The sequence below is a fragment of the Triturus cristatus genome, chromosome 1_2 (genome assembly GCF_964204655.1).
Source record: "Triturus cristatus chromosome 1_2, aTriCri1.1, whole genome shotgun sequence".
Classification (NCBI taxonomy): Eukaryota; Metazoa; Chordata; class Amphibia; order Caudata; family Salamandridae; genus Triturus; species Triturus cristatus.
Window position 1 is genome coordinate 990,671,263 of NC_140580.1, and position 72,089 is coordinate 990,743,351.

A 72,089-nucleotide genomic window follows, 5' to 3' on the forward strand; every position below is an offset into this window, starting at 1 on the left:
CACCACACCTCTCCCACTATATTAAACCAAATACTTATTTAAATCTGCCCAGCATCCCAGAGTATGAAGTTTTTGCAATTGTGATGATGATGCACTTGAGATGATGCCCGTTACTTTCCACTGGGTGAAGACTTTAGTGAAAAAACACTAGCAATGCCTGTTTTGGGAAACAGTGAGGAACTCGTTGGGTAACAAATAGCAAGAATGCTACACATTGTGTCGTAATAGTTTGTCTTACGCAGAGTGTTCTGTACAGGATACTGCTGGTGGGAAACTAATCCTGAATTTAAAACCTTTTGCAATCATAGCAGGCTGTGTTCTAACAATAATCGCGCGACAACAAGTGTTTCGTTTTATGCATATAATATGATTTATCATTTTGACTGGAATGATGTTGTTTCATCTCAGTACATTTCTATGAAACATCTTCTTTGAAAATCATTTCAATTAAGGATTTTGCTCTAATTTCCATTGAAATGCCCAAGACTGACTTCTCCCCCATCCAGTCCACCATGGTATCCAATTTCGGAATTATCTTTGAAAGTTCTCCCACTCTTAAAGGTCACATCAGTAAACTCGTATCTACTTTGTCTCACTGCCTCTTGTTCTGCTCTTGTCTAGCCGTCAGAAATCTGGGATCTTGGCATTGATATCCTCCCGTATGGTCGACTACAAATCTCTGCTTTTGGGTCACATCTCTGATTTCACATCTTCAAATAATACAGAACTTAGCAGGATGTCCCACCTTGGGCGTCGCACACACGGATCTTGTCGCTCTGCATCTGAACAGACTTCACTGGCTGCCGGTTGTCAAAAGAACCCTTTCAAGAGTCTCTATCTGCTACCCTACCATCCTCAGCACTACTCCTGGGCTTCATGAAACACACTGGAGGAGATACACAGACCTGCCCACTCACACGATGCCACCGTGTGACACACAGTATCGGCTGCCTTCACACAGTCGCCTGGGGAACTGCTAATATCACATGGTGGCTCCAAAGATGAGCTGGAAGCCTCTTCTCAAAGTGGATTTCCAGCTCGTGTTTCGAGGTCTTGCACATCCGATGTCATTACAGGATTTGAAACTCTCCAGGACATCAGTAGCAGGCTTAGAAGCTATTGTTTTTGTTTATTTTTTCAAAGTGGAGGGGTAGGTCACGGCGGGTGGATGTGCATCAGGCTGTGGTCGGCACTAAGCCTCACCACCTCCAAGGCACTGCCCCTCCTGGCACACAATGACATTTTTTAGAAGTTGACAGGTCTGGATTTGTTTCACCTCACCAGTGTCTGCATCAGGACATCTCTCAGACCTGCCACCTGTGACACACAGAGTAAGAGGGGGTCAGCTCTCCACTGGAAGACCGTGTCAAAAGAGCCAATCTCACTAGAAATGTCAATTGCGCTGTAGTAATCAGAGTAATTTTTGTTATTTCGCATTACTCTATTGATGCAAAATTACCAGAAATTAGTGATTTCCTTATTCACGTAAATATGAGCAATTTGGCACTAAATTCTACTGCAGCAGCGCAGGATCAACCAACGTAGCGAGCGTGAACAGTAGTCAACTGATGCTGATCGTGGTCTGTTACATTTTGTGCTTAGAAAAATGCTCTCAATGGTGATTGCGCTCCTTGTGTAATTCTGTGTAATCTTATATAGTTTTGCTATCATTTCGCTCAATTACTCTACAGCAAATTACGCGACTTGCGCCAACCCCTAAATCTCACATGACACACTTTAGCACCATGTCTGCCTTCTGAAGAAATATTCACTGTGTGTGCTTCAGCGACCAGACTTTCTCCTAACTCACCCCCACAATTTGGAATACTTCTTCTTTCCCTCAGCAGTGACCCTATCCTTTACATTGCTAAGACTTGGCTTCAATTTCCTGTGCAGTTTTTTCAGTTCTTGGTCTGTTCAGCAGTCAGTGACAGGATATCTCTGAGGGGTTGTTGGTTGTGCTTTTTAAATTTGTATTCAATTCAAAGAAATCCAAGGAAAACTATTTTATTAAAAACTTTTTAATTGAATACGGTATTGATGGAGCAGGGTTTTCGCAAAATAAAACCTGCTCGAATTGAACCCTCAGTAACCTATACTAACAGTGTGCTGTGAAAACGAATGCGGAAAAGAGCCTAACATGAGGGAAAAGGCTACTGCGCAAGCGCGTACTAAAAGCACTGAAGGAGGCCGCAAATGCTTCTCGACACATGAAAATAAAAGACTAATGCTGCTTTTGTGCACTTTAATAACTTTTGCTAGGAAAATAATATTAACTCTTGTTGTGCATGAAGAAATGCAGCATTGAGAGGGTGCATAATGTAAAGCATTATAAGTGATTAATAATGCCTGTGTTTGTTTTCCGTAGAAGCATGGTTTTCTGCTCTCTGCAGGAACCCTATGGAGTAATGAAATGAAAAATAAATTCTGAAAATAATATTGAATGAAATGGGGAAAGTTGAAGACGAGTGTCCTTCATGGGTCCTGTGTGCCTGCCAAGAGTCAGCTGGAAAAAACTGTTTCTTCATCGAGTAAAAGAACATTTCCTCTGAATGTGGCACGGATGGACAAATGAGACACAGAATTTGCAACATGACCGGGCATGAAGGAAATGAATACTATGATAGTAGCATGAAATTTGTATTTCTTGGGGTGGAAGTAGATCAATTGAATAAATAAACAATTTATTTATTTATTTATTTATTTAGCTTGTATAGCGCACAGATACCCCAACGGGGTGTCCCGGCGCTTGTGTGAGAACGTGTACAATGCTAGCTGTAAAGTGAAAAATTAGCAGAATAGAAAAGTTTTCAGGGTTCTCCGAAAGGGAGGTTCGTCTCGAATGCTCCTAATGTACAAGGGTAGGTTGTTCCAGTGGGAGGCAGTGCAAACTTGGAACGTTTTCCCCCCAGATCGAGCCCAGATCGAGATAAGACATTGAGTGAGATGGACATGACAAGTGTGGTGTGACAGTACACCCCCTTTCTTAACCAATCATGTGTAGAGAAGCCTTCTGTTTTGACACGGATGTGGGTAAGACATCTGAGTTTTAGGGTATAATTGAGGTTCTTGGTGGGAGGGGTTAGGTTAGATGGTGATTTGCTTTTCTACCTGCGTGAGGATAGGCCTTGTTTGCTGTCTCCTATTCTTGAGCTGGCTGTTCCTGTCTGCTGATTCCTGACTTGGTCTTTGCCTCTTCAACTCTTCTTGAGGGGCCTTACTGCTCTCATGGCCATGGAGTAGTTTTCCTTTCCAATTGGGTTAGTATAGACTGAAACTGAATTTGCATAATCATTTGCAAATGCATTTGTCTCTGAACCTCTTGTCTCTTCACCTTTCCACTCCTATATGCACCATCTGATGAGATGGGTTTTTATCATTATTTCACTGATATTGTTACTTTGTGATGATCAATGATTTTGTACTGTATGTTGGTATTCAAAGAGCATTTATTCACATTATTTTAGATAAACATTATAAATATACAAATGCAACGCTAGGTGCCTGCCACCATGTCCATGACAATGCAGGGGGGTACCATAGGTACCCCCCCTGTGCACCCCACACCCCCAATACCATAGGTGCTCGCAACGGGCCCCCAGAAGAGAATTCCGCATGCCTTTCCGTGGCGATGTTGAAAGGCATGTTTCTGCACCCATGCTAATATGGATGGCGGTATCTAGCAGACACCGCCACCATATTAAACCCTTTTCCGCCCGGTCGACTTGTGGACCGGGCGGAAAAGCGGCGGACAGTCTTCCCGTCTGCCGCGGTACCCCCGTCATTCTAATGTGGCAGGGGGTAAATGGGTGGCGGGCGGGGAAGGATGTAGTGCGGATCGTCTCCGCCATGCGGGCGGAGGCGATCCGCCCTACATCCTAATGGGCCTCCTGGTTTTTGAGAGTGGTGCAGTGAAAAGGAAGAGGCTGTACGAAGAGGCATATGGTTCAGCATCTTGCAGTGTATTTTAGGGTGCATGTGTGTGCCAGAGCCGGGCTCCTATGATGCAGAGATGTCTGAAGCAGAAATCCGATTGGCCGCACTCTGCTAGTCCTACCAGCGTGTTACCCCAAAGAATTGTGGTCCATGAAGTAGCGTCGGCGGGTACGCCTATGCCAAAAGTTTAAAATGAAAATAAGTGTCGCGTTAGCCATCCCTGGACACGTGTTTCGAGGTAGTTGCCTCTCGTCAGCAGGGAGTAGGTATGTGTGTAGGGTTGCTGCGTAGGCTGCCAAAAAATATTCTCAGGTAAAGTACCACTCAAGGCGCGCAGGTGCGTAGCCATGGGCTCGTCAGCCCCACCGGCTCAAGGGAGCCTGAATGTAAACAAAAATCCGATTGGCCGCACTCTGCTAGTCCTACCAGCGTGTTACCCCAAAGAATTGTGGTCCATGAAGTAGCGTCGGCGGGTACGCCTATGCCAAAAGTTTAAAATGAAAATAAGTGTCGCGTTAGCCATCCCTGGACACGTGTTTCGAGGTAGTTGCCTCTCGTCAGCAGGGAGTAGGTATGTGTGTAGGGTTGCTGCGTAGGCTGCCAAAAAATATTCTCAGGTAAAGTACCACTCAAGGCGCGCAGGTGCGTAGCCATGGGCTCGTCAGCCCCACCGGCTCAAGGGAGCCTGAATGTAAACAAAAATCCGATTGGCCGCACTCTGCTAGTCCTACCAGCGTGTTACCCCAAAGAATTGTGGTCCATGAAGTAGCGTCGGCGGGTACGCCTATGCCAAAAGTTTAAAATGAAAATAAGTGTCGCGTTAGCCATCCCTGGACACGTGTTTCGAGGTAGTTGCCTCTCGTCAGCAGGGAGTAGGTATGTGTGTAGGGTTGCTGCGTAGGCTGCCAAAAAATATTCTCAGGTAAAGTACCACTCAAGGCGCGCAGGTGCGTAGCCATGGGCTCGTCAGCCCCACCGGCTCAAGGGAGCCTGAATGTAAACAAAAATCCGATTGGCCGCACTCTGCTAGTCCTACCAGCGTTTTACCCCAAAGAATTGTGGTCCATGAAGTAGCGTCGGCGGGTACGCCTATGCCAAAAGTTTAAAATGAAAATAAGTGTCGCGTTAGCCATCCCTGGACACGTGTTTCGAGGTAGTTGCCTCTCGTCAGCAGGGAGTAGGTATGTGTGTAGGGTTGCTGCGTAGGCTGCCAAAAAATATTCTCAGGTAAAGTACCACTCAAGGCGCGCAGGTGCGTAGCCATGGGCTCGTCAGCCCCACCGGCTCAAGGGAGCCTGAATGTAAACAAAAATCCGATTGGCCGCACTCTGCTAGTCCTACCAGCGTGTTACCCCAAAGAATTGTGGTCCATGAAGTAGCGTCGGCGGGTACGCCTATGCCAAAAGTTTAAAATGAAAATAAGTGTCGCGTTAGCCATCCCTGGACACGTGTTTCGAGGTAGTTGCCTCTCGTCAGCAGGGAGTAGGTATGTGTGTAGGGTTGCTGCGTAGGCTGCCAAAAAATATTCTCAGGTAAAGTACCACTCAAGGCGCGCAGGTGCGTAGCCATGGGCTCGTCAGCCCCACCGGCTCAAGGGAGCCTGAATGTAAACAAAAATCCGATTGGCCGCACTCTGCTAGTCCTACCAGCGTGTTACCCCAAAGAATTGTGGTCCATGAAGTAGCGTCGGCGGGTACGCCTATGCCAAAAGTTTAAAATGAAAATAAGTGTCGCGTTAGCCATCCCTGGACACGTGTTTCGAGGTAGTTGCCTCTCGTCAGCAGGGAGTAGGTATGTGTGTAGGGTTGCTGCGTAGGCTGCCAAAAAATATTCTCAGGTAAAGTACCACTCAAGGCGCGCAGGTGCGTAGCCATGGGCTCGTCAGCCCCACCGGCTCAAGGGAGCCTGAATGTAAACAAAAATCCGATTGGCCGCACTCTGCTAGTCCTACCAGCGTTTTACCCCAAAGAATTGTGGTCCATGAAGTAGCGTCGGCGGGTACGCCTATGCCAAAAGTTTAAAATGAAAATAAGTGTCGCGTTAGCCATCCCTGGACACGTGTTTCGAGGTAGTTGCCTCTCGTCAGCAGGGAGTAGGTATGTGTGTAGGGTTGCTGTGTAGGCTGCCAAAAAATTTTCTCAGGTAAAGTACCACTCAAGGCGCGCACGTGCGTAGCCATGGGCTCGTCAGCCCCACCGGCTCAAGGGAGCCTGAATGTAAACAAAAATCCGATTGGCCGCACTCTGCTAGTCCTACCAGCGTGTTACCCCAAAGAATTGTGGTCCATGAAGTAGCGTCGGCGGGTACGCCTATGCTAAAAGTTTAAAATGAAAATAAGTGTTGCGTTAGCCATCCCTGGACACGTGTTTCGAGGTAGTTGCCTCTCGTCAGTAGGGAGTAGGTATGTGTGTAGGGTTGCTGCGTAGGCTGCCAAAAAATATTCTCAGATAAAGTACCACTCAAGGCGCGCAGGTGCGTAGCCATGGGCTCGTCAGCCCCACCGGCTCAAGGGAGCCTGAATGTAAACAAAAATCCGATTGGCCGCACTCTGCTAGTCCTACCAGCGTATTACCCCAAAGAATTGTGGTCCATGAAGTAGCGTCGGCGGGTACGCCTATGCCAAAAAAGCAGTTTGTTGGGAGGTCCAGCGAAGGTGGACTGCGTGAATGTCGCCTTGATGAGCTACAGGAGGTGTTTTGTGATGTACCTGTACAATTTACTACAGATATAGGAACTTCTGGTGCATAGAAGCAGGGCTTGAAGTGGGCCGGGTCTCACCCGGTCTGAGCACCGGCAGTTTTTTAAAGGGGACCTCGAAACAGGTCTTTGTCGGGCTCTGTTTTGTACCCTGGCACTGGCGGTCCTTATTTTTTCCGGACTGCAGTGACAGCAGGCACATCGATGTGGAAATCCTTTGAAGAGAGTCATTTTCTCTCTGGATTTCTTTCCCTTCTCTTTTTGAAACTCAGGAGTAGCAACATGGTCATGGGGTCGTGAGGGCTTTAAGTGGAAGTTTTTTCAATAATATTGAAGCCATAGTTGCTGCTTGTTTATCTTATGCAACTAACAACCATTGACAAAGCAAATAGTCCTGACTTGATGTCGGTATGATGTTACTTGTTGTATCATATATCTGGATGCAATGACAGAAACAGCAAAATACAAGCCATGCGGCACACTATGCTAAACACAGATGTTTAGCTTACGTGTTATTATGCCACACCCTTAATTACATTGCCCACGCCCCTTTGAGAGACCCCCCGGTTTGTTCACCCCACTTAAAGCCCTGTGCGCGTTCCTCAAGGATTGATAGAGATTATGTGGTTCCCTGAAAATTAGTGAACCTCTCAATATGTCATTTCATGGTTTCTCATCTGATTGTTTTGTAGTTTGGGGCAGGATTTTTCCAGGGAGCCTGGATTCAGATACACTGGTGAATTTTCCTTTAGAATCACTAAGGGCCCACATGACTGCGGATGTGGAAGATCATAAGATTGTGAGCGAGAGACTGATTACAGGAGTTATAGTCTAGGTGCCTCTGGTAGTGCGCCCCCAAGTAGAGGTTGTGAGCGAGAGACTGATTACACTTCTAGGCACCTCTGCAACGTCGTTTGTCACTAGGTGCTGGTTATCAAGGTTCTGAGAAGTGTCTGTTAACAAATTGAAAGAGCCCCAAGGCTGCATCAGTCTATGTAGTGGTGAGAGGACCAAGCATTCACCTTGCTGAAGGAAATAAAGGGACAGGCTCCTTTCATATGTAACGGGAGTTTGCTTCAGGCATTGACCTCTCAGAGACAAGAGCTTCATGCAGAGTTTGGCAGAGCTTCCATCAAAGTAGCAGTTCCCCTGACTCATTCAGAGTTGAGGGGGTCATTGGGTGACTGCAGAAGCTCAGCTGGCTCTGCCATTGGAAACCATTGATTCAGGGGCCCATCTGCCACAGGGCCATCAGATCACAGATTCTTGTACCTCCTTGTACCGGCTTTCTGCTTGTTTACTCCTTCACATAAGCGTCAGTCAGCTGGGCCTTCTTCCTGGTTAATGAGCGAGGTGCGCATGCGCAGTAAATTCAGCATGCTCATTGGACATGCTAAAAAATGATCTGCCACTCAGAAAGAGCTTCAGCCGGGGATGAGTGCGCCTGCTAAGTCTCAATTAACTTAGCATGCACAAAGTGAATTCTGCAGTGGCCTGTCCGGAGATTAAAGATGCCAAAGCGGAGGGAGAGGGTTTTAGTGCCAGACGTTTAAAGATTTACCTTCGACAAGGCCCAGAAAGTTGGGTTAACTATATCACAAGTCAGCTATTTGACAGGAGAGAAGGAAAAGGATGGGTCGATAAGAGCTGTGGTGTCTCTGAGTCATTTCAGGCACATTTTAACACAGCACCTTGGTTGCTGCTGAAAGAGGGCAGATCGAAAGATAAATAACCCCACGCAGAGGACAGCTGAGCTCCTCACAAGCCGGAAAGATGAATGATGAAACCGTACAAAAAGCAGAAGAGCTAGAAAACAAGGCCCCTTAAGCATGAGATGGCAGTGAGGGGCAGCAGCAGCCGGGGGGACACTTCCTGGGGAGTAGCAGAGACTTCTGCCTCACTGACACCTGCAGATCAGAGAGTCCCCCGGCATCTGACCACAGCAACCGCAGCCACCAGGGGATCGAAACTGTCCCTCTGGCTGAAACCCACAGACCTTACAGACCGTGCAAGGACTCTTGATGAGAGAGACCGCCACGCTGTCACCTGCTGATAGAGACTGCTCCACTCTCACCTGCTGAGAGAGACTGCTCCAGTCTCACCCTCAGGGAGAGACCCACTGTCACCTGCTGAGAGAGACTGCTCCACTGTCACCTGCTGAGAGAGACTGCTCCACTGTCACCCTCAGGAAGAGACCCACTGTCACCTGCTGAGAGAGACTGCTCCACTGTCATCCTCACGGAGAGACTGCTCCACTCTCACCTGTAGAGGAAGACTGCTCCACTCTCACCCTCAGGGAGAGACTGCTCCACTCTCACCCTCAGGGAGAGACTGCTCCACTCTCACCTGCTGATCGAGGCGGCTTCACTCTCAACCTCAGAGAGAGACTGTTCCACTGTCACCTGCTAAGAGTGACTGCTTCACTCTCACCCTCAGAGAGAGACTGCTCCACTGTCACCTGCTGAGAGAGACGGCTCCACTGCCACCTGCTGAGAGAGACTGCTCCACTGTCACCCTCAGGGAGAGACTGCTCCACTGTCACCTGCTGGTCGAGACGGCTTCACTCTCACCCTCAGAGAGAGACTGCTCCACTGTCACCTGCTAAGAGAGACTGCTCCACTGTCACCTGAAGAGGAAGACTGCTCAACTGTCTCCCAGAGGAGGAGATCGCTCCACTGTCACTTGCTGAGAGAGACTGCTCCACTGTCACCTGCTGAGAGAGACTGCTCCACTGTTACCTGCAGATCAGAGAGTGCCCTGGTATCTGACCACAGCAACCGCAGCCGCCAGGAGATTGAAACTGTCCCTCTGGCTGAAACCCACAGATCTTACAGACCGTGCAAAGACTCTTGATGAGAGGGACCGCTCCCCTGTCACCTGCTGAGAGAGACTGCTCCACTGTCACCTGCTGAGAGAGACTGCTCCACTGTCACTTGCTGAGAGAGACTGCTCCACACTCACCCTCAGGGAGAGACTGCTCCACTGTCACCCTCAGGGAGAGACTGCTTAACTGTCACCTGCTGGGGCAGACTGCTCCACTGTCACCTACAGAGGAAGACTGCTGACTGTCTCCCAGAGGAGGAAACCGCTCCACTGTCATCTGCAGAAGGAGACCACTCCACTGTTACCTGCAGAGGGAGACTGCTCCACTGTCACCCGCAGAGGGAGACTGCTCCACTGTCACCCGCAGAGAGAGCCTGCTCCACGGTCACCCACTGAGGAAGACTGCCCCACTGTAACCCACAGAGGGAGACTGCTCCACTAAAAGAGGTACACACAGGAACGCATACAAGTCATTGGTTTCGGTGAGTTGGGTATCAGTGTTCATGTCGTAGTGTTTATCTTTAAATGATCGCCTTTGCTCCATTCTGTAGAGACTCTCCCTACTATATTCCGACAGGCACACTACACTCACTCACTCACTCACTCATACAACCACTCAGTCGCTCACCCATTAATTCCCCTTAAATTATTCCATGTTCCCACCCAGAGGCGCAACTAGAGCCAAATCTCGGGGGGGGGGGGGGTCTGGGCAAAGAAATCATTTCGGAGGGGGGGCAGAATCTTTAAGCAATAGGCAGAGTGGAGCTGCAGGGGCTCTTAGAAGAGGTGAAACAACAGCAAGGCCTCATTAACATGCAAATGGTCTTTTAAAGACCTGTGAAGTGCTCGGGTGCGGCTGTGTGTGTGCCAGGAAGCTGTCTCATCCCGGGCTGCCACACATGACAGGGGGGGGGCTGAAGCCCTTTGAGTCCAATGGGTGTTGCGCGCCTGTTCCCACCTACACTGCACCCTGTTATATTCTTCCCCTACACTCACACACTACACTGCACGCCCTCACAATCCCCTGATAATGCACTAAACAGAAATCCTAGCGTGACATGGGAAGGCATCCGGTCCCTACATTTTTTCCATACATTGTAGAGAGGCCCAGATGTGACCTGATACTAAGTGAGTTCAAGGACATGGCCCTCAGCATTCTGGGGAGCAGGCCTTGAACCCTGAGACCTCCGCCCTCCCAGAAATCAATGCATCTTGGGAAATGAATGCCGCTGTTCATACTATCCCCAGCACTCCTGACATCCACCTCCGACTTACCAGACTATTAAACGATTTGATCATGGACCCTTCAGCTGGCTGCAGTCTGAGTCAGGGCCGGACTGGGAACCCGAAGCAGCCCTGGCAAATTTTCCTAGACTAGCCCCCTTATGGGCATAACGAGCGAGCGAAGTGGTCAAGCCTGACCACTAAATTAGGTTGTGGGTGTATCTCCCCTTATGAAAAATGGGGAAAAATAGCAAACATGGCGCATTCTACAACACGTTTTTCATTGTATCTTCAATTGTATTTGTTTTCAAAGTATAGTAAATGATTTCCTTAACGGGCACCAGGATACGGCAATCTTTAATGGGGCTCTACAATGATTCCCTCACTCTCACCCTCCAACAGTGCCTCTCCTCTCTCCATAGCTCCTCTCTCACATGTATGTCATTTGTTTTAAAGCACCTCTCATACCAGTGTAAGGTGTCAGAGCATTTTACATCACACACACTCATACAGAGACAATCATGCATGTGTAAATCAGTGTATAGAAAATGATACATAAGACAAAGGGAACTACAAGGTGTAGGATTCACACGCCATTCACACTGGTAGGCATTTTTTAGGAGTGCTTGGTCTGGGGAAGCACAAAATTCAGGATTTAGAACCTAGCACAGTGGTTAGGAATTACTTTATTATTAAGAAATTATTTCTACCTAAACAAACCCTTTTCAGTCAAATTAGGTTAATGAAAGCCCGGGAAAAAAACATAACTTTCTAACCTAGATTACGATTGTAACTTATGAACCACATAGTAACAAAGGGACCTCTTTGACAAAAGCAGTGACACACTGAGCTATGCACATAAAATACTGTTCTGCCATCTGCATACTACACGCTCTTTGCAGCAGTCATATTCACCCTATGCGCTACCTTAGATGAGTCAAAACTGCCACTAGAAAAAATGTCGATCTCTCTCCAGCAGGTTCACTAATTACCAACGTTGTTTTGGCACTTTTATTGTTGCCTGAAAACTATTGTATATATAAGGAACTCTGCAGTGCTTTTAAAACTTCTGCCCTGCTCCAAAACCAACCCTCAGCTGATGAATACAAGCCCCAGCTAGGCCCGCAAGAGACAAGGGTTCGCTCTTCTGTAACGAAATCTATAAGGAAGTTGGCACGGAAACTGCAAAGTACAAAAACAACGTTTATTAACCCTTAAGGGTGGTCCTACAATCCACACAACACTCTTCAGTATTGCAAGGAGTAGCACACAGAACTTGCGTACATTGTCCCCTTTTATACACAACAGAGGGGCTCATGAGTGGGTGGATACCACATGAAGTCGAAGAACATTACCATTTAGGGTCATTCTCGATACCAAATCAATACATGGGCGGAGCTAACATACTCCTTGGGCCCGCGAAAACACATGGTCAAGCAAAGCTAATTATAACAGATGTGGTCAAGTCTGGGCATGCGCCAGATGGACAAGAGAGAGCTATTTATAACTGTTGCTAGGCAGATTACAAGAGCAACTAACACAGAGGTCGGACTCTCCTCGTGGTGAGCACGTGGCAGCATGTCAATACAAAATGGAGTCCGGACTTCGGCCAACATAATGAGGAAAACACGATAAAAGGGAAACACTAATGTTTTCAGTGAATGCTTAATCACATTCTGCCTTAATTTACAACAGACGACCCTTTCAGCATTTACTGAAGACATCCGGTTTCCAAGAATAATCATCGTATATGTCAATTATCATCATTCCTTTAACCTCTTTAGCTAGACCCTTCTGGCGGGCAACATCGGCAATAGCTTTCTTATCTGGAATGCAAAATGAAATGCATACGGAACAGCACAATGGTCCACATTGAATACACATACAGAGAAAGAACAGAATTGCTATAATAATGCAGAGACCAGTTAAGACCTTCCATCCCCAGGCAGTAACCAACGCCCAAAACCATCCAGAAAAGGACCAAGTGCCGTTTTCCGTGTGGATTTCAGCTGCTATTTTATGCAGCTTATTAATGGCGTTATAAACGGATGGCGTATGATCAGGGATGAACACACAGCAGCTACTTCCAATAATTTTACAGGCTCCTCCTCGATCAGCTAGCATCACATCCAATACCATACGATTCTGTAATGCAACAATCCTGGTAATCTGTAATTCTTCCGTAAGATTCCCAAGAGCAGCAGCAGTCTGATTAGTCACAGCTTCTACCACTCTTGTTAATCTTCGGATCTTCCTACTATTCAGAGCGGCTCCAACAAAGAAAAACAGTCCTAAATTAAAATCAATATACTGTTGCAAGCTGGTATCTGTTTGATCCACCTCATTAATAGATAGAGTACGTTTATATCTATTTACAGTCACATTATTCAGCAATTTCAAATCCTTATGATATGACGCAGGTGCTAAGAATACAGGAGGTAATAGGAATGATACATAGCATACCCCAGACCACCCAGCCGGCAAACGGTAATAACCTTTATTTCCACATACAAAATAGGTATTATGGGATGCTAGGAAGGTGCTGTTATTTAACCCATCAATGTTTAACACAGTTATACAATCACTGACACCGACAGGGATAAAACCCACACTCTGGACGCACAGGTCCGCTTGGGCTTGTGCTACTTGGATTACAAATTTATCCTTCCCCACAGTGTCTCTGGTGTTCGTGAAGATATAGGGGATGGATTCATTGTCCGGTCGGTACTCTTCCCATTCCCAAATTGTCCCATTCGCTTGTGGATATCCATTCTTGTCCTGATGGCATTCTTTATTAAGTCTGAAAAGCAATCGTCCCACTGTCGGTTTTCGAGTGGCAAACAACAGAGTGTACCATGCTCTACAAGAGCCATTGTGAGAGAAAGGAAGGGGTATGAATGGCGTACCTCCTTTCTTCTGATGGGCTGGCATCATCCCACATATCCAACAGTTCGTAGCATTTGTAGCAACGTGGGTGTGATGCAGCATCTGAATGAAAGTGTTATTCAAATAGGATTGTCGATGCTTCAACTCTTGGTATGGCAATGTGTAAAAGTAGTGCTCCGCAGGCACTGGAGTCGTCAACACAAGTGTCTCTCGGGCAGGAGTTGCCTCCTCCACAAACCATGTGGTTATACCAATGATAGCTACTGTTAGCATGAACCCCAGTGCACAAAGAATTTTCTTCTTCTCCATGTCAAAGGAAACAATACCCTGGTATCTTCCTGAAACTAAAAAGTCTGTCAGAACTCTTCCCCTTGGGCAGCGGTTGATTTCTTCACCAGCGGGCCAAGACGGGTGTCGCTACACTAATGCAGGGCTGATCCCCCCCCCTTGCCTCATTGGCTCTCCGTTTCACTAACCCAAGGGCCGTTCTGACAGTATGTCCCGGTACTGGAAACCTCACTTCCTTGATCGCAGATGATATCGCCTTCCTCCAGAAGTCGTGTGGTCCGAAAAGAGCTCCTCAGTGTCGTTTGGCTCTGCAGCACGGCCTGTCTCTGCTGCTAGGATGTCTCGTTGATCGGTCAGCACGGCAGACTCCACCAATCCGGGCGGTACCTTTCGACAGTGCAAGGAATGGATCCAATTCTTCCTGTTCGAGACTCGCACAGCCGTCCTCGTTGCAAGAAGGACTTGCTCAGGTCCGACCCATCTCGGCTCCAAACTGTTCGATCTGTCGAAAACCTTTATCATCACATGATCTCCAGGCCGGAGACCATGTCCTTCGCCAGTAGACCGATCAGGGAGCGCCTCTCGGACCTGTTGATGAATAGAAACCAAGTTATCCGTTAACTGTGCCAGATAATCACTCATCATCACACAAGGTACATCATACACAGCCTTAGGCCTTGGTGGACCCCAAATGTTCATTGGGCGTCCAAATACAATCTCATAGGGTGTAAGGCCGGTTCGGGAGTGTGGCACCGACCTAATTGACAATAACGCCAGTGGCAAAGCGTCTGGCCAAGTCAAAGACGTTGAAGCTTGAATTTTGGCGATCTTAAGCTTCAGTGTACCATTATATTTCTCGACTAGTCCTGCAGACTGAGGGTGGAACACGGCGTGGAACTTCTGGGTGATGCCTAGGCCCTTCAAGACATACTTTATAACATCTGCTACAAAGTGAGGGCCATTATCACTCCACAGAAGTCTACAGACACCGTATCGGGGGAAAAACTCTTTCAGCAATAGCTTCGCTGTAGTCATTGCAGTATTGTCTTTCGCAGGGTACGCCTCGACCCATTTACTAAAGGCGCAAACCACTACTAGAACATACTTCAAATTGTTACAGCGCTCAAGCTGGATGTAATCCATCTGCAGAACCTCAAAGGGTGCAGTGGGTGTCGCAAATCCTCCTGCTGGAGTTCGCGTGCCTTTCCCTGGGTTATACTTCAGACAGATCATACAGGTCTGCACCACCCTCTTTGCCGTGCTAGCAATCTCTGGATGCTCCCAGACTTGGGTAAGCAATTTCACAATTGCGGAAGCTCCAACATGTGCTAGCCCATGTGCCATCTGGACCATAGGTTGTACAAAAGCCGTGGGTAATTTCCATCTATCCATCTGCTTATTTCTCCAGCAACCCTCGTCATCCAGTTCTCCTTCGCTAGCCCATTGTTCCCGCTCTTTGTCAGAAGCGGTCTTTTGTATTTCTCGCACTTCCTCCTTCGCATCATGCCATCTCTCCACCTGTGACTTCACTACATACATGGCAGTAGTACCGGGCTGCATCGCAGTCTCCCGTGCTACTCGATCCGCTAACGCATTCCCTTCTCCAACCTTATCAACTACTTTCCTATGGGCACTACACTTAACAATGGCAATTTTCTTTGGGTATGTCAATGCAGTTAAAAGATTGTGGACTAACTCCCCATGCATTATCTGCACCCCATGTGACGTTAGAAACCCTCTCTCCTTCCAGAGTAGGCCGAAATCGTGCGCTACTCCGAAGGCATAGCGGCTGTCTGTGTAAACATTCACACACAATCCTGTACTAAGCTCACACGCTCGTGTTAACGCTATCAGTTCCGCTGCTTGGGCTGATTTCTGTGGTATGCGTGCTGTCTCCACTATCGTCTGTAACGTGGTAATTGCATATGCTGCTGAAGTCGTACCATCTGGTAGCTTCAGGCATGATCCATCTACCCACAACTCTCCATCTACATCTGAAAAGGGTGTATCCTGGAGATCAATACGACCCTTTGTTTGTTCCTCAGTCACAAGAATACAATCATGCGCTTTCTGTGCCTCAGGCTGTGTCTCGGGGTATGGCAACAATGTGGCCGGGTTTAATGTCACGCACCTTTTTAACGTAATGTGAGGAGCTAAAAGCGTCAACTCATATCCCGTTAAACGGGCACTGGTCAAATGCTGCGTCTTTGTTTGATTAAGCAGGGCATCAACAGCGTGGGGAACTAACACCAACAGTTTATGGGACAATACAATTCCTTCACTCTGCCGTATTGACACAGCTGTCGCCGCAACCGAGCGAAAACACCCCGGCAATGCTCGGGCGACAGGATCAAGTACAGCCGAAAAGTATGCACAAGGGCGCTGCTTATCACCATGCATCTGTACTAAAACTGATAATGCACATCCATCTTTCTCATGCACATACAACGAAAAGGGTTTTGCATAATCAGGGGTCCCTAACACTGGTGCTGAACAAAGGGCCTGTCGCAATTGCTGAAAAGCAGCATCACACTCATCTGACCAAGGGATTGGGATAGGCGTATCTTTTGTCAAGAGGGCTAGTAATGGCTTAGCCGTGTGTGAAAACCCCAGTATCCACTGTCTACAAAAAGAAACGAGGCCCAAAAATGCACGCACATCCTTCTGCGTGGATGGCCTCGGTGTGTCCAAGATTACTTGGATACGATCTGGTGTGAGTGCACGCCCCTCCTTAGACAAAAGGTGACCCAAATAAGTCACCTTTGGTCTACAGAATTGCAATTTCTTCCTAGAGACCTTGTGATTGTGGGAGGCTAAAAAGGAAAGTAGGGATAGCGTGCTTTTCTCGCACAACTCCAGGGTGTCAGCCGCCAACAAGATGTCATCGACATATTGAATGAGGGCGACCCCCTCGAGTAAAACAAAGGAATCCAACTGTCGCTTCAAAGCCTGACTATAGATACTAGGGCTTTCTGTGTAGCCCTGGGGAATTCTACAAAAACGATAAGATCTGTTGTTTAGTGTGAACCCAAAAAGAAATCGGCTATCAGGGTGAATGGGAATAGAAAAGAAGGCATTTTTCAAATCAATCACTGAGAACACGGTCGCCGTAGGCGGGACCAAGGTAAGCAACGTCGTGATATCGGAAACCACCGGGTACTGAGGTATCACGATCTTGTTTACCTCCCTCAAATCAATTATGAACCGATAGACCTTTGCATCCGTGTCCTTTTTCAGAATAGGGAGAATCGGACTGTTACAGATATTATAGGGAACTTCTTCCACTACTCCTACTGCGATCAAATCCTGCACAATCTGTATGAGAGCTTCCTCGCCCTCCTGGGAAATACGATACTGTGGGAGGCGTGGTAGCACCGCCCCCTCCTGGACACTAATGTGGACCGGAGGAATCACCATTTGTCCGACATCTGTGTCCGAAGTCGCCCATAAAGCTTGGGGGAGGGTAGCCAACAACGCATCCTCTGAGATCGTACACATCCGCCCAGATCGGGGGTAGTTGTCATTTAAAATCACCCTCACACCCTCAGGGGAACAACGAATTGTAGCCCTAAAGTACTTTAACATATCAAGGCCCATAATGTTATCCGGTGTGTACGGAGCAAGCAGAAACGGACAAGGCGCAGAAAAACAATCAACTTTAAACGCAAGGGGCTGTGAAAGAGGGCTTCGGGAGAGTGTACCGTCAAACCCTACCGATGTAACTATTGAGCCGGATGGGGGAGCCCCCGGAACCAAGTACCTAGACAATGCACTACGTGTCGCTCCTGTATCCACTAGGAACTGATCAGTAGAACCTAAAACCTCAGCCGATACATAAGGACCCGTCTGATCGACCGGCACCTCAACTGATTCGGACCCCCATCCTACGCATTCCTATGCATGCTGAGAATCATGATATCCCGAGTGATCGATGTCCGATACATGATACTGATGCTGGCGATCGAAAACGTTTGAGCTATCTCGGTGCTGCCCAGCAGTGTCGAAACGGACATTATCGTTAGAATTCCCTCTAAAGTTCGAGAAGCCCCCTCTACCTCTCTGGCCACCCGGAGTGTGCCCCTGCCGCGAAGCACGCAATGCTGGGCACTCCCTGGCCCAATGGCCCAACTGCTTACAGTACGCACATTGGTTCTTATTCAAATCAGATCGGCCCGAAGGGGGACCATAAGATCCGCCCCTTCCCCTATTATTATTACCCCGGCGGGGCGGGCCATATACTTGTGCTAACATCACTTTGGTTTTGAGATCTTTCGATTTCTTCTCCTCCTGGCCCTTCGCCTCGTGCTCCTGACGCTCATAATACTGAGCGATGGTCAGAAGGGCCGTCGGTGTCGCGGAGGACCAAGAACTCTCACTCGCTTTTAACCGGGCCGCAACTGCCGGCAGCAGATTGGCCACATATTTGTCCGCGAAAAGGTGGCGGCCTGTGTCGTCGGTAAGCGACTGGCCACTAAAGTCATGGAACGTTTCTTCGAAGCGCGTGAAGAAATCTGCAACTGACTCATCAACTTTCTGCTTACATGCCGCTAACATATTCCAGTCAATCTTTTTAGGGGGGATTATTGTTTTCAATTTAGCCACAATAGCAGCAGGGAGATCTAGAATATTCTGGGGTGGTTTCTGTGCGGGCTTCCGTTCCCTATCCTCATCCTCAAGCTCAGACCACCGGGCCTTAAAAGCAACTGCATCATCCACCTTTCGGACAGACCGCCACGTGTCCGGTGGTAGAATAAGGCCAAAGAACAGATCTATATCCGCTAAGGTCATAATGCAAGAATTCAAGGCCCCCTCGACTTCTTCATAGAAGGCCGCTGGATTCTTGCGGGGGTCAGGCAATGCATTCTTTAACGCCATAACATCGGCCCTATGCCAAGGAGTATAAACCCAATTATACACAAAATATCCCCTAGCATCGGCGGAGTTAATGTCCGAGCTAGTCCCTGCTCCTTTCGGAGGGACATACAAAGGTGCCGCCTCTCGCATCGGTTTAGCATGCACTACATTATCCTTATCTGACTGGGAGGTGGATGGGTGGCCCCCTGCCGCAACTGAATCCGACCGCTTCTCCTCCTCCGCTCGTTGGCGTGCTTTCTCTCGAAGGGCCAGCACCTCGTCCCGCAAGGCGAACAGCCGCCGAGCCGCCTCAGGAGCCTTAGAGGGAGAAAAAGCACCGTTACGTATTGCTCTGGCATCCGAAGACACTTCGTCAGGCTCAAAAACATGAGAATATTTTCGGAAAGCATTAATCACTTCATCCGCGAAATGACCCAGAAAATACACTTTATCTCTCTCCTGCCATGGCCCCCAAATTTGAAATAATTCCTCCATGGATACCTTGCCTTTAAGCGCACGGAAGGAAATTTGCCGAAGCTCAGCCATTTGCTCGGCCGGCAGCATGGACCGTGTGTCTACCTTACCCGAAGCCGGGTCAGAATCTTGCGGCCGCGGAGCGGATGCGCCAACATAAGGGGGCGGAGAGCGATCTAGCAAATAAAAATCATCATCAGGATTATTAAGGACAGGATAAAGCGGCTGGCGAACAACATATTGACCCGAAACTTGTAGCCTACGCTCTTTCTCTTGTCTGTCCGTTTGCTCTTTGTCCTCCCGATGCTTCGCTTCCTGCGCTCGCATATGATCATTCTTTCGTTGCTCCTTATCAAACAGCGCTTTCTCACGTTTCTCTCGCTCACGCACTTCCTTCACCCATAATCGCACACACTCAAACATATCCTGACGAGCACGTCGCTTACACATACACTGTTCCACATACTCAATCTTACGTATATCAAACGATCCATACAAAGGCCATCGCAACTCAGGATCCTTCCTAGTATATTTCCTCCATAACGTGCTGTACATTATGGAAGAAAGACCATGCTTCACGTACATATCCCTATTAGGAGTCCCCTCTGGGGGAGCTGGAGCAGATTCCTCGAGGTTCAACCGGTTATCCAAACAGCAGCACCACTTACGGAGTGCGCTAAAAGCAGGCATGCTAGGAATAATGGAAAATATGCAGTATTATCAAGAAAAATGGCACTTAATCGTTGCGCCGTTCCAAGTTTACACAGCTCCGGAGAAATTTCTCCACATTACCTGCCTATATGTGTTGCAACGCATATATTTTTACAAAGACAAATTCAAAATATGACTAGTCACCATCAATCAAACTCAAATAGCCAGACCAGGCTTCAAAACTCGGAGCAAGTACCGTACAACGGTTCTTACCAATCAAGAGTCCAGGTTCCAACTGCCAAGCTCCACAATCGCCCAAACGGCTCTCACGGCAGGACCGACAGAAGAGGTCTCAGTCGATGACCGGCGCCACCCAGATGGTCAGCTCGGAAGGGAAGGAAGAAAAACCTCGGGATGCCAGGGCTAAGACGCCGCTGGCAGTGATCACGTCCCCGGCCAAACTCCTCACCTTCGTCGCGACCAGTCCTTCGAGCATCCGAGTCGCCGATGAGCCCCACGTGACGGGCGCCAATTGATGAATACAAGCCCCAGCTAGGCCCGCAAGAGACAAGGGTTCGCTCTTCTGTAACGAAATCTATAAGGAAGTTGGCACGGAAACTGCAAAGTACAAAAACAACGTTTATTAACCCTTAAGGGTGGTCCTACAATCCACACAACACTCTTCAGTATTGCAAGGAGTAGCACACAGAACTTGCGTACATTGTCCCCTTTTATACACAACAGAGGGGCTCATGAGTGGGTGGATACCACATGAAGTCGAAGAACATTACCATTTAGGGTCATTCTCGATACCAAATCAATACATGGGCGGAGCTAACATACTCCTTGGGCCCGCGAAAACACATGGTCAAGCAAAGCTAATTATAACAGATGTGGTCAAGTCTGGGCATGCGCCAGATGGACAAGAGAGAGCTATTTATAACTGTTGCTAGGCAGATTACAAGAGCAACTAACACAGAGGTCGGACTCTCCTCGTGGTGAGCACGTGGCAGCATGTCAATACAAAATGGAGTCCGGACTTCGGCCAACATAATGAGGAAAACACGATAAAAGGGAAACACTAATGTTTTCAGTGAATGCTTAATCACATTCTGCCTTAATTTACAACACAGCGGCCCCACACTCTTCCAGCCTCCCGGGGAAACGCCTCGTGCCAGGGACGGCCAGTCCGGCTCTCAGAGACCAGGGCTGCTCTCCTTGATTCCTCTCTTCTTCCACACAAGATCTGCTGCTGGGCCCAGGCTACTAAAAGGCCAGGTTTTACTGGCCACCCTAAGCCTGAACTGTTGGTCTTAGATATGGGCTGAGGCTAGCCTGTTCTCTTTTGCCTTTCTGCCCTCCATTGCTGTGAGGAGGAGATGGACTAGAGTGGGTTATCAAGTGCAGACTACCTCACTGAGGTCCTACGCTGACTGATTTACTTTTCCAAATATATGAAAACTAGTACCTATAAACCTGTCCATTACCATCCTCCACTGGCCCCCGCCCGCCCTAGGCTTTTTAGTTAGGTACACCTCATTGCTTGTTGGGAAATGTCACACTCACACCCCTAACATTATTCACTAAGATATCACCCTGACTTTCAGCACTTTCAAGTAATCAAAATGGCGGAGGTGTAATGGATGGTACCCTTGTAGAACTGCCGCCCTTGCATATTTGTGTTATTGTGTCCAGAGGTGAGGCCACACCCTTCACAGATCAGAGATTCAGCTCGTGCTGCTGCGATATGAGCTTCAACCTATAGAACTGCCGCAACAAAGACAGCGGCACTGCTTCTGTGGCTGACACATCGCGGCTCGGGGGCCACACTGACGGCTATCTGTAGTCACAGCTGCTAAAGGAAGTAGTTCAGACCAGTTATGTGTTGTGGAAAGAGAAGGAGGGGCAAAGCCGGGATCTGAAGCTGTTGACCTAAGCTTTTCATACAGAAGCGGTGCTCTATGGCACCATCACAAGGTGGGATATACAGAGCTTTCAACTATTCAGCGAATATTGGCAATATGTTACCCCAATAAGCACATTTTACTAATAAGGTAGTTTAGTAATATACACTTAAAAGTTATAATGACTTCCGATTTGTATGACCTCATGAAGTACATCCATTCATTGCCACAGATGGATATACATTAATGGTACATACAAGGTTCATCTATGGCCCAGTAGAAATTTGCATACACAGGTTGAGCTTAACATTTGGTTCAGTTGCTCTGTCTATATTACTCGTACATGCCCACTGACAATAATATGCATAAATGGCCATCGAGTAGTTGATGTCAATGTGCCCATGAGGTAACACGCATGACCTTAAACAGTACGTGCATCAAAGGCCCACATAATAAAATCGATTGATTCCAGCTAGCAGTATTTTGCTTCCATGGTCCCTGAAAGGATACGCATCAATGGCCCCTGGCAGTAATATGCATAAATTGCCTCAAAGAGTGATATATATCAGTGGCCTTCTATATCAACATGCGTCAGTGTGATCTGACATTATGCGTCAATGCTTCCTGACAGTAATGTGCATCAACACCCTCTGACATTCTTAGGAATCAATAGCCACCTGCAGTAATGTGTGGGTTCAGACAGTGACGTGCCTCATTGGTCCAATTCAGTACTGTGCATCAGTGCCCTCCTGAAAGAATTATTTGCCAAGAAACCCTGTGGATGACATCCTTCATCCACAGCCCCTGGGAGCAGCACACATTACTGCACTCTGATAGCAATCTGCATTAATATTACCAAACAGTTTTGCACAGGTGGGGCCCCAGGCAATTATGCACATCAATGATCCAAGAGAGCATCTTCCATCAATACCACCCGACAGAAATTTGTATCAATGGCTACAGGCTGTATGTGCATCGATGACCAGAGGCAGTACTGTGCACCATGGGCCCTTAACGGTGATAATCATCAGTGCTACCTACCTGTAATATATCTCAGTGCCCTCTGATAGCAATATGCATTAATGGCCTAAACCAGTAATATGCATTCGTTTTGGATGTTGGTGTTAATCACCAGTGGCCTCAGACAAAATATTAATCAGTGCATCTCGACTGTTATATGCCAGACAACAATAGGTATCAGTGACCTCTCACACCATTCTACATGAAAGGCTCCGGACAGTGCTACACATTAGTGCTCCAGGACAAGAAATTATATGGACAGTGGCAGATACTGATATGCATCAAAGGCCCAATGCAATAATATACATCAAGAGACCATAATGCATCAATGTCCCCTAACAGTCATATTCATCAGTGGCCCAGTCAGTGATATGTATTAGAACATTGGAATGTTGGGAGCTCCAATGAAACAATGGAGTGCTCCGGGCTTATAATGGCTGGTATAAGCCTGGAGCTCCAACATTCCAATGTGTCTTTGTTCACAGCTCTGGCTGTGAACAAAGACTTCAGGGAGCCTGAGGGGATTTGAATCCCCTCCCTGAAGGCTTTGTTTTGTTAGAACATTCTGCCCTCTAGTGGCAGAATGTTCTAATAGCCTTATAGCCCTTCGTAGCAGGGCTATACCGGCTTTTAAAGTCCCTCTGCTTTGTTAAAGTCCCTCACCTTCGGCTCGGGCCTTTAACGCTGCAGCGGGCCTTTAACAGCCGGTATAGCCCGCTACGGCGGGCTATAAGGCTATGTTAATGACCCAAGTTAGTAAAGTAATATATATCCCATTGCCTCCTTACAGTAAACATTAACGGCACTTGTGATATGGCTAAAACCTGTTGACAGATTTGAGAAGTCAGAGTTAATAGTGGCCCAGAACATCTACTCCATGTTTTAGTATTGTAGGAGAGTGGAATCTGACTAATGGTTGCCCCCAACTTTTTGCCTGGTATTTGAGTGGTTTTTGACTAGTCTGACTGGGATCCTGCTATCCAGGACCCCAGCCTATCTGCTTTCTCCCTAAAACTGATGTGAGTACTCTAGGTACAAACCTAATTGGATGCTGGGCATGCCCTACCAGTCCCTTGTAGATGGTACCCTAGGTACCCAGGGCATGGGTCCCCCAGTAGGCCTACCAGGGCTGCAGCACTGATTGTGCCACCCTGGGACAGCCACACAAACTGACACCACCAGACCACTACTGTAGTCTGGGTAAGGTGGTGCTAGCACCCCTTACAGGGATGTAGGTACCCTATATCCCATACCATTACAACACATATACTCTCATAGGTCACCCCTATGGCAGGCCCTGGTAATCCTACAGGGCTGGGTGCTGAGGTATGTGTGAGGGGGGACCCCTACATGAGTAGGACCTCTCTGCAACCTTCGTAAAACCGTTACTGGGTTGTTTGTAGTGTAGCCATACCATATACTCTTAACCGCATTATAAGTGAATCGCGTCATCGCGATAACTTGAGAATGGCTACACAGAACCATATCGTGTTTGGTGTCAAACATGAAGGAATCATACCCCCAGTCCAGCCATGGGCATGAGGGTACGATTCCCCCTTGCTAGGAGGGTGATATGGGAAAAGCGGTAGAATTTAGACACCAATTTAAAAGTGCACATGTACCACAAAATGGCTACTGTCCGCCACCTACACGACTCTGGCTGGCTGTTGCTGGGGAAAACCCCAGCCTCGCCATCTGGACAATAGGGCTCCTGTGGCAGGGAGGTGCCAGCACCTCCCCAGACAGGATATGTGGATTGGAACAGGGTGGGTGCACCAAATGTCCTTTCAGAGTTGCACGTAGGCAGCTGCAGAGCCCCAATTCTGCATACACCGCCTGGAACCGGTTCAGGGGCATCCTGCCCCTCGCCCAGGCGGGAAACACACAAAGGGGAGTGGGTGTAGCCACCCTTTCCCGCCTCTACTCTGATTGGCAGGCTCTATTTTGGACCATCCCCTAATCTTGGGGATATATGGGAATAACTTTGCCCTAGAGCCTTAGATTCGGCCAGAACTTAACAGAACTGACCTTCGACGAGCCGCTGCCCAGCTGACTGAAGAAATCTCCCTTGGGATAAAGGAGTTATCCCCCTGCTTGGCAGGCACCTAAAAGACCGCAAGATACCCGGTTGGAACTTCGCTGCTCTCACGAACTTCGACGCCTTCCATCAACCTTGAGGTGAGTCTCCAGTGCATCCCAGAGTCCTGTGAGCGTGCCCAGCAAGTCTGAGCACCGTGGACCACGTGGGTGCCGAGATCCCTGCATACCCCGAGATCCCGGCCACCTCTTGCATAGCACACGACCCCGACCAGTGGGGAAGTTGTGCTTTGGCCCATTTCTGAGCCAACCTTCAAGCAGCATCCGTGCCAAAGCTCAGCTCCCTAGTCCGCTCCGGTGGCCCGTGGGAGCCCTTTTACGCACTCCATTTTGCTGCCTTCCGCGGTCCTTTCTCCCTCTACTTGTGGGCCCTGACAGAGGACAATCTACCTTTCCAAGAGTTTCCCTGGTTGCTCCAGGCCTGCTCTGCGCTCCCTGCAAAGGAGAGCACCCTCAGACCTCGTGGGTCTGCACCAGCAGCTGCTTTGTACATCTTGCGTGGGTTGCGGTTGCCAATGCTTAGTGGATCCAATCGGGACACTAACACCGCAGCGACCCTCATCCAACGTGGGACAGTCGCCCTCCAGAAGCTGGCCTTCCTTGAGGCCTCCCGGAGCCCGTGACTGCAGAGCCCAGCTGTACCTTCCACACCTGAAGCACCCGACATCCACGAGCTCCTTTCTGTGAGCTCCCTGGTCACTTTGCTGTGACCCAGACTCTGTCCCCTCTGCTTTCAGGTTCATCTTTATCTTCTCTTCATCTTCAATCTTCACGACTTCAACGACGCTTGCAGCTAGCAGCAGTTTGGACTACTTTTCCATAGAAAATCAGCCCGCGACCCGACACCAGAATCGACCTATGCACCCGGCTTCCCTGGGGCAGGTAACAGTGGTACTTCGGTACTCCCGTGGTGGTGGGCTCTCCAAAGCCTTAAGTCTCAAGCCTTAACTTTGTACTGTTGCTAGAAGTGTCCTTAAACTTTAAATATTCAACCGCGACATTCTCCATAGGCTAACATTGCGATCCCGATAGCAGCTCTTTGCACTGCACGCGTCTCCCGTGGGTTCCCTTCCTCTTAACTGTGGGTGGATTCTGAAGGGGCAAGCGATCCTAAATGCCCTAGGCATTGCCTGTAGAATTGTCGTGGTTCTTATACCACTATTTTAGTATATGGTTTGGTCCCCCCCTGGGGCCCATTGATTTCTGTGCTATTTATTGTGTTTATAAATGCTTGTTTGAAGTGTAACTTTGCCACTAGCCACATAAAGTGACTGTGGGATTCTGTCTAGAATAAATACATATATTTTATATATATACCTGTGTGGGCTACTCTTTCATTTGGTTATTCAAGAGGTTATTATGGTAAAACAATAAGCTTAACACTCCTTCAAGACTTAGCCTGAAGGCTGCTCTCCACAGCTACCACTAGGATAGCTTTCTTTAAAGGTTGTCTTAAACCTATCATCAATAAGAGTCGAATTGGACTGGTGCAAGGTGTCCCTATAACTAGGAACAGCATATGCCAGGCCAACTTCTCACAAGTATTATTTCTGGTTTTCACAATAAACATTTCTGGGAATCCTTTCACAAGATAGTTTTACTACAAAATGTCCCTGCACCACTAAGGACAGCTATGGGAACACAATTATCAATTGTTAACAACCCTTGCTGCTGCACTATCCATTTATTTTTCACAGAGATCTATTCTAAGATCCATTATCAAGATCGAAAATATCTGTCTCCTTTTCTGTAGAGGATGCTGCATCAATGTAGGTGCTCCACCATTGCTAGCAGGGACTAATATCTGGAAATCTCTGACCAAATGAAAAAAACAAAAAAAAAACATTTTTGTATGGACCTTGATGGCGGAATATTTACGCTGCAAAGACGCCCTCCTCAACTTATAGTCAACAGTGACCCTCGTATTTTCTTGACTACTTAACATTTAGAAGAGAATGGCCCCTCATTCCATTGAGGTGCATGAGGGACTAGTTAATTCTGTTAATCAACACAGTAAAAAGGCTATCTGAAACAAAGTTGATCAAAATTCAAACCAGTGAGAATTTATTAAAATCTCAAATCCAAATTGGTATCGACAAAAAAAGATTTAATGGGATTATCAAAAAAGTCACAGAGTTTTAGGAGTTTCTCACGCAGTCCAAGGTCAACGAACTACAGAAAGATTTGAAAAAGTATGGCCATGACTCTACTTATCGTAACATTAAAGAAGACTATTTTTCTAGCGAATCAGAAAATTAATCTTCCAAACAAAAACGGGCTTTAGATTCTAGCACTGATGGCAGTGACAATGAAATCAGACCAAGAGGGCACGGCAGATACCCAAGGCAGTTTTCTCCTATGGGTTTTTCCGTTCCCATGTACCACCAATATATGGCTGGCCCAATCAGTGTTTCCTCCACAAAATCTCCTTTACAATTACAATCTATATCCAGGCAGGAGGGCAAAACAAAAAAAGAGAGGAAACCACCCAATGGGACAATAGTAACTAAAGGATAACAAGGAGCATGATGGGAGACCCCCTCTCAGGGACAAGCAAGTCAGCCAAGTCAGCCACCTACTGGGTAATCTCTGTGCTAGGGATCTAACTGGTCTACAAGTTGCTATTCCGAAGAGAGGACTTGGATTTGTAATTGAATAAATAAAAAATGACTTGCCTTGCTCCCTGACCACCACCTCGCCTCTGTCGTCCTCTTCTGTTCCTGCTTGAAGCAGGAAGCAGAAATAAGCTCCCCCAGCCATGCAGCATTGATTTGTGTGAGCACTGTAGTTTGGCGCTCAGACAGGCAGTGGGAGCCTGGGCATGTTCCTCACCAGCCTGTGTATTGCAGCCTGGAGAGGAACATGCAAAGTGTGCATGACTGTTTGGCTGGCCCAAGACGGCTGGCCAAGCAGTCATGAGCACTTAAGTGCCCACCACTTCTCCACTAGCTGGCTGTGACACAGCCAAGTTCCCCCCCCCCCCACGTAAACCACATAATTAATATGATAATAACATGTTATTATAATTTTATTTGTATTTTATCCACTGCTCAAATGGCAGTGAGACGATGCTGGATGTGTAACAGGTGAGTGTAGGAGTGGTGAGTGACTAGAAAGGATCAGGTAAATCTCAGGGCTAAAGACAATTTATTTGGTGAGTGCACCTGTCCTGATGTGTGCCATCATTAGAGGTAATGATCTCAGGTGGCCAACAAATCAAGGGGTCAACATGTTAGGGGGGCAACATTTTATTTACATAATGCTTGGAACCATTCATTTGCAGCATGTGATCCAGGCAGCTGGGTGTTATACAAAATGCATCATAGAAAAGCCTGATTAGGCTGGCCTTTCCTTTTTGAACCGAACAAGGTGGACCCAATTATGGTTACGTGTGTGCCTCCTCAAGAGCATCTAGGGAGGCATGCTGTATTTCAGCTTAGCGTCCTGGCAAACTTCTCGCGGTGACCTACCCTGCCTCCACTGTTGGATCAGGACAGGATAGGTGCACTCAAAGAATAAATCGTCTTAAGTCCTGAGATTTACCTGATCCTTTTTAGTCACTCACCACTCCTACATGCACCTGTTACACATCTACACTCAGGGCCCTACACAGGCTCTTCACATACGGCTCTTTTGGAAAAAAGATCTCCGCTAAAGAGCCCCCTAGAGGGTGCCCATCGAGCACTGCGGCGCCGGCTTGACGAGGAGCAAAAGCCCTATGATGAAGTATGACACTCTTTTGAGTGTGTGAGGAATCCTATTCCAAAAAGGGAAGTACCCCTTGGGTTCCACTTTCACTGACCTATTAGAACTCTGAGCACCCCCTGTTACCTTCCACTATAGGAACTGCATACCCGTCCATATTCCAGTGCCTTTTGGAGCACGTATGCTGGACCCTTATGCGCTCTTGGTCCCCCTTTTGTTGTGAAGGGTTACTAGTGGCCCAGAACATCGGCTTCATATTTTAATCCAATCTGTGGATTCCAGAATAAACGTTTCTTGGGATCCATCCACGGGATACTTTTAACTACACTATTTCTCATCACCACTAAAAAACAGCAAGGGCTCCCAGTTTACTGGTCGACCCCACACTGTCGATACACCACTAATGTCCCCCCGGTGATGAAAAATGCCACAATAGTGGGTGAGGGCTTTTCTTTCAAAAGTAAGGATTTTCCTTCACATCGTTTTGTTCTTCATGATAATACCATAAAATAATATTTTTTCCACAAGGTCCAGGAGCATTTCTTGGGGAATATTCATTGGGAGTGGCCAAGATGCCACAGGATGTCTGAGTCTGTTAACCTGCTAGTGTGGGAGATTTGTATTTGCGACATACTCACCAGACCAGACTCCCAGCCGACTATAGTGACTCTATAACATGAACTTAAACATGAGTAATACTAGAGGCAATGCCCTAAGTGACAACAAGATGGGCATCTTCATTTTGAAGGGTTATTGTATCTAGGGGTGCGTGAAATTTGAGTAATTACCATTTGCATAATTATGCAAAGTTTCACGAAAATTTCGCAAAATTACACACAATTATACAAATGCTAACCCAACATTTAACACCATTGTTTTTTTTAGCATAGAACATCTTTTCACATCCATTCTGGACTCAAGAATGCATTTTGCGCTAAAAATAAAGCACATGACACGAACACCACTCAATTTCATTCTGTTCATTCACATTATTCCCCTGCTAGTTTTTTTTCCATAGCGGATGGAAAGAGATGTGGAATTATGGTGTAGTTTTGTATCTTTTGTTTAAAAAGCAAAACAAGAAATGCTGAACATCACTAGGGCCTAATTGCAATAGACAACAAGCATTTGCAATGCGTTAGGTCTCGCATTTACGCGAGTTTGAGCTATTGACATTGCAAATAACAATGCCTATTGGCATTGTCATTTACAATGCCAATAGCTTTAACTCGTGTAACTGCGAGACCTATTGCATTGCAAATGCTTGTTGATGTAAGAGGCAGCCCTTAGAAAGCTTAGCTAGCTAGGGAAGCGCAGCTTGCCTTCTGCGATGAAAGAAAGGTAAACAAGGGCCTCACGCTGGCAGCCTGTGATTTATTTCAGAAGGGCCTGGTATGAAAAAGAAAGTTTAAAAAAAAGTGTTAATGGACAGGAATCAACAGGCCTGTTAATAACAAGGCTGCTTTCCATTATGGGATGCCTGATTTCATTCATCGATCCAGGCAGGTAAGACGCAGTATAATAATTAGTGCGTGTTTTCAACCAAATGGAGAAAACGGGAGAGGATGTGGTCTCACGGCTAGACTGCCGACTTTGGAGATGGGAAACCAAGGTTCGAGATTGGGGTTGACTCCACATCCGGTGATTCTGGGCAAATTTAGATTTTTCACAGCCTGCTGGGCAGAAAATCTGGATTTTATTAAGGACACGGAGGCTAAGATTATGCAAATCTCCTTTATTGCGTAGCTCACAGCAGCAACAATGAAGAGATCTAGAACTTCAAAAACATTCCAACAGGATATATAGTCCATGACAACGAAGACATCTCCCTTCTTTGTGCGGCGAACAAGATAGCTTTGAACCAGAAAAAACTTTATAATCTCCTTGAAGTAACTTTAATGAAGACAACCGGAAGTTCTCTTGAACATTCTAATCTGAAAAGACAGAAGAAAAAACTAAATTATATTCCCAGGGAGGGAACAGTAGAGGAGGGATAATCTTAGCCTCCGTGTCCTTAATAAAATCCAGATGTTCTGCCCAGCAGGCTGTGAAAAATCTAAATTTTATGGCATGACACGGAGGCCAATATTATGCAAGTTTAAAGTGTGTTCAAGGCATTATCAATAACATTTGAAACAGGTTTAAAATAACATCTTTTGAAAATGGACTCATTTGACCAATCTGCAGCTTTAAGAATATCTTGAAGGCTACCACCCAGCACAAAGGCTTTTGAAGCTGAAGCTCCTCTAAGAGAATGGGCCCCAAAAATGGAAATGTCAATCCCAGCTTCTTTCATGACATCCTTAACCCATCTAGCTAAAGTGGGGGAGGAGACTGCTTTATGAGGAAGCCTGTGGGATATTAATAATTGATCGATAATGCCTCTTAAGCTTGATGTTCTTTTTTCATATTCTAACAAACACTTAACCACACACAAGGTTTCATTCTCAGGAAAAAAGGGATAGAATACAGAAGAAGACATAGTCTTAGTTCGTCTTTTAAGGAAAAAACAAACTCCCTCAGGTTGGTAAGCCCTTGAAGAGATATCTAATGCTTTGACATCAGAGGTACGTCTGAACGAAACAAGGCACAGTAAGACAGTCAGTTTATAGGATAGTTTCTTAAGTGAGAGAGTTGAGTTTTCACCCCAATCAATGATTAATCTAAGGACAACCCTTACGTCCCATAAACTAGAATATTTGGGCAAAGGTGGGTTTAAAACCCGCATACTTCTCATAATTTTTTTAGTTAACAAGTTTTGACCTACTGAGATCCCATCTATTAAGCAATGGCCAGCAGCGATTGCCGATCTATAGACGTTAACGGTTCGATAGGCCAGACCTGAAGCGAATAATTCAGCCAAGAAGTTGAGAACTTGGACTACATAAGTTGAAATGGGATCGTAATTCCGTCGAAGGCACCAACAAACCCATTTACGCCAAGCCAATCTATAGACCTTCCTTGTTCCAGGTGCCCATGATTCAGACATGAGACTGAAAGCGCTCTCCGAAAGTCCCGGGAGCTGCCATTGTCTCCTGAAATCTTCCATGCCATCAGTGACATGAGGCCTTGAAGAACAAGGGGGTGAGATTCTCCCTGAGGGCCTGTGATTATTTCTTCGAAGGAAGGAATGAGAATTGAAAAATCCACATTAATTTCCAACATGATGGGGAACCAGGCCTGGGATCTCCATAGAGGGGTTATAACTACAACTATTTCCTTGTTTCTCTGAATCTGAAGGAGAAGACGTGGGAGCATGGCAAAGGGCGGGAAAGCATAGGGTCTCAAACCCAGCCAGTTCTGGAGAAAGGCGTCTATCCTCAAGGCCATGGGATCTGGTCTCCAGCTGAAAAACTTGCGGAGTTGAGAGTTGACTCGGTCCGCAAACAGGTCTATTCCAAAAGGACCCCACAACAATTGGATCCTCAGAAAGGTTTCCCTGTTGAGTCTCCAGTTGCTGGAATCCCTGAAATTCCTTGAGAACCAGTCTGCTACCCCATTGTTCAATCCCGGAATATGTTCTGCAATGACTGAAATTCCTTTCTTGAGGCAGTACGCCCAAAAACTCTTGGCTAAATCGGATAGACCTTTTGAATGAGGACCTCCCATTTTGTTCACGTATCTCACAGCCGAAACGTTGTCCATGCGAAGCATGACTGAACACTTCATCATATTCTTGGTGAAGCTCTGGATTGCAAAGGATCCTGCCAAAAGTTCTAGGCAGTTGATGTGAAGATCCTTCTCGCGGGGTGTCCAAAGTCCCCCCGTTGAAGAGTTGCCACATGTGGCACCCCAACCCTCTAGGCTGGCGTCCGACTCTATTACTAGGTCCGGATCCTGCCCGAAAATTGCTCTCCCGTTCCATGCTTCGGCATTTCTCAACCACCAGAGTATTTCTTTCCTGGAATCTTGATCCAGGGAAACTAATTGGGAATAAGACGGATTCGTCCTGAGGGCTTTGGCTTTGAGTCTCTGAAGGGCCCGATAGTGAAGAGGACCCGGATAGATAGCTTGGATAGTCGAAGACAATAAGCCCAGAATCCTCGCTAGGCTCCTTAGAGGGAAGTGGTGAATCTTTAGAATTTTCCTTAACTCTTTCCTGAGTTTCCTTACCTTGTCTCCTGGGAGTTTTAACTCTGCAAGGACTGTGTTTACCGAGAAACCCAGGAACTGTGTCTCTTGGGTTGGAGTTGTTAGCGATTTTTTTACATTTATAACAAATCCCAGATGTTCCAAAATGTTTATGGCAAAACTTGTGTGTTGACAAGCAACTTCTTTGGACTGAGCCATTATTAAAATATCGTCCAGGTAGAGAATTAGTCTTACTCCTTTGCTTCTGAGCCAGCCAGCTATTGGGCGAAGGACCTTGGTGAAGCACCAAGGGGCTGAAGAAAGTCCGAAAGGGAGACTGGAGAATTGCCATAGTTTCCCTTTCCAAAGGAATTGGAGGAACTTTTGATGAGGGGGCCAAATGGGGATGGTTAGGTACGCATCCTTGAGATCTAGGCGAGTAAGCCAATCCCCTTTCCTCAAGATATCTCTGAGAAGGTGAATCCCTTCCATCTTGAAATGGCGGTAGACCACCCATTGGTTTAATTCTTTTAGATTTATGACAGGTCTCATCTTTTTGTCTTTCTTTTCTACTAGAAAGATATTGCTGACAAAGCCAGTCTCCAACCCCTCCCGGATCGCACCTTTGGCGAATAGGTCCCTTACTTCTTGGTTCACGAGGGCGGAATCTTTTTCTGAGAACTGGATTTCCCGAGGTAGGGTTTCCTGAAAGGGTAGGTGAGTGAAATCTATCTTGAAGCCCTTGACGGTGTCCAGTACCCAAGGGTCTTGAGTCACCATATTCCAGTTCCCAGAGAAAAGGGCTAGTCTCCCTCCCACCTTTATAGGGGTATCTGAAAGCTCTTTGGTTGCACTTACCTGAAGAGAAGGATCTCTGTCTTTTTTCCCCTCTGAAACCTCTTCCGCGGAATCTTTGTCTTTGGGGAAAGAACGATGACTGGGATGAAAATCCGGATTGTGGGAATCTTGTTCCCCGTCCCATGTAGGGTCTTGTTGAGAAATTTCCACGGCCAGGGAATCGACCCCGCATCCTCCCGGCCCGGGTAAAAACTCTATTATTAAAAACTCTCTTTATATCCTTTTGTGATTTTTGGATTGAGTTAAAAACTCCTACGTATTTGGCCATTTCCTTGATAAATTCGTCTCCGAAGAGAAGGCCCTGAGAGGAAGCTCCCCCTTCTTTATTAGCTAGTTCGACCAGCTTTGGGTCAATTTTGAGTAGAACACTCTTTCGCCTTTCGTTAGAAAGCGCAGTGTTCGTATTGCCCAACAGGCAAATCGCTCTTTGCGCCCATTGACACAGCTCTTTAGGGTCTATGGGGGTGTTATTAAGATACCCTCCTTCGGCTAGTTCAAAGATTTTTGTGAGAGGACCAGAAATGTCTAAAAGTCTGTCTTGACATGATTTAAGTCCTTTGTCAAGACCTTTTCTGGGGTCTCTTCCAGTTTTGGCAATGAATGCCACTACTTTATTATCCAAATCGGGGGTTGCAGTTATTTTATCCGGTAGAGAGGGGCGAGGACATTCAGATCTAAGTCGGGATCTGACCTCTTTAGGAATTTCTTTGCGTAGCCAGAAAGACAGGTACTCTCCAATGTGATGAGATGGGACCCATTCTGGGGAGAGGGGATGCTTAATAAGCAGAGGGTCAAACATATATTCCCCGAAGGGGTCAAGAATTCCCGTTTTAGACCCTGAGGCCCCTGACGCCTCACCTGAGTTCTCTGTAATTTCACCTTCCTCTTCAGAATTGAAGTCTGAGGAGTAGGAAAGGTCAATTTCATCCTCTAGTCCATCGTCGCTATCGATGGAGATAGGAAGAGTAGGGCCTTTGAGTCGCCCATCTGTTGTGCCCGAGGCACTGTCAATGTCACCGCCAAAGCGTGAAGTCAAGAGAGTAGGGTTGGAGCTCCTCTGTTTTTTTGTACCTTTAACAGGGTTACTTTTAAGTTGTCTTTTTCTTTGAGCCGGTATATTCTTTGCGGTCTCCTCCTGACTGCTCGTGGATGGCCATCCTTTTTTGGATAGATTTTCAAACTTTTTGTTAATGGTGTCATCCAGTGACCCCATAACTTTATCGATGGCTTTATCAATAAGACCTTGAAGTTTATCCTCCATAGTGTTAACTGAGGGATCTGTAGACATGGCTGAGTGAGAGAAATCAACTGTCAAACAGTAAAGATAAAATGGATGTGGGTTGTTATGGAGACAATTGTATGTATGCTAAGGGACTTTCCTTTAATTAGACGTAATGGAAGTCCTTTTTCTATATAGAGGGGCAAGGTTATAGTCCTACTTTTCTTTTTACCAACTTGTATTAGGACCGGGTGTTTGTCCTACCTTTCTGTCTCTTTTTTTTTTTTTTTTTTTATTGATTGGGAGAGAGTGAGGAGTTGAGGCGATCCGGTAGAAAGAACCGGTAAGAATTGTCTTCTTAAGGCCTTCCAAACCCTCCAATTACTAATTATTGAGGAAAGAGAGAGTCTCCGTTAGATTTCCTGTGTTTCGTCTCTATGGAAACTTAGCGCGGCCTCCCCAGTCTCGGGTGAGGCCGCAGGGTTGCCACGGAGACGGCAGTAGCGGCGCGAGCCGGCGTTGAGAAGCCCGGTCCGCGTGAGTAAAACATCCTGTCAGGCACAACACGGGACCGGCGTTTGAAAGATGCCGGTCCCGTGTCCTTTTTCGCGCTGTAAAAGCGGAGTGCGGGTCTCAGCACGGGATCGGCGTTTGAAAGACGCCGGTCCCGTGTGAGAGGGGGGGGGGAGGGGGGGCGCGAGGAGTGAAACTTCTCGGGGGAAAGGAGGAGATAAGCAGATCCTCGCAAAATAAGGGCAAAAGCGAGTTAACGCGCAAGCGATAATGGTTAAGAAGAGGTGCAAGGAAAATCAGACAAGCGATAATGGTTATGAGGAGGCGCAAGGCAAATCAGAAGCCCAAACCAGTAAAGAAAAGGCATTAATAGGAAATAAGGAAGTGAAAGTGTGGAGAGGGTGGGAGAGGGGTAAAGGGGGAACATTTAGCCACTCGTCAGCCACCCTTAGGAGTCACCACACATATCCAAAACTATTACAGATCAAGAGCATAAAAAATATGTACTTATCTTGTGAGCAGCAGCAACAAAGAAGGGAGATGTCTTCGTTGTCATGGACTATATATCCTGTTGGAATTTTTTTGAAGTTCTAGATCTCTTCATTGTTGCTGCTGTGAGCTACGCAATAAAGGAGATTTGCATAATATTGGCCTCCGTGTCATGCCATAAAATCACTTAATCTCCCATGCCTACTAAATAATGAATGTGTCCTTGTGTAACAATAACTGGTGCTCCTATAAAGTGCTCCAATACCTTCAGGCCGAGTTCACGCTATATAAATTTGCAAAAATAATAATAATAATTTCAACCGAATCAAACATGCGCGTGTGTGACTCAGTTTTAAAGTTGAAGTGGAGCAGACAATTCGGGGCAGCAAACGACAGCTGCAAAAGATTACAGGTGACAGACCGACCTAATGCGACCCACAGCTAGGGCCCAGGGTGCGTAAAGGAAACAAGGCACTAACTAGGGTAGGACCTCTGTGATTCCTGTAGATGAATCAAGCATGGATCCGGCTGAAAAGGAGAGGGAACTTTGATTTATAGGAGAAACCGTAGGGGCGACCTGGCTGGTCTAGTTATACTTTCTATACTCTGTCAGCTGCCTCACAACGAGCCCCAGGAGGAGGGGGAGGCTGTGCAATCCCCCTCCTTTCTTTTTTAAATTTTCAGCGCGAACCGTGGATCCAGCAGCACTTCAGCTGAATTTTTTTTGGGGGCCCTGCGGGTTCCTGTGGGACCCCCCACACCCTCAGGAGGCCTAGGGGATCAGGGTGTTTCTACCCTGCCCCCTTTTCTTTTTTTGCAAATCTTTTATGTGACTCGATTCAAGCTGAGCCACAAGATGGCTTCCAACACTTCCTGGTTTGAACTGTTGGCAGCCAATTAGATCTCAGCACAAGATCGGGCGGTATCGCATATACCCTGCGTCCCTATACATACAATTGGAATTTTTTAAAATAACTCCACAACTACTGAACGGATTTACACCAAATTCAGTGGCGGACGGCACCGTTCGGGGGTGGCGGGGCAGGTGTGAGGTATAAAAAAATAAAAATAACTTACCTAATCACCGCCATGTCTCTCCTCCATGTCAGGACTCCACCGAACAGGAAGCACCCAGGCTCCCCTGACTAATCACAACTTACAGCATTGTGATTGGTAAGCACATAGGCTCCCCTGACGAACCGCGCCGCTGCAATGCAGCGTTGTGATTGGTCTGAGTGCCGTGGTTCGGCACTCAGATGGAGACTGTGGGCCTGGGCATTTTCTCCATGCAGGCTGTAATGCAGCCTGTATGGAGAACATTCATAGTGCGCATGACTGTTTGGGCCGCCCCATAGGGCCAGCCAAACAGTCATTGCACACTAGGAGCGGGCAAACCACTCCTTCCTTACCCTGCTCTGAGAGCAGATCAGCCATCCACGCAAAGCAGCACAGAAACTGTGTTATTATCATTTCATGTTTCCTTTATTTACACTGCTTAAAAGCAGTGGGTGATGCTCCTCCGCCTTAGCAGAGGAGCTGCCTCTGACAATATCACAAACAGGCACTTCCCTGATCCGACATCTACCTTTCTGCCAAATTTGGTGTCATTCTGTTCAGCCGTTTGGTCTGTAGCCGTGTATCAATAATATGGAAAGTAACACAGGGAAAATGCATTTTGGGGGCTCTCCTCCCTTTTCTCAGCCTCCTGCTTGAAGGAGCACCACAAAACTTTCAAGACAGCAGCTGAAGTGAGTGTCAAACTAGCTTTAAAAATTTCTGGAAAATTAATCAAACGATGCCAAAGTTATTGGCAAATGAAAAAAACGCTCTTCCTATCGAAACTACATCCTAATTCTAACTACCTACTGGCTTAGGTAATATTGGTGTAGGTAAGAATGTCATATGACATTGGTACTGCCAAGTCACACCTAAACTCCATGTAGGATAATGACAGTCCTCCTGCCATCTCTGCTGCTGCCAAAGAAAAACTAAATTAATTTTCCATTTGTCTAAGACACTTTAATAGCATTCCAATGTCATGTGTATGTCCATCAAAGTTCAAGATGAGGCAGCAGGATAAATAAACAATATAATCCCAGCTGTATGGAGGGTAAGTATTTTTTTTTGCGGAAACACAAATCTTGTGCCCTGTCAAAACATGTACTCCTGGCTTCCAATGTGTGGACGGAGCCATAGCCCCTCTCTAGTGATGGCTACATAATTGTGTGAAAGCTGCACAGTCAATCTACACCATATAAAGAATGTGTCCCTGTGTAATGAAACTGGTGCTCATGTCAAGCGTCCAATAAGGTTTGCTGGGGGGGGGGGGGTGAGACTTGTTCCACTTAAGTTAAAGCAGGGCAACAGGGCAAAGTAAGGGGACGTTGTGAATTTGCTGGGTGGGTAATTAATAGAAGGCAATGGAATGTAACTATATTTCGAGTATGGTAAAGTTCCGGCTGGAGAACGCTAAATTATACCACCATAGGTACTGGGCCTGTTGGAACGGCGAAGCAGCCACACACAGGTATGATGGGGGTGAATGAGCAGGTGTGACAAAAATCGGTCCATATGGACTGTTAACTAGCATACATCACAGTTTAAAGACTAATGCCTTGCAGTCCTCGTTTCAAAGACATTTAAATGAGTGCTTAATAAACAAACGTCTTGACGTGCCTTCTTTGGAGCACAAAAACATCCGAGGCTTGAAACTTTGTAAAAAGGTGGGGCGGTGCATGTTTGGGGGGAGGGGGCTGGCTGCAAAACAGATGACATGCTTGCTGCCCGGGAGGTCGGACGCTCACCTGGCAGGCCTGTGGGCGCAGAGGCCGCGGAGCGTCGTGCGCGCAGGTGCGAGGTTCCTGCCCTCATGTGCAGCCCCTGAGCCCTGATTAAGGGCCGTGAGAGGGGGCGGCCACAGAGCACAGACCCAGCCCACAGTATCCAACCGCCGCCATGCAGCGGGGAATGAAGAAGTAGTTCGGGCAGAAGTCCCTCAACGAGGTGACCATGGACGACTTCCTCGGCTCTCTGGGGCTGTACCGCAAGCTGACCACCAAGGACGCCTCGTGCCTCTTCCGGGCCGTCTCAGAACAGGTGAGTGCCCGCCCGCGCGCCTTGGCCCTGCAGCGCTGGGAGGGGGGGCGCATGCATGCAGGGCGCGCGCTGCAACGCCAGCGCATTAAATAACACGGCCTTCCTTCGTTAGGTCTCGTCTGATCCAGCGCTTGCGCTGATCTGGCCGAGACATTTTGTATACAGGCTTTTCAAAGTGCTGCCGTGGCCTAAAGCTTCAGTACACGTGAACGTGCACGCGCGCAGCGCCATGTGTCTTTCCCCCGTAGCACGCGAGTAATCACTTTCACTTTCGCGTTGCCAAAGCTTGTTAGGAATTGTGCCCTGCACGTAGCAAATTTGTTGACCCATGTGTGTTTTCTACTCTGCTGCTCTTTACCTTCCCCCCACGTCAACCTCCACACTGGCAGCATGTTTGTTGCTCCAAGCTCCGCTCTGGGCGCTTCTTAACTGACTTAGTAACACGGAGGCACGCTTCCCCACCCGGTATCTAGGTGCCCTCGCGCCCACTCCTCTTTGCGGCAGCCACAGCAACATCCCGGCACGGCAGCAACACCGACTGGGGGCTGCCATGACAGTCCGTACAGTCAGTGTCACCGCCATGAAAAGTGAAGAAAGACAAACTAAACCTTGCGACTAGTGGTTAGAACACCTGTCTTACTAAAAAGGCACGATCATTTACACATTTTGGAAATCGGATCCTGGACTCTTGTATTTTTCAAACTCCAATGTACGGAACACACAAGTTAAAACATTACGAGAATATTGTCTGTATGCCACTTTTATTCTTTATGATTTAATAAAATCTAACAGCGAAGTACTGATGCTGGGCATAACGAAAGGGAAACAATTTTGCAAATTATAGACGTGTTTCGTTTCTTCACCCGACAATTATCAGTAAGAATCTGATGACGCCGTGTCTTTAAGATGGCCACATTAGTAGTTTCAACCTTGAGGGATAGTTTTGTGTATGAAGTCCCTCTTCTATGTTTTCAGCAGTACCAAAGTAACGTAGGAAGGAGTTAACATTGAGGCGGGGGGAGTTGAGGGGTGTCTTTCTTTCGATTTCCCTTTCTGACGTCTTTCGCGAATTCTGCTTACAGTGCAGTGCACTTGTCCTAAAATAAGCAGACTCGAATGTTTGTGTTTTGACACGCAGCCTTGTGGTATACACTTAATCTCACCCTCGTTTACCGGGTACTTTGAATAGTTTTTGACTCTGCTATACACCAAAATGCAATTTCTAGATTTGCCATGATCAGCAAACAGCATTATAAAGATTTCGTAGCTGTTAACTTTTTGCTAATAGGAAATACACCTTTTGAGTGTGCGTTGAGCCATCACATCAAGTCACTGCCACACCTAGTAAGAAGGTCTACTCGAAAACCTAACATTTAACGTTACTTTATCCAGATTTTGATTGCACCTCGTTTATAGGATTAAGGAAATGTAATGCCCCGGTTACTTACGGTAATTTTCAGTACGCGTAGCCGTGCTCGTCAATCATTACATTTGAGGGGATACTACCTCCCAAACAGGAAACAAGCATTTGCAATGCAATAGGTCTTGCATTTATGCAGTTTGAGCCATTGGCATTGTAAATGACAATAGCCTTTATTTATGTTTTGGTTTTCAAAACATAAATAAAAGGCAGTCATTTACAATGCCAATGGCTTAAACCTTATAAATGCGAGACCTAAGTAAGAAGTCTGCCGGTAAAAAAATTTGCATCAAGAAATAGCTGTTTTTAATGGAAAATATAATACACATTTTAAAAACAATACTTTGTTTTTGAATTTAAGAAGAAACATTGAATGGTGCTACATCACATTCTCAACTACGACGTCCAGCATTCAATTGGCCGACAAAATAGACACTATCACTTAGGCCTGAAAATCAAACTAACACAGCATTTCCCAACATTCGGACACGCCAGAGGACACCAAAGAATTATCCGGGGAGTAGAAAATCTTTGCAGTAAGTTCCATCTCATGTTTAATAAGAAGCTACAAAGTCAATTTATTAAAATAATGAGTCAGCTGCGTATAAGCAAGGACACAGAATAATGTAGAAGGTTAGGCAGACGAAGTATAATATCCAATGTATCAAGTTATGACATGGATAAAAATCACACTAGGTGTCCAAGTGATTTGTTACTAATTTACGAACTGAACACAAGACAGAGCACTTCAAGAGCAGTTAGCTTCAGAAGTACAAAATAAAAACGTGCAGACAAAGCAAAAAGTCAGAGAAATTAGACAGAATTAACAAATGCATCCGACACAGGAGTGAAGCCTGATTTAAAAGGTTTTTCAAAACGTGAGTTAGATTACATATGGCAGTTTCTAATGAAAATATTCTCCATTATTTCTACAGACACAAAGGAGAAGTCATACAATAAGAATATACAAGCATTTGCAATGCAATAGGTCTCGCATTTACTAGAGTTTGAGCTATTGGCGTTGTAAATGACAATGCCTTTTATTTACTTGTTGATTTTTAAAACATAAATAAAATGCATTGTTATTTACATTGCCAATATCTTAAACTCTCACAAATGCGAGACCTATTGCATTGCAAATGCTTGTTTTTTTTTTTGTATAGAGGAGTGCTGAGGTTTCGGGGAGAGAGCCAAGTTTAAATCTATAGATATTGGTTTTAGTTTGTTCCTGATATACTTATTTGGGGGAGCGGGGCGGAGGCGCAAATTCCTAATATTACTGCGAATTCTCCGCGAGGCCTTTTTACAGTAAAATGAAAGTGAAACTGAAAAGTTAAAATAAAGTTTTGCGTAGCCAATGCTTGCAGCGGAAAAGTAATTTTGTTTTTCAACTCTTTATCACTTATACATTATTATACGGACGTCGCGCTGGTAGTGTTCACACCTCTCAGTATTTTCGGAAAAGGGGGGTCGGCAGCGGCGGGGTGTGTGTGCGCGCGTGTGTCTGTGTGTGCGTGTGCGTCTGCGCAAGCGCGTCCACAGACCCCGACCCCTATCGCTGCGCGTGCCCCGGTCTGTCTCCCTTGAGAGGCATCTCGGCGACAATAGGTCTCGAGAGCGAGACCTAAAAATGAAATACTGAATTGTTAACAGGTCCATCTTGGAGCTCCTATGAAAGTGCTAAAAGTGCTGATGGGGACTAGAATGGCGAGGTAATTAGATGCGACTTTAGCCAAGACCTTTTGATTTTACTAAAATTATATCTGTAATACACTTAGGTGTTGGGACTTTTTGCCAGCACACTTCATCCACTGGTCTGTTGTGTCGTGTACGTTTTAATTCCACCCACTACAACATGGGGCAATTTGACCGTCATTTCAACCATTGGCTAACTTAACTGTGAGTGGCGGGATTATGCTCTTTCACTAGAGTCACATCGCACACCAAACAGTTCTCTTCAGTGTTGGGACTACTATGGCAATATGTGCTTTTTGACGCCACAATATGTTTGCTTTTTAGCCACACATTGTTTATGCTGTTGAGGGCCCGCAGCAGCCCCAACAAAACAAGCATTGACAAACCCCCCAAAAATGGCCGTCAACGCCAGAGTGATTGGATTTGCCAATTCTTTAATACACGCTTTTGTGTCATTCAAAGACAGATATCTGCACTTTGAAGCAATATGCCACCCCAAAACTGTGAAACAAGATTTTGTTCTTATCCTGCTATTGCCTAAAAACCATTCTGAATGGCGTAAAGTATGCTCAGAACAGCCGAAGGCAGGTTGTGGCAGGTGGTTAAATTCCAACAAATGCGATGAAATATACTTGAGATAAATTACCACACTTGGGACATTTGTTCGAGTTGATGTGAACCAAGATGCTATCAACCCATACCTTTCAGAACCTATTGTAGATTGTTACAAGTAACTGAGACATCGCGATACTTCGAAAAAATCATGAAATCTCCAAAGGAACTCTATGAAAGCTAGAGATCTTGGTTTTACAAGAAGAATTTGTCTATGCCTCCGGGAATGACGATGCTGTTAACCACTTCCTGCACAGAGTACTTTCTGAAGAGCTAAAAGTGGTGAGGCGCGGCATAGAAATTCCAAAGACAGCATTAAAATGTTGTGCAATAGGAAGCCACATCTTAGAATAGAGTTTTAAAGCAAAAAATGTAAAGAAAGATTAAAGTTAGTAACTATTTCTTCCCCTAAACCAATTCTAAGGTGGTAAAAGCACCAGGAACGGAGAAGAACAATAAGGTAACTACACTCAGAGGGGCAGATTTACAATAACTGGTGCATCCCTGCAGATCAGCAGGGATGCCCCAGTTATTTTTGCGTGACGTTAGGAACCCCTTGCGCCACCATGGATGCGCCACATTTACAATGCGGCGCACCATTGCGCAAGGAGAGACGGATGAGTGACGCATCTGTCAGCATGTAGGTGACGCAGTGCTGGAGTCGTGTCGCAAGCGTGACGCAAGTCCAGCACTGCTCAGGGGCATCCTATACTTGCAATGCTGCGTCACTCCTTACGCCTGCTACAAGCAGGCGTAAGGTTTTGACGCAGCATGGATGTAAAAGTGACTCAGTGCAATCTTGTTGATTTCACTGCATCACTTTTACGGGGCTTCCTTAAGATGGTATGCCCACCCTGCATACATTATACCTGATGCAGGTATAATGTAGCGTAGGGCTTTACAACGTGACGCATGTCACTAGATGCGTCACGTTGTAAATCTGTCGCATAGTGGCACATGGTTTACGACGCCGCTGCATCACTGAAGTGACGCAAAGGTGTCGTAAAGATGACGCAAGGGGCTTGTAAATCTGCACCTATGCATTTATATATGGTCAGGGCCTTTGCAATTATGCGGCAGCAAAGGACCCTATTACGCAACAGGGTTTACTAACTAATGCAGCATGAACATGCAAATTAAGAAACTAAAACCAGCAGGTTATGCAGCATATTATGTGATGAAAAGCAAACCATGCCCCACATTTCATGGCATTGCTGTCCAGCTATTTTAACATTCTAACACAATGATACGGCATGGGAGCCTGTGCTATATAAGTACATATGTATCTTGAGAAAGACAGTTCTACACATTCAACGGGTACTTTTGAAGATGGTGTTCAACTGTAATGAATAAGTAAAGGAAGGAACACCTTCTTGCACAAAAACAATCACAAATGGTGTTTTGCTTCTTCTACGTGTACTGCAGAATGCAGCAAACATGGGAAGAGCATAAAAACAGGAGCAATACAATTATTTCTCCTTATCGTGCCGCCCTTATGCCTCCCCTGGAGAGTTGTACGTTTTTGCCGCTGCCTCAGGTTTACGATTCCTTGTAAATCTGGGATGGTGTCAAAAAGCCATGGGTGTTGCTGGGAACTCCCACAGCAAAACCCATTGCATGCCCCTTTAATGCAGAAAACGGCGTCAAAGGGAACTATATTTACAAGTAATGGATGGAGAGACACCCATTGACAAATGGAGAGATGCATAGACAGGCAGAAAGAAACACAGTCAGAGGCTAAGCACAGTTCTAAAGAGGCCAAAGGCGTTCAATGAGAGACAAAATCCTAGACTGAGAAACACATAGTGAAAGAGATGCAAAAAACAACCAATCTCAACCAACTGACTCAAGAGAAACATAGAAGGTAGAGAAGGAAATGATGGGGACATATAGGAAACATATATAGAAACATCCAAAAATAGTTTTATAGAAAGAACTCTAAGGCAGACAGATGGAGATACTCAGGCATCTCCAAAGGAATAGAGCTACAGGCAGACGTGCTGAGGCATTGATAGACAGCGGGAAGAGAGAGAACGAGAGAGAGAGATGGATAGGCAGAGAGGGGGACGTTGAATACAGCCCGATGACGACAGCTTATAAATGCTTGGAAGAAATATTTATTCAAGAAGCCATCAAAAAAGGGAGTGATGCAAGGCTCACCACATCTCCACCATAGAGAAGTTAGCTTCTTCACTGTCCTCCCTGTCTTCCCTCGCATGCTAGCACTCCATTACATCAGGTGCTCGATTCTAACATCACCTCCTCAGTCCTACGTCATTCCAGACCTTACTTTAATAGGGACCCTTCCTCCCCCAAGCACAATGTGGTCTTCTTTAAAAACAAAGAAATCACTTTCTCACTCTCAAAGTACCTCCTTCTCTGTAGGCTCCACTCTCTCTTAGGAGCCCAAAAGAGGAGGACACCTCCAAAAGTCCTGTTTCTTTTCATCTTGCTTCTGACGGTACCACAAGGACCTGGCTAGAACTGGTCTCATTTTTCTAGTGATTAACCTTTGGAGCCAGTATTGGCTAGGAGCCGGGCTCTGTGACATAATTCGCACCTTTTCATGAATGACCTGGCCCTAACTAATATTAGGGGATTGGAACTTTCTCTCTTGGCCAGCTCTTGCTGGAAGTTTAGATGCTGCATGTGCATGCTCAATGCTTTATTAGCAGTACTCAGCACGTGGCTCCAGGTAGGTAGAGTGAAGCCAGGCTCTCTTAAAGAGGTCCTGATTAAAGCTGAGATTTTTTTACCTGCTATCAGGCTGACAGTGTGCGTCATCAGAACATGTTGCCTTGCCTGACTGGTGTCTGTCTATTTGCCTGATCCTGGGCGGGGCCAAGTTCAGTGTAACGTAGAGAGGCAGTGATGCGCCTTCAAGACATTTCCCATCAGCTCCAGATCAAAGGATTCTGGTCGAGTGTTTGGCTTATTTATTCATGTCCTGTTTATTGGGCGCTGAGCTATCCATCTTTTCTCATTATATAAAAGGAAGATGGAATTCATATAACTGGTTTGGCAGCTTGAGGGCTTGCTGTAAAGCTCTCTTGTATGCTAATTGTGACTGTTGATGATAAGGAAGTGTTTTGCACTTTTGTCATCAGGCCTACGTGAGGTGAAGGTCTTTTCCTCCTGTGAGACAGTGCAGAAGGTGGACATAATACCTGTTTCATACCATATCTCTCATTTCACCAGGTTAATAGACACCTATGGTCCTTGGCGCATGTTGTAGTATGAAAATCCAGATGCAGACAAGTTGTAGGTTCCAAGTAGTTCTTTTATTAAGTTTCAGTTATAAATGTAGAAAGATGGTAGTAGGATGGTAAATAAGATGGAAGTAAGATAGTAGAGTAGCCCCACCAGGAGCAGTCTCCCTCTGCTCAGCCTCTCATCCTCAACTGACTCTCTCCACAAGCCCTCACACCAACATTCCATAACATCACCCAACATTCTTCCAGTCAATAAGGCTGAACAGATGGGAGAATATTTAGGCAAAGAAAGAAGAGAGGAATTAACCTTACAACAGCGCACTTGTATTTCAGATCCTTTTTAGGTTGAGCTTAGGCAGCGTGCACTTTTGTTACGGTTGATGACAAAGTACCACCATTCTCGGGGGCTGCCTGCTGTTGTTGGCTTTGCCCATGCTTGTGCCTCAAATGTGCAGGCATTGTCAAAGCCAATATCCACAAGTGGCAGGAAGTGAGGGGACAGTGGGAAGTGGGGAGACAAAAGCGGGGATGGAAGCTGTGGGCGGTAAGAGGAGAGTTGAGAGATCACTGGACAAGCAGCAGAGGGTGAAGTGTGGAGAGAGAGTGAAGGGGGAGAGCAGTGGATGGTTGAGAGCACTGGTTTGCAGCCTTGCGCAGTGATACAAAAGAGAGGGATGACAAGCAAAGAGAGAGGTAGGGACGTAAATGAGTCCCTCATATACTGCAGTACGAATGCTGAATAGGAAAAAAAAAGGACACAGAAAAACAGAAAGTATCATTTAATGAGACTTCCAGTAACACGTGAGTAGATCTAAACTGCGATTAACAACGTCTCCAGTGAACGCGCACGCTGCAGAACCGCCAGAGCTCCTTTCTGCTCCAATGAAATATCAAATGCACAAAACTATTATAAAACCCTTTTTAAAGTGCTCCAAGGCCTATCTATCCCCAGCAACATTATCCCTCCTAGCTCACTCTCACAGGATCAATGTGTGGAGCTGGCAGATTTCTTTGTCGGCAAAGTGACAAACATCTGCCTCACTGTGGTCACAGGAGCAAAGGGCTCCACTCTACCTGGAAATGCTTGTTGTAACCTTACCCCATCCTTTCTCCGCGCAAAGAAGTAATGTCATTGGACATTACTTTGTCATCGGCCCAGCTACAATCTTTTCTTCCCCTGGATTCTGCCTGTTTCCTGGACTTATCGGTGTCTATTAAATCAGGCTCCACATTTGATACTCTTTCTCCATCCAAGCTCAGCACTTTGAGCCCACATCTCTCATCTTTATAAGTGAATCTTTTGAATTCCTCACTAAGTGAAGGTCATTTACCTAAAGCTTGGAAACACATTATGGTGCTCCTTTGCTGAAAAAAACTCGTTTGGACTCTTTTTATGGGGCCAACTAAAGAACCTTCTCTTTACTGCCCATTCTTTCTAAGATTTTATTTTTTTTAAAGTTAACATCCAACTAACCTCGTATGTGGAAGCCCACAATGCCCTTCACCCTTCCCAGGCAGGATACAGAGCTGAGCACAGCACAGAAGCGCCCTTCTAGGAGTCACAGAACATCTTTGTTGACTCCCAGATTGGGGCGGCATGGCCGTGCTGATCCTATTAGATCTCAGAGCAGCCTTTGATACTGTGTCTCATGACATTATTGTCGATAGATTGGCTCAAACTAGGCCTTCCAAACACGGTACTTGCCTGGTTAAAATCCTTCTTGTCGGACCGCACCTTTCAGGTCTTTTTCACCAACACAGCATCAAGATCACACTCGCTTACCAGGGATCTGCCCTTAACCCCATGCTTTTTAATATTTACGTCCGTCCTTTGGCGGACCTAGTAGAATGATCCAGTTTGACCCTATTTTCTTACACCGATGAAACCCAGATTATTTTCCGTCTGTCATCGGAACAGGAAGCTAGCTCAGAAGATCTTAACTCCTGCCTCAGCCATGTTGCATCTGGATGAATGCCAACTCCCTAATATTTAATGGGGACAAGACAGAGGTGATGATACTGGGTAAAAACCCACAGCTTTGGGTTTCCCAAAACTGGCCTTCCACTCTGGGCAGTCTCCCCGAACCTGCCAACATGGTATAGAGCCTGGGCTTCTGGCTAGATTCCACCTTGACTACGAAGTCGTAAGCAGCCAAGGTTACATCTTTCTGTTTTGCCACAATGAAATGGCTCAAAAAGTTCCTATGGATGCTCTCCTTCTCCGCTCAGAGAACCGTCATTCAGGCCATTATACTATCTAGGCTGCATTATAGTATCATCTTTTATCTGGGTGCTGATAAGGCAGTGATTAGACGTCTTCAGATGGTCCAAAACACTGCAGCTAGGCTATTTCAACTCCCCAAATACTCTTCTGTGTCTGGTCTCCCTTATGATCTCCACTGGCTCACAGGGCCCAAGTGCATCAACTTCCAGGCTCTCTGCTTCATGTACAAAATCAAGCTGTACTCAAGCCCACAATTTCTACAAAGGCTGGCCGTGCCGTATCATCCTTCCCGCACATTTCATTCCAGTAACCAGTCCCTCTTTTCAGTGCCCAAAGTCAGATGTTCTCGAATGGATGGTCGTTCATTGTCTTTTCTGGACCCCAAGATGTGGAACACTCTTCCTGAGTCTATTAGAGGCTGCAACTCTCTAATCTCCTTCCGTGAGACATTAGAAACGTAGCTATTTTAGGTCACGTTCTTAGGCTACTGACTTCTGTCCTCAAGCGCTGGACAACCTTACAGGTAGCTATGCGCTATATATGAACTTCAATAATAATAATAATATTAAGTCAAATGACACAGCACAAATAATCCAATGATTTAAGTCGGGAACCAAAGACCATCATACATATGTTGGTAACATTTAGGTTTTTAGAAAACTATGGCTAAAGCTGGCTGTAGGCAAGACCTAAAAATGGACATTAAACCAGGAGAAGGCTGCTATTTCTGTTCATTGCCAACTAAAAAAACAGGTAGCTGCCTGCCTGCCATGTGCTGGACCTGCAACATCAAAGTACTGGAAGTCTTTTTTGTGACACAGGAATAAGGCAAGAGAGTGGATAATTATGTTTGCCACCGATATCCTAGGACCTAAGATACTATTGAATACCAAATGAATAATCAAGTGTTATGTTTGTACACTTGACTCTCTGAGAGTAGCTACAACAACTTTACAATGTCAAGTGGTTTATTATTTTAACCCCGGATAATAGTGCTATATAAACTTTTAAATACCTTGTTTCCCGCCCATTTCAATTATTCTTTGTCTAGTAAGTCTTTATTTATGAATGTATCTAGAAGTGGATTCTACCTCATGTGTATTAGGCCACTTCCTTAGTTAAATAGGGCATATCTCTTCTGTAGGCTTATTAGATATGCTTCTTAGTGCCCAAAAGTGCCGCAAGCACTTTTCATCCCACTTAAAGCACTGGAGATCGCTGATCAGACTGAAAAAGACACAAAGGCTCTGGAAGTTTACAATGTTAATTTGTAGTTGTTTAGTAAGTGATTCTTCTATGACTGCTGTTCTACTGGCCCATGTTTACATGCTGGAAACAATCAGTATATGTAGCAGCTAAAATGGGTAACATCCATTCTCTCCAAACAGAAATATCCCAGCTAGTTGATTGCATAGTGTTGCTTCCCAACAGAAGTAAGGAGGTAATACTCTAACGCCCTCATTACAAGTCATGGAATTCCACCTGAGCAGAAACCCCACGTGGTATTTTGCCACTCGCAGGGGCATATTTGCAAGCTCCATGCGCCGCTTGTGTGTCACTTTTTTTGACACACTGGCTATGCAGTGTGGTGCTCCATATTTACAAGGCCATATAAAGCTTCCCTGCGTGGCTTTTTGTGGCCCCTTTTCATGCAGCACTTTGTGTGAAAGGGGCATTCCATGAATGTCGCTGTGGGTGTTCCCACGCAACATCCATGGATTCTTCGGCAATCCCAGATTTACAACATTTCGTAAACCTGGGAATGCGTCAGATTCCTACACCTCCCCAGGGGAGGCGTAAGGAGGTGCAACGAGGAGAAAGACTTATATTTCTCCTCGTTTTTTCCTCTTTCTATGCGTGCTGCATTCTGCAGCACACATGCTTCAATATAAGTCAATGAGGAAACTACATACTCTGGCTGAACTATTTTTTTTAAATCTCTCACATGCGTGCCCTAAAATGTTGGCATGTATGCAGAAAGCACTTTTCAATTCTTTTTTTAAAGATATCTGCAGACCTTTTAGTGTGTTTGTTATAAAAAACATAATTCATTTTGGCATTTGCATTTTAATCACAAAATTTGCCACCCCTTACATTAAGTCAGAATTTGATAATATTGAGTCATGTAGTTGGAGTTTGCCATAAAGTACTGATATTTTATTCAATAAAACATATTCTACCCAGCTTTGCCTTAATGTACTGCTTGCTTGGTGTTTGCCCATTTTAGCTACCAATGCATGTATTTCTTCTGTCTCATATTAGTTGTAGTGAAAGGAGAAACAAGCATAAATGTGTAAAGTCAGCAGCTCTGCTACATTTTCCAGGCCCATGCATGATGTGCTGCTCCAGTCCATGTTTTTTCTTTGAATTTTGGAATGTGCAGTATTGTTAATTATAAAACAGGACTGTAAGTCTCAAAATCCAAAGAAAAACCCTGGAATAGAGCGCATGGACCTAGGAAAACTGGCACTTCACTTTAAATGGACCGGTACTGTCAGGTAGCGAGTACATGCACTTCTGGTTTCTTTTTTAGAGGAAGAGCACTTCTCTGCAGAGGTGCGGTGCTTTTAATTGGAGAGTACCAGCACTTCTCAAAAGCACTTCTATATTTCCCTTTCAAGCCCTGTATAAAGTTGAAGTCAGTCCTCCATTAAAGTGTCAATGTGTACGTTTGGTGTAATTTCCTCTGTACACTCATGACGGTCATGCAATGCCAATAGCCAATTCTACCGTCTAAAAGTGACAAATATTAACTGGCCAAACCTTTATCCCTTTAAAACTGAGGTCATTATACTTCATCATTATCTCAGAATTATGGCTTTCTTTTCAATGGGAATCTGTCCAAACTATTAATTCAATATAAAACAAGTAGTTTGCTTGTATTTTTGATCCCTAGTTATTACAAGCTCCTCAGGTTGCTGAGGTGTTAAATTGTGTTTTTGTCTCTGGAACACCTTCTGGAATTTGACTACAGTGATGTCTGGCCTTGTTTTGTGCAAACTTTATTATTTACATTATTTTTTCTGTAGTTTTTGTATAGCGCTCCAGCAGTCTCTGCACTCTTTCAGTAGGATTCGAGCAGGTGCAACAAGTACTGAGAAGGTATCACTTAAGTATGGGTTCGTTTGTAGAAAGTGTGTTTTCAGACATTCAACTTACTTTCCAAAGTCCAACTTGTGGTGGAGAATTCAGGGCAGTGACATTTCCACGGGTATAAGCCTTGCGAGTGGCATAACTTCTTATGCAAACATGCCTATCATCATTGAGAAGTGATAACCTGTCTTGGGGCCAGTTGAAACCTTCATTTATGCCTACCAGCATCTCCTCTGAGGCCGCAAATCCAGAATGCTGCAGCCCAGTTTTCACTGACACTTCAATCCCTTCTTTGGCTCCTATTGCGAAGGATTGCATTTTAAGGCGCTAACATTGTGCATTAAACCAATTATCAGTGAACTCCTCTCCCCTCCCCTATCCTCTTCCTGGACTGTGAATTACTAAATGGATAGAGCCAAGAGATCCAATCTTCAAATGACTTGTTGTTTTATGTGCCTGTTTAAATAAAGCTGCGGGCAATCCAAACTCTTTTTATATTAACCAAAATGAATATCATTTTAGATTCGGTAAAGCTTTGAAAACTGTTCTTTCAATTTTACAGCCATACTGCTATTTACAATTACTGCTTGCCTTTGTTGTTTTCTGATAGACTTTGATGCCAAGACGCTACATCCGCTGAACACATGCACTAGGTGTTCTAACATAAGAAAAACACCATCCCAGCAGCAAACACTCAGTTACCTGCACAGACATGGGTCTGAACAAGCATGGATACTTGCCTCCAAACCCCTTTACCCTGTGTTTAAAAGGTTTCACAAACTATAAATCCACCACTACTGTTTAATAGTGTCCTTGTCTCGATCTAACCCTTTGAAGGTTTAACGGTGGGCCTGACTCCAAAGGATTTTGCTCAGGGGGCGTAGAGGGAGGTTGCGTAACAAAGTTTGAAGACCACTGCACTGGCTGATTGTCCACTGCCAATATTTTCTCTGCTGCTAAATGCTTGGTTTTCCTGAAAGCATCTGCAAGAAGCAATGCCATGGTGTAAAGCCTGTGTTAGTTTCATCATATGATCTGTGTGGTATGTAACCCTCTTTATGTTCTTCGTTGCAGGGACAGTGGCCTTGAGTTGGGTAAACTGAGATCCCTCAAGATCCAACTACGTAGTTCAAAAGAGACAGACCAGCTGTGTCGAGCCTCCACTCGATTCACTCAACGAAGGCTGGCAGAGGATGCAATGTCTTCCCCGACGTTACCGCTGCAGGACCCTGGGAGGAATGTTAATGCTTGCCACTGCTCTTTGGAACTTAAAATACTTACTCTACTCCTTAATCATTGACGGGATGCAGCAGTCACCACCACTTACCATTTTGATCTGGTCTTGGCCCTTCCATGCACCCCAGAACATCAGCATGGACATCTGCTCAAACCTTTACAGCATGCCAAACTGCTGGCTAACAGATAACCATAGTGACATCAGTCATGCTGATGTAGTAGTGTTCCACCACAAGGAACTAGTGTCTAGGGGCATGGCCTTGCCTGTAGAGAAACGGCCAACAGGGCAACTATGGGTGTGGGCAACACTGGAGTCCCCTTCAAACACCCGAAACATTGATGCACTGAACAGCACTTTATTCAACTGGACAATGACCTACCGACAGGATTCTGATATTTCTGTGCCCTACGGGTGGCTGGTGCCACAAACATCTCACTCGTTGACCATCCCAAACAAGACAGGTTTGGTCTCTTGGGTAATCAGTAACTACAAGAAAAAGCAGGAGAGAGCTGCCTACTACAAGAATTTGTCAGCACACATCAATGTAGATGTATATGGCAGAGCAGTCAAGAAACCTCTTTGTTCCGAGTGCCTCCTTCCGACAGTCTCTAAATATAAGTTCTACTTGGCCTTTGAGAACTCCATCCACCAGGACTACATCACTGAGAAGATGTGGACGAATGCCTTTGCTGCCGGTGCTGTACCTGTGGTCTTGGGCCCACCAAGGGCAAATTATGAGCTCTTTGTCCCTGAAGATGCCTTTATCCACATTGATGACTTTGCATCCCCAGAGGAGCTTGCCAGGTTCTTGAAAACCATGAACGCAAGCAGATACCAGCAGTACTTTCGCTGGCGGAACAATCACACCGTGAAGACATTTGTTGACTGGAGTGAACGGTTATGTTCCATCTGTGTCAAGTACAACAGCCTACCACGAGGGAAAGTGTACCGAGATTTAAGTGGGTGGTTTAGGGGTAAGGATAAGTTCTAATAGATTATTGATTTCATGATATAAATTTAGACTAACAACTGTTGATGGAGTTTGAAGAATAACTCAGAAGCTATCTATAGCACAGCAGACGCAGTAGTACCCCGAAGGATTGTGAGGGACTCACTCCATGGTGATTATAGTTGCACTTTTGCTATCCAAACATGGGGCACTGGGGCCATTTTCATTTCTTGCATTGGGGCAAATGGCAACCTTGTCACACCATTGTCTATACTCAATTATTACTCATCAAAGATCTGTGATCTGTAACTGACTCTACCTATGAGATAGAACTATTGATCTAAAATGGATGCCTCCACTGCCAAGTAACCAGTGCAATAGTCAATACAATCTACCTGTTCTGAGGGGAGGTAAGACACAGTAATATATATCTTTAAATTTATCCCATCAATAAGCCAACAGCAAATAACTAAACAGTTCCTTTAATTCATTTTTCTGAAATAACAAATCCACAGGAGAAAAGTTTTAATCATGTTTCAATTGCAAAAATAAGGCCCTGGAATGTTGTTTACAGTTTCTCTTTATATGTCCTCATTGAGCACTTGCCTTATCTAAATGATTTTTATATCGTTCATCCTTTCTCTCCTCTTCGGGAGGGGCAGGATATCTTCCAATGTTCCCAATGGCACTTGAGTCCTTCTCCCTCTTGTCAATAATGCCTGGGTGATTCCTCTTCTCCTCAGTGCCTAGGTCTGTCTCACCTTCCCCATTAGTGTCTCACTCTCTCCTCTTTCCTCAATGTCGCCTTTCTATTGGTATCCAGCCCCCTCACTTCCCAGGCCCCTCTCACACTTTTCATTAGTGCCTGAGTTCTTCTCTATACATTAGGTCTCACGTCTCAGGCTACATTAGTCTCTGGTTCTCTCCCTACAGCCATCTTAGCTGAGGTGGACACAAGCCATCAGCTAGTATCTTGCCCTTGATTAACTGTGAGGCCAGTGGAGGTGCTTCATGTTTTGGGAAGGCGTTCAACAGCATACTCCAGGGTGCACACAGGGTGTAGTCCCATGCTATAGTCAAGGGTGACACTACCCCCACTTACCGGACTATGATATGATAAGCAGTTGAGGGAGATGACGTATTTACCACAGGAAGGCAAAGAAACAAGCAGCCCTTTCCCTGAAAACCCTTACAGATGTTTTACAGAGTGGATGCTATGTTCATATAAAAGAAATAGTGAATACATGAACAAAATGGTGGTTCCTCCCCTGATTCTCTAATCCTTCCCCACTGGACGTGACAGCCTGCACATACCTCGCCCCAAGACCCATGCACCCCAATCTTCACAGGTGTCTTATGGAACAGGGGAAACTATATTTGCTGTCCACCAATCAGTTCCTGACTGCCACCTTACCAGAGGTACTGGTCTGGTTCCCTCTGGCTCTAGCTAGTTTCTCCACGTTCCTTTCCGGAATACCCTGGGCAGAAATGCCCCTGACTGAAAGGATCAGTGTTTGCAATTGAAACCCCAGTTTCCTCGTGGCAGCTGGTAGGCGTGTTATTTCAGAGTGTGCCGCTAGTCTCCTTGTGCCCTTGTCAAAGGAAAACTGTGCCCTCGTATGACCAAGTGTAGGATTAGGACAGGATTATTGTTAAGATACGGGGATCAGAAGACACAAGGTTTAGTTAGGGTCAGGCTTAGATGTAGGCTCAGTTGTAGTGATCAAATAAGAGTAGGAGAGGGGAGCTGAAATACATTTTCGTTGTAAAGAAAATCATTGTAGTTTAGCTCTAGGAATGCAAGCATTCATTTAAGTATTCGTTGTTGAAGTTTCCCAGGAAATGTATTTTTCTACAGTGGCTTTTATTTGTTGTGGTTTGTCTGCTAAGGTAGTCTTTCTCACAATATAAATCAGTTCGACTTCATTCGGGACCCACTGGGGCATCCTCTCACTATATGACTTTGGTACACTGAGGTTCTTGTTATGGTGCACTTAGGATGAAGAAGGCTACTTATGCAGTGCCTGGATTGAAACAAAACTTTGTTCTAGGCTATATGGTATTGGTTTAGTTATTGATAAATAAACCTAACCCTGCGTCAGCATAACAAGCTGTACCGAATGCATGATAAATTGGCATGGGAGAGTGATTGCGAAGTGAATGATAGCTGTGATAATGAGCATGGTCAACTGTATACATGTTGAAATCTGTAATGCCGTAAGTATGCCATGGAGGCGCGTACTACCCATCCATAAAACTCTTCAGTACCTCATCAAGGGTAGTAAGTGCAATATCAACACCATAGCATATCATACCACGCCATACCATAGCATGCGGTATGTACCATGCCCTGCACCCAACCTCAGGGAAGGAGAGAATTTCCTATTCTACACCATTGGCAATGACACATTTGGTACTTCATCGTGGACAGAAACGACGAGTTGCACCATGGTTCTTCTTCGGCTATGTGAATCATCAGATACACGCTGCGCTTGTCTGTGTGGTATAGGAAGTGAGAAACAGCAGAGCAAGGACCTCTACAAAGAAAGCACCATCTTTTACTTATGTATTGCAGCCAGCTCAAAAGATGAAGCACCTGAGACCAGGTGCTTCATATGACACAGAACTGCTCAGTGATTGACTGTTCAACTGATGATTCAGTGTTATTTCCCTCCTAGGATCTGCCTGTGGTCTGCTGCCACCCTGCCTGGTGTGGCAGGAAGGTGCTGGTGTGAAGGCTCAGTGGAGAGAGGAAGTGTGAGACCACAACCTAAAAATGGAACAAAATGAGCATGTGTTGTTCCCGTTTCACAAAAAGAAGAATAGCTGAGGTGCAGTGGAGTGCAGTGGCTATAAACCAACAAGTATTCTAGGCGTGAACGAGTGCGCGCAGTATTTACCGTTTGTTCTATCCCTAATGAAGGAAGCTTCAATGAAATGCTCTTTTTATAGGATGAGAGCCTTCATCACCCAAAGATAATGTGCTTCATCATAGGGTTCCTCCTCACATTGGCCAGGGTGGGTACCAAAGTAAGCTGCTACCCTAATCAATGGGAGGCTAGTAATGTTCCTACGTGTGTACATTGTGGGGGAGTCCTATCGTGGAAATAGAAGGGAGAAAATTTTAACTAAAATTACCTACTGGTAGACTACAATCTTTGGGGCATATCAGCAACAAGAAGCGATTAAAATCACTAAGCGAGCTTAGCGCGTTTCAACTTAACGCCGGCTATTGCTGGATTCTATCGCAGAGATAGCAACGCCTATCTCCAATGCGATAGGAAATCCAGCGATAGCGGCGAAAGTGTGCAGTTATCGCTGGAAACCAAGCGACAACATGACGGCGATAATCAGAACCTTGTTGAAAGTGCAGGGTGGACTCATCCCTACAATCCACCTCCCATTGGATGTAATGGGTAAGTCAGTTCTGAAGCAGGCGTAAACAAAGCTGCGATAAGTGTGGTTAGCAATATTATTATCCGCGCTACGCGGGTTTGCGCCCTGCTTGCTGATAGGAGTAGCTCGTGTTAGCAACATTTCTCAGGTTATTTTACTGCGGAACGCCTACCATGCATCTCATTAGCGGTGAGATGCTGGGCGTTAAGGAAACAGGCTCTGAGGCATGGATTCATGCAATAGCGTGACCTTGCTGATCAAGCGATAAAATTATCACCGCTTTTCGCCCGACAACGGACGCTAAAGCGGCGATAATTTAATTGCGGCGCCTTGATGATATGTCTCTACATTCCTGACGCAAGTGAGTAGAGTTAAAACATGCATGGGGAAAATTCGACCCCATGACTCATTGCTTGTACCTGTTTACAATCACTTTTAACAAGCGTTCATCGACCTTGTGTTTTCAAGAAAAAATCTTCAAAAATGATGTTTCATCGGCCAATGTAATGGGTCAAAGATGGTGTGGTGTCACTTCCCTTGATACCATGGTGGTCATCAGGGTCAAGACGTATTTTCTGCCACTACTATGATTTCAGTGATGTGATAAAAATCAGCTCTAGGCACGTTGATGTCAGTCGAAACAATCACGCAGAGCACAGTTCTGGTGAAGTTCAAGGTACTTATAAGCACCCAGGACAAAGACTACTAGTGCCGCCAGCCTGGTTTTGACATTGCCTTTAAGAAGGTTTTTAAATTATTTTGTAAAACAAAGTGAATGTGTGTTCTGGAAAATGCTTTATTAAACCCTTAAAGTAGTGCATTTAATATTATAGTAATATCTGTTGTTAACAACGAATAGAGAAGACAATTGTGTTGTAGAAAGCGCCTTATAATACAGCACGTTAATGTTAAATGTATCCTTATGCCGAAAAAATATCCATAAATGAATATTCATAACCAAACATGCTGAGTTAGGGTAAAACTACAAACAAAACCATGTATGCAACACAGAATAAATTAAAATGTATACGCTGCAGGCATTGGCTAATGTGCTCCCAATAGAACAAGTAAAGACATTAAATGTAAGAACACATTCACTGACCATAATCAGCTGAAAAATATGAAAAACAACCACTTTATCACTTATAATCCCCATTTATAGTTAGCGAAACATAAATGTAAGTGCATGCGCTTTAAGAACGATGAGGAAAGCAGTCAAGTATAATATATGTGTGAAGCATAGCACTACAATGATGCTGGAGAAGCACCACTTAAATTATTAAAGTGAAAACAGCAAGCAACAATAAAAATAAGCTGATTAGCAGTTTTCCACAGTATGGTATGTAAATACCTGGTTTAACAAGGCAATGTAACACAAGAAACAAACTACAGGACCCAAAGTGCATTAACAGCTGTCAGCATTGCAGTAAAACACACAAAATAATACTATCAAAACAGAATATAATAATTGTGCAGCGCTATATTATAGGACTCTCATGTACAATGACACTAATAATATGAAGGAGGAGGGGGAAGAGAAGAGGGAAGGAGAAACATATATCCATACAGCAAAGGAAACTCAAAATGTAAAACTTTTATATGCAACTGTGGTGAAAAGGACCATGGTCATAGTTCTGTGCTCACAGTAATCACAGTGCCAGTAGTACCAAGGACAATAGTCTTTATTTTAGCATCAACTCATTTGAACACACCCACTGCTAGGGGATGGCAGAGTCCCTGTTGGGAGTGGTTATGCAGAACTTAGTGCTTGGGAGTCTTGCAGATCGCAGAAATGTGGAAGTGAACCCAAGATGCCTACCATTTGTGTCTATACCAACCAAGACATTGCATTTGGGCTGTAAAATGATGGACTTAGCTAAACTAAATCACGGCAGCAACATCCTCCATCAGCAGAACCTCTAAAGGACAACAGGCAACACAACTGAAGAAACCATCTATAGCATCAGAAACTCCATGGTCCAGGCAGTTCATATGAGCGAGATTTGAGGGTTTGGACCAAATGTTAATCTTTAAAGAGCAAAACAATGATGATTCCTAACTGTGAGATCCATAAAAGTAAACTAGTCCCACGGTCCGCAAGTTGATGATTGCTCAAATGACCAGCCACTTTCTCCATTTCCTTGAGTCTTGGGGCTTGGTGACTGGCATGTTGGATCTGAGGTGGCAACTGTTTCACTTTTGAATTCTGTTTCCCAGCATGTCCTGTCACAGTCAATTCCAGGAAGAGAGGGAATAACTAACCAGGTAATCAAGAGGCTCCAGAATACAGCAATATACCGTCTTGCTGACATCTTCGACGCATGTATTCGGCACCAGTACTTCCGGGAAGCCTGTAAAGAAGAAAGTGTCATCATATTTCCTAAGCCTGGTAAATCACTAAGAGATCCTGCAGACTACTGCCGTATACGTTTGCTATCTTGCCTAGCAAAGCTGTTTGAAAAAGTCCTTTTTGTCCATCCCAGTGACTGCATCTAGCAAAACAATTCTGTCCTGAGAAGAATTTGGGTTCCAGAAAGAACATTCAGCAAATCATCTACTTTTCAGAGTAGTGGATATAATAAGACATGGATTTAACCTCAACAAATCAACTGGAATAGTCTTTCTAGATGTAGCCAAAGCATTAGACTAAGTATGGCACACGGGACTGTTCCACAAGCTCATTAAATTCAAGTTTCCAAGCTACCTGGTAAACCTGCTGACTAGCTACCAGGCAGAACTCACCTGTCATGTTATGGTATGAGAGTAATGTTCAACAGTATGCCCAATTCTTGCTGGAGTGCCTCAGAGATCAATTCTTGTTCCATTTATCTTCAATCTATTTACAAATGATTCTCCCACAGACTTACAGAAAACAGACCTTGTTCTTTAAGCTGATAATGTCACTGTCATCTCTCATAGAAAAGGAAATAGCTAAGAACATTGAAATATCCCTCAGCAGAATCTCTGACTGGTATTGAGACTGGCAAGCTAATCTCACACAAGTAAGACCACAGCAACATAATTCACCATAAAGAGGATCAAAGATCATCCCCAGATCGGCCTCAATGGAGAGCAGCTAAAATGGGAAAACAGCAGTTCCTACCTAGGAGTGACACTCGACTCCGGACTCAGCTGTAGAAACTACATTTGGAAAACTTACTGGAAATCATCAACCAAGCGGGCTGCATTGTACCCGATTCTGAGAACTAGGTCAATGCCTATGAGGAGCAAAGTGCATGTAATCAACGTAATTATTCAATCCCACAATGAAATATGCTTCACCGGTTTGGAGATGGTGGCAGGAGAAACATTCGAAATCTCTGCAAAAATTGCAAACCAAGGCCCTTCTGATAGCAGCAGGTGTTCTTTTCTTCATATGAACAGCAGACCTCCACAGAGATGTAGGTGTTGAGATGTTGGATGACCATCTCTGCAAACCCGATGAGAAATTCTACAAAGAACTTGATCAAAAGGAAAACCCACTGATCAAAAATCGGTTTGAGGTTTCTGCACACCCTTTTAACCACTACCCGCGCTGCACATCACAGCGCTGACCGTGGGAACCAGTTCACCTATGGCAATGTGTCACGGATCAACAAGAAAACAAAACTGCAATGTAAAAAACGAAAAGTGATTATGGAGAAATGAGGCTCAAGCTTTGGTCTTCAAAAACACCACTGTCAAATTGAATCTGACAGCCATAGAAGAATAGAGCTGGTGAACCTCACTTTCTGTCCAGAGCAGTAGCGAAAGCAGGAGCTCCGTGTTTAGGTTCCTGAGACCAGTGACCATGCGTCACTGTTTACACTTGATTACAGCTTACCCGTTTTCTACCCTCAGACATTGTTTGTCCCTGAAATATTGGGGCCCCCATATATGGCAGGGGCTGTAGGGACCTGTGGTATACCCTTGCTCCAGCCCACTTTATCCTGCTCCTCTGTTGTTAGCTTTCGTGTTACCCTCATGGGGCTAATCTAGGGAAGTGGGGGTCAGGAGGATCTGGCTACGTGTCACTGCTTCAGGAGGAAGCTCACAGGTTAGTCCTCTCATATCTGACAGAATTGTACTGTGAGGGATGACTTGTTGTCTGATCACATGTAAAGAGCTGACTGAAAAGGAGGGCACTTGTTCATTATATTCTATGCCCACACCCATTAGGCTGTGTCATTTTTTTATTTGTGTAATTTGAAACTTTTGCTTTCTATTGTGTATGATTTAAAAAAAAAAAAACACTTTCAAAGGCAAGAGCTATTGGTTTGCCAGTGCTCGTTTTGGAATTGTTACTATGTTGTGTCATATGGGAGGTCATTTAATATAGCATGTGGCTACGGACAGTTGTCTGTTGAGTGCTAATGCATTAATAAAGGGCTACTGAACCACTGTATATATTTCAGACTGCTAAACCTTTGCAAATAACTTCCCATCATGTTGTTGGCAAATAGGCTGAAGGATGTAGATCATTAAATCCATGGAATAATGATGCTATGCTGTGACTATTTTTGTATATTACAGGCATAGATGCAAGCAAACTTTGTTGGCTTTGCCAATGCTTGTTTTCAATGCCTCTGTTTCCCTGCTTCGCATCTGACCCCACCAATCTCTTGTGGACTGTGTTTTCACCCTTTTAACATCTCCCCCCGTTACACTAGCAGTTCCTGTTGTATTTCAGATTGAAGAGCCGATTTATGCTTCCACTACATGTACCGGCCACGGCTGTCTTATCAGCTGTCCTTCAGGCTGTCTCCATGCCTACCTTGTGGCAAGCTTCTGTGTTAGGATCTTGGCTGGTGACTGTAGCATATTGATGTTATGAGTACTAGGATCCTCATGGTTCTGGGCAGACTCTGAAGAGGAAATCTATAATATGCAGTGAGATGTTAGGGTGTGGCTAATGAGGAGTATGATGTAATGCGCAGTGTGTGAGTGTATGCTGGACAATAAACTGGTGCTTGATCGCAGCTCCATTGTGGCATAATTCATCTGCATGCTCCTTGATTGGGGAAGATGCTACAACTGGTGACGAGTATGGTATACATGCCATTGACGACAAGACTGCTCTCCCTGAGAGTTTACAATCATAGGGCAAACTGCTCAAGCATGCCATGTGTGCCTAAAATCGGTGCAGAGTGTCTGTGACTGGCACATGTGGAGTCAAAGCCCTGCTCCAGCCCATACACGGCCACAGAAGAAATAAAAGACCCTGCAGAAAAGTATATTAAAAAAGTCCGCAAATCTGCCGACAAGGTGGTCGACAGAGATGCTGCGTTGTGCCCTAAATACAGAGCAAATAATGAGACGAAGCCAGAGATAATGATCACATCAGCAAGGTATGAGGAACAGAGAACTTACTGACTATCCCAGGCGATTGAGGCATACTGCGACGCATGCTTCGAAGGCAACTTCTGCTTGCTGGAGTTGCCGGAGCCAGCCTGCATCGCGGTCACCTGAACGGCACGTGCCCACAAATTGGCAGCAGAAGGGAGCATGAAACACAATGCAGTCATGTTTTTGAAGCCACCATCTCCTTTCGACACCTCCAAGAAACAAAACATTGGTGCCAGGTGGGCTGCGTGGATTGAAGCCTTTGATTACTTCATAGATGCACTACAGGAAGAAAATGACAAGAAGATCATCAAATGTTTGAAAAACCTTGTAGATGATGGAGTGAAAGAAGTGCTAAAGAAAATCATAGACTTATGTAAAATTGTGCCAAAAGTAAGTGTGGGTGGTGAACTCCGCTCCAGCAGCAGAATCAGCAAAGTGTTGCCAACTACGTGCTCCGCTGGGAACACAAATTTCGTGTGGTGGAGTTTGCCCCTGCCGCTCACCCCTACTGTGAACATAGTGCCTTGCTGGCAGTGTCTGGAGTCTGCCTAGTGCCCTTACCCTGTCTATGGGCCTCCCAGGGTGCTTATGTTATTTGTGCATTTTTACCTTAGGGCGAGAAGATCAGCCACGGTGCAGTTATTCAAACGTCAATCTCTGCCTGACCTAAAAATGGAAGCGGCTAACGAGCCAGTCTAGCACTGCCATTTTAAGGTCAGGCAGAGGCAGAGCACCCCCGGAAGACAGCGTGGAGGACCTATGGTTATTCGGCAGGAGGAGGTGGGAGAGCACAGAGTGTCTTCTTATGCCCAGACTCCGGACAAGACTAGGGACCGTTTGGCTACTCCATTCAAAATTTAGCTCTGCTGCGGGGGAGAACTCGGAGCACACCCTGATCCGGGGAGTGAGTGCACCACCACAGGGCTAGTACCCATGCCTCGTGGAGTTGCCTGACCCCCACCCTGGGATTGGGAATGGAATCCCTTCTGGAGGCTCTATGTAGGTAAACTCCCCCCGAACTGGCGACAGAGCGCAGGGAGATGTCCAGAGGAAGCGGGGCAATCTCCAGCAGGTCAAGCATGACTACCTGCCCACGCTGGGGGTGCATGGGGCGGCAAGAAGGGAAGTCAGTGCACCCTGTAAACAAGTAAAACTTAGCTGCTCTTCAGGAGATGGTCCGTTGGGTGGGAGGTCAGTGCATGGTTTGGGGGCAGGGGGTCCGTGCATGGGGTGGGGGGACACAAAGCCGATGCAAGGAGTGGGAGGGAAACATGTCAGGTACGCTGTAGGGAACTGTGTGGAGTTTGCTCTTTAAATGGAGTGAACTATATCACAAAGTTATCGGGTCGTCGCAAGCAGCAATTATTCATTCTGGTGGCATGCTAACATAATATTCAATAATCACGCATTTATATAGCACCTACATGCCACCAAAATAGCCTAAACTAGGCATGCTTCAAAAGCACAATGTATTACTGTAGGGTGGAGCAGAACTCTGTGGAATTCCACTGAGTTTGTATGCAACTCCGTAGAATTCTGCGTAGTGCAACTCCAAAAATTCTGCCCACCCTTAGCCAAAAGGTAAAAGAAGCATTGGAGGTCGAGTTCAATCCAATGCCAAATGTTGACTACGAAAGGTATATCTTCAACCAAGCATGAAAACAGGTTGGTGAAATAATGGATGAGTTTGATGAAAGACTCGATGCAGTCATTAAACGTTTCAAGTTCTGTGACTTCACCAACAAAGGAGCCATGCACCTTGGAGTCATTGATGGCTGGCTTTTAGATTCATTTAGAAGGCACATGCTGAGAAAAACACATAGTCTACAGAAAATGTTGATGGCTGTGGCAGCAGAAAAACAAGCAGACTGACAAGCTGCTGACATGGAAGCAGGAACAGCACACAATGAGTCAGCATTGACCATGGCAATCAAGCACAAACTTAAGATACATGCAAGTTGACATCTTCAAGGAAAAAAAAGTTATGCTTCCAATGTGGATTTATGTTTCCCCATAAAGGTAAATGTCCGGCTATAGAAGAAGTCTGCAAAGGTTGTGGGAAAAAGAACCATTTCATAACTGTGCGCTAAGCTAAAGAAAAATCAAGATGGACGCAAGAACGTTCCAGAAGCATTCTCGCCCGCTCCTAAAACCAAAAAGCAACATCAGCCATGACCAGTAGAAGCTAGGCAAGATCAATCATTGTCAAGCTCATCGTACAAAGATTCTTCAACGTCACTATCGAATACTAGTGAAGACGATAGTAAAGGATGGCGTGCACATGTGGGGTTAGCTGTTTGTAAATAAAGTCACAGTTCAAAGAACGCTTACCAAACAAAGCAACACATTTTATTTGGACACTATCCCAAAATCACATTGAAAGTAAATAATCACCCAATAACTTTCATCATAGACTGTAGTGTGTCAATTAATATCATGCCAGTGGAAAAGTTTAACAGCCTAGCCCCATGCCTTGCCTCACTCCATCAAGTTTAAAGGTGAATACCTGGGCCACTTCTGAACCATTGCAAATCCAAGGGTCATTCACAGCAACAATGCGACACAAAGACATCCTTGCGAGCCACCATTCATGTTCTACAAGGGACTTCATTGAGTGCCTGCTTGCTCAGTTTTGCCACTGCTGCTGACAAGGGGTTGATATCCCTCAACTACAACCTCTGTGTTCATTCTGAGACCATGAGCTGATTCCCATTGTTGTTCCATGGCCTGGGAAAACTCAAGAAAATGAAAATACATCTTAATATCAATAAATACAATCACGATGTTGCAAAGCGGCACTGTAGAATTGCTTTTCGTATACAAAAAGCTGTAGGGAAAGAGTTGGAAGCACTCTTAAAACATGACATCATTGAATGCCCATAGTTGTAGTACCAAAAAAGGACAGTAGTGGAGCGGTGTGCATGTGCGTTGATATGAGTCAGACAAACAAAGCCATTGAGAGGGAGAGACACCCTGGTCCACGCATAGCCGACATCATAATACAATTAAATGGAACCATAGTGTTTTCACGTCTTGAATTGAATAAAGGATACCATCAACTCAAGCTGAAGGAGAATTGGAGGTACATTACTATCTTTTTGACTCATGTAGGGTTGTTCAGATGTAAGAGACTGAATTTTGGAGTGTCTTCGGTTGCAGATGTATTTCAGAATATTATTCACCAAGTAATCCAACTTGTTACACATATTTTTAATTACAGTGACGACATAATGTTTTTGGGGAGAACACAAGGAGAACAAGATTAAGTCCTTACACAAGTGTGCCAGTGACTCGCTGATGCAGGCCTCACGCAAGACGCAAAGTGTAAGTCTCACAAAACCAAACTCAAGTTTTTTGGGCACATATTCGCTGATGGGGGAATGACTCCAGACACAGACAAGGACTGTCATCCACTTGTCCCCCAATGCCCCCAAGATGTTACCATGCTGAGTTCCTTTCTAAGCATGGCCAGTTATTGCTCAAAGTACATTTGTAACCTTACTACAGTGAGTGCCCATAAAGAAACTTGACATTAAACATGCGATTGAGAGTGCAACTGAAATGGCCTACTTTGACTGCAAGTTATATACCAAAATAATATGATGCAAGCCCAGTCGTGCTAGGGGAGATCCTTCCTCAGCATAATGGTCACCCGAATGCTCAAATCCACATTGTTTCCTATTCCAGTCGAATCCTGCTTGAAACAGAACAAGCCTAATCTCAAGCGAAGGAGAGTCTGGCTGTGTTGTTTGCCTGCAAACATTTTTATGTATTTCTCTACGGAAAATGATTCACCGTCATTACAGAACACTAGGTGTTGCTTACAATTTTTGGAAACCAAAGGCTAAGCTACCCCCTCACATCGAGAGGTGGTAGTTAGGACTACAAAAGTAAGACTATACATTGTGTATAAACCGGTGAAGGATCAAACCTGGAAGACTACTTTTCACGTGGGCCGCTATCTCGTCTCAGTTTGACCTCAAGGACAGCTGAATCATATCTCAACTTTATTGTGAGGTCCAGCACACCAGCAGCTCTGTCTGTGGAACAAAGCATTGCTGCCACAAATGCAGATAAATGCAGAACTATAATCAAAGAACTTATTAACGTGCAATCATGGAGGAGAGGTACCCGGCCCTTTGCCACAGATGTTTTTCATAGAGCCTCTTTTCATCACTGTCATTGACTGGCCTGAAATAACCATTCGTTTTTCGAGTGGCCTGTGTGGGAGTGTTTTTGGTATTGTGATGACCATAGTTGTACTCTGATCGTGTTGTATGTTGACGTGTCTCTACATGTGATGGAACGCAGGAGTGAGCGAACTTGTTGCTAATTAACACTTGTGATTACATTGGAAGGGTGTGGGAATGCAGTGTGTTCTGTGGGTCTGAGGCATATTGTAGTTCCATAACTGTGCTTAGAAGTGGGGTGGAATGTAAGAGAGATGGAGTTAGGTGTGCACGCCTTCCACCCTTGAGGGAGATTTGGTTCCAGTTCTTAAATAGGTACTATGCCGAGTTCTGTGGTATCTTTGCCTCCTTGTGAAGGGAAAAGCAATATAATGCTAAACAAGCTCAAGATCATTTTGTAGCTATTTTAAGAAGAACATTGTTTTCAAATCCACTGTTTAACCAGACACTTATTCACAAAACATGACCACAAGTCATCAACTTAAGCTATCAACTTTAATATAAATAAATGATGAATAGCAAATACAAAAGATGTCCATGCCACACAAATACATAAATTAATCAAAATACATTTCTCACATCCAATTTATATTACATTTTGTAGAGTGCATGGGTTTGAGTTGATTAACTTCTTGGCTCAGTAAGGAAGAAGTTGCATTGAGCTCTTCTTCCCATGGCAGGTGGCCCGTCACTCGTCTTTTGGGCATGAAGCATGTTGACCCTACTGAACAAAACCAAGGACTCATTATCATGCCTGTTTAGTTCAGTCTTGTTTTTAATCTTGGAACGTACACTCGCTAGGAATAAACACTGATAAGGGAGCGCATTAGCCAAATTTAACCACTCAGTTACCCAATCTACCACCTACTCTCAGAATCACCGAAGTAGAGTAGTAACCTGAGTTCGGGCGAATACCGAGCCAGGGGGAAAACAATCTCTGACAAAGAGCCCCAGTTCCTGGGAGCCCACTGGGTATTGCAACGTCCAACCAGTGAGGAGCTAGCCCAATGATGAAGCATTCCACTAAGGTCGGTGAGGGCTATTGCAACCTCAAAATAGGGATTACCCTAGATCTGGGGACATCAGTGTACCAGAAGTCAAGTTAACCTACTGATTGAACAGTAGAACGGCACACCAATTCATTGTATAGTCCAGGGAGGTTGTGTGCTGGACCGTGTGAGAACCTTTCTCTATGTTTTCCTCTATTATGGTTTATATCAACATTATAGGACCAGATACTGGCAGAAGAACCATATCCCACTGTCATATGTCTGTGGAACCTAGACGGTGGCAGTAGGGCGAGCCACACTGTCATTAACATTATGGGCTCAGGCAGTGGCTTCAGAGCAGAACTCCAATATTATAAGTTCTGGGACCCAAACTATAGTATCAGAGCTAAGAGCTTCAGGCACTGGGGGCAGTCTGAACCCCATTATTTGGAGGAAACCCCTCAAATGCAGAAGGTCAGAACTAAGCTCTCATTAAAGGTACCCCGACACCGGCAGTTCATCAAAATCCACTGAGGACAGTTTTTAGGAAAGTGATGGGGTGTGGTGTGTTTACAGTTGAGCAGTGGCAACAGAGATGCTTTTGGAAGAGCTGAACGTGCAGGGACGTAATTTGGTCAATAAGATTGGGCGGTGCGAGTTTCAGGTTTTTCCAATAGTCATGCTGGCATTTAATATTAAAAAACATTATACGACTAGTAGGGCACTTGAGAGGGGCTTAAGGAGCAGTGGAAAGGGGGAGGAATGTGGATTGGTAGGGGGACTAAGTGAGGGAAAACACAGTATCTTGTAAACTGACTTAACTTTTGGGGGGAGAGAGAGAGAGAGAGAGAGAGAGAGAGAGAGAGAGAGAGAGAGAGGGCGAGAGACTTCACCATACCCCACCAAAAGCACCAGTACTCAACTATTCACCAGGAAAAACATTTATTAGGGGGGCATAACACCCCAAACAGCCCCCACCTCCCCCCAAGCTATGTTTCTGTGTCTGTGTCAGCAACTGCTTTCTAGGGACAATCTTCAAACTCACCAAACAAGAGGATGCTCAGAAAAGTTCTGTTTTAGCTCTAGAGAGGACCCATAAACAGGTTGCCCATTTCCTCAGGTGGGTTTCCAACACCATGGAAATGGCAAGCCTGTGCTTTATAAGTGACATATATCAGAAGAATAAACAACCATTCCACCTTCCATGGGCTCCCTCTGAATAGGATTGAGAACATAGCCTTGCCCTTTCAACACACCGGCTGCAATACAGACTTACCAGGAAGGGGTTGGTGAACAGACTGTAAGAGTGGCATGGAGCAATCACAGGGAGGCAGTCACAACAAGACACCTACGAAGGCTCTTACAACAGTGTTTACCTTTCACAACATTTCCTGGCATTGTACAGCTTCTGACCCAACAAGTCATTTGCAGTTTATGTTGCATCCTGTCCCAGAACTGAAGCTACTGCGGGCAACAACGCAAAGTATTCTTCGATGGCCCATGTCCTAATGTTTCCTTTGGATGTATTTAATACATGTATTAAAGTGTTGTCCTGCTTGTTTGAAAAAGTACCAGCACTCTGCCATGAGACAGCAGCAGAGTGTTTAGATGCATACAAGCATACTCCAAAGAAGATATGAATGCAGATTCACCCTGTGATCTATGGATACCCAGCTGAACTGTTTCCTTGAAGGAACACTTGCTCCCAAAGGTTCTTACACCCACTATATATGTGTAATTTACACACGCGTAAAAGGCACCAGATTTACGCAAGGAAATAGGAGAGTTTGCTATGTGTGTGAATTGTTCACACAATCTTACACCTAAATTAAGACCCTAACATTCAGAGTGACCATAAACATGTGTACGGTGTTCATCCCTTAAGAAGGACTTCTTGCCTGTTGGCAAAGGGAGTGCCAGGTCCCCCTAGCAGGGCAAATATCACTGCCATGGTCCTCTTTTCTCTACCCATTCAACACGAAGAGGATACAACTTACTGTCAAAGTAACTACCCGCCTTTCATATCCTCAGCCCCAAGGCCATATTCAGCAGCACCTTTCTCCCTTACAGGAGAAGCCAGACCTCTCAGAATGTTCAGGGAAGGAAAAACTCAGCAGCCCACAAGGACAGGCTCGTGTGTAGGCTACTAAACCAATCTGGTCACTGACTCAAGCCTAGCTTGGGGCAGTGGTCAGCCACAGGTGGTCCTTCTGTTTTATAGAGCCTCCATTGGTCCCATGGGTCCCATGAGGTAGCCGCTCCGTAGGGTTAACATGACATCTATTGGTTGGAGCGTTTATTCTCTCATTGAGCTTAGCTTTCAAGAGGGGGCAGGGCTATATGCTGACATGGATTTAACTTTGGCTCCAAGCACCCTACTGGCACAATGCAGAAAGTTGTCTGAGGAGGGACAGGCCATTCTCATCCCGCAGTTGGACACCTGCCACTGTGCATCCCTTTAGCTGGAAGGCCACTGACTGGTATGCCACCCATAATGCTTGCCTCTATAATGCCTGCTGACTCATGGATTACCAGCCTGCCCCCTGCAGCTGCCCAGATAAACTGCAAACGTGTTCAGCCCTTTTGACTTTGAGTTGGGAGACTCAATGGGCCAAGGAGCTGCAGCGGGTAAAGACTCCTATGATGGGAATGAATCATCCTTTCTTCGGAATCATCACAGAACTCTCCTATGATCTCCCTTCATTCTTCTTAGAACACTCGGCGACAGGTGGTAATCAGCACTGATTCCATATCTTGTCATTCTTGAACAACACAGCATCCTAACACAGTTTATTAATGCACGGTGCTTTTTAAATATTAGCCAACCCTTTCACTGTTAAATATATGTGTCAATATCTATTACAGATTGATGCTGCTATCTTCCTAGCACATCCCAGAACAAGCATTAGCAATGCAATAGGTCTCGCATTTACGTGAGTTTGAGGTATTAGCATTGTAAATGACAATGCCTTTTATTTATGTTTCGGTTTTTAAAACATAACTAGAAGGCATTGTCATTTACAATGCCAATAGCTTAAACTCTCACAAATGCGAGACCTATTGCATTGCAAATCCTGTTTATTTCCTTTGGTCGTGTGGCCGTAACGGGACCTGTAATAGCCCACACACTGGCCCGTTCAAGCTGGGCCATTTGACAGTACCAGAGTGCCTGACAGACCAGTCCAACACTGCTTCTCAGTCCAAGCAAGCACACTGTGGAGCTACAGCCACATCCACGAGAGGAAACTAGAAACCCACCTGGCCGTTTGGAAGGCAGTTAAAAACGAGTCTTATTGGAATTTTTGGAAACGAAGTAATATCTGAGCATCCACCAAGAAACCACCAGACAACCCCAAAACTAGTGAACGACAACACAAAAGATGATAATAGATCTTCCTGGAGAGAGCTCAGCAACATCAGGTAAAATACATTGCATGGCACATGTATCGTGTGTCAAACATGCCTTTTAACCATGAGCCACAAACCAGCAGGGCACTTCCACTGCAACACAGTCAGATCACTTCAGGATGCCTGGATTCTCACCCAGTCGTTTCCCACATACTCCATCTCAAAATCACACACTTCTGCAACCAAACAGGTAGTTCCATCTGCCATTGCAGGAGACAGAGTGCCACATGAGTGTCAGCTGGTACAATGCAAGCACCAGAAAACCTGACGTAACTTCACACATCTGTCTGTATCTTCTAGCCATGTGTACTTCTTAGAACGTACCTTATAAAAAAAAAAATCAAAAAAGAGGTATAACACACTCGGCATCTAATAACTGTGATTCAGCACGCATGACTCCTTCACAAAGTCTCCTTTAACCACATTTTATAGCCATCAGACTATTCACGCCCAAGATGCATTTGTTGAGACAATGAGTGGTACGTTTTTGCACAGGCTACAGAAAGGCCAGAATTGCTGGTTTTCCACTGCTAATCACATCATTTTAATATTACTAAAGAGTTAAAAAACCGATAGTTCAAAAATTGCTTCTCTTACTCAAACTATTTCACTCAAGTAACAGCTTGTGTTGCAGAACCATAGTACCAGGCAACATTGTATGTGCAATCCCACATTTACAGCGGAGAACTACTTTACAGCTATCAAAATCAAAAGTGAAAACCAGACTGGAGTAAACTACTCACAGTTGATATGTGACTCCATTAAATTTGATTACCTTTAAATATTGCAGGTTGTAAGAGACAATCTTGTAAGCTACGTAACGCAGGACAAAAAAACATAAATGAAACACCACCAAGTCTTGTCTGACCTGCCCAAAATCTATTTTGAACAAGCCGTACCACTATTAGACTGTGACATGTAATGTAATGTAATAGAGACTTATAAAGCGCACTGTCACCCCACGAGTATCCTGGTGCTGAGGTTACATTAGCTCTCCTATTTGCACATCAAATGTTAGGTAGGTGTCAGGGGCATAGCTATCAATGGTGCAGCAGGTACAGTGGCACCAGGGCCCTTTATGCTGAGGGGCCCGTTACAGCCCTGGTATTGCCGTCCTCAATAGCATTAAGGCTTGCTATGCCACTGGCAGGTAACGGGCATGAGGGCTTGCATGACGCATTTCTTAACATTCAGTATCCTATCTCTCACTCCTTTTAGCCTCAAACTCATGCATAGGTGTCTCGAGCCTGATAACAACACAAGAGCAGAACTTTTGTCCACGTGGACCACATCGACACTACCCTTATGGGCCATTTGACAGACATAGTTTACCATCCAGAAAATGCTTCAGCGCCTCGCCAGGTCTTAGAGACATTATATAAATGCAGTTACAATATAATACAGTCCATTTGTCTGTGTCAACCAAACATGGGCAGCTTCAATAAATTTGGTTCTGTCACACCTTCTTTACCTCAATAAGAAGCTCCAAATCTTTCAGCAGAAGACAGGTAAAATTGATCAGGAAGTCGAGTTT

At 45.4% G+C, this 72,089-nt stretch overlaps 1 protein-coding gene across 2 annotated transcripts; it reads left to right on the forward strand.

Moving 5' to 3' along the window:
* The first annotated feature begins 8,495 nt into the window (after positions 1-8,495).
* Positions 8,496-55,346, forward strand: FUT7 (fucosyltransferase 7). 2 transcript variants are annotated; one of them, XM_085611163.1, is made up of 2 exons: positions 8,496-9,938; positions 52,136-55,346. In XM_085611163.1, the coding sequence occupies exon 2, from the start codon at positions 52,255-52,257 to the stop codon at positions 53,287-53,289; it is 1,035 nt and encodes a 344-aa protein (XP_085467289.1). In that variant the 5' UTR covers positions 8,496-9,938; positions 52,136-52,254; the 3' UTR covers positions 53,290-55,346. The 2 variants fall into 2 exon arrangements, with proteins under 2 accessions (XP_085467289.1, XP_085467298.1); XM_085611172.1 differs by lacking the exon at positions 8,496-9,938 and adding an exon at positions 40,683-40,761.
* The last annotated feature ends 16,743 nt before the right edge of the window (positions 55,347-72,089 follow it).

What these genes read in the sequence shown, in the direction of transcription:
- FUT7 (XM_085611163.1), top strand. Translation starts at nt 52,255, where the DNA reads ATGCAATGTCTTCCCCGACGTTACCGCTGCAGGACCCTGGGAGGAATG.